Source organism: Nicotiana sylvestris, chromosome 3 (genome assembly GCF_000393655.2).
Source record: "Nicotiana sylvestris chromosome 3, ASM39365v2, whole genome shotgun sequence".
Lineage (NCBI taxonomy): Eukaryota > Viridiplantae > Streptophyta > Magnoliopsida > Solanales > Solanaceae > Nicotiana > Nicotiana sylvestris.
In genome coordinates, this window is record NC_091059.1 from 135,651,454 (window position 1) to 135,723,074 (window position 71,621).

The 71,621-nt window shown below is 34.3% G+C and overlaps 6 protein-coding genes and 1 long non-coding RNA gene across 13 annotated transcripts in view; 4 read left to right on the forward strand and 3 right to left on the reverse strand.

Annotated features, from left to right (window-relative positions):
- Positions 1-3,160, reverse strand: part of LOC104233863 (gibberellin 20-oxidase-like protein) — a 5,392-nt gene extending 2,232 nt beyond the window's left edge. Inside the window, exons 1-2 of the mRNA XM_070168605.1 lie at positions 2,586-3,160; positions 1,600-2,195 (exon numbers count right to left, since the gene is read on the reverse strand). Coding sequence (XP_070024706.1) covers positions 1,600-2,195; positions 2,586-2,941 — 952 coding nt within the window. The 5' untranslated portion in view covers positions 2,942-3,160. The remainder of the gene's footprint in view (positions 1-1,599; positions 2,196-2,585) is intronic.
- Positions 3,161-5,515: 2,355 nt separating this feature from the next.
- LOC104233861 (uncharacterized) lies at positions 5,516-9,011 on the reverse strand. The gene is made up of 2 exons (XR_712761.2): positions 8,791-9,011; positions 5,516-5,825 (listed from the first exon to the last, which is right to left on the reverse strand). It is a non-coding gene; the product is annotated as an uncharacterized lncRNA (long non-coding RNA).
- Positions 9,012-18,271: 9,260 nt separating this feature from the next.
- LOC104211600 (kinesin-like protein KIN-10C) lies at positions 18,272-24,041 on the forward strand. The gene is made up of 17 exons (XM_009760690.2): positions 18,272-18,718; positions 19,429-19,594; positions 19,719-19,919; positions 20,016-20,205; positions 20,301-20,506; positions 20,605-20,789; positions 20,878-20,917; positions 21,240-21,317; positions 21,423-21,482; positions 21,580-21,630; positions 21,743-21,833; positions 21,902-22,218; positions 22,309-22,355; positions 23,027-23,048; positions 23,132-23,200; positions 23,299-23,337; positions 23,841-24,041. The coding sequence occupies exons 1-17, from the start codon at positions 18,498-18,500 to the stop codon at positions 23,883-23,885; spliced, it is 2,028 nt and encodes a 675-aa protein (XP_009758992.1). The 5' UTR covers positions 18,272-18,497; the 3' UTR covers positions 23,886-24,041.
- Positions 24,042-24,074: 33 nt separating this feature from the next.
- LOC104211595 (uncharacterized protein At3g49055-like) lies at positions 24,075-29,809 on the reverse strand. Of its 2 annotated transcripts, none has more exons than XM_070171029.1 (5): positions 28,872-29,809; positions 28,376-28,452; positions 25,743-25,854; positions 25,556-25,672; positions 24,075-24,676 (listed from the first exon to the last, which is right to left on the reverse strand). In XM_070171029.1, the coding sequence occupies exons 1-5, from the start codon at positions 29,721-29,723 to the stop codon at positions 24,332-24,334; spliced, it is 1,503 nt and encodes a 500-aa protein (XP_070027130.1). In that variant the 5' UTR covers positions 29,724-29,809; the 3' UTR covers positions 24,075-24,331. The 2 variants fall into 2 exon arrangements, with proteins under 2 accessions (XP_070027130.1, XP_070027132.1); XM_070171031.1 differs by having other exon boundaries at positions 24,107-24,676; positions 28,881-29,809.
- A 21,066-nt stretch (positions 29,810-50,875) lies between these two features.
- On the forward strand, positions 50,876-59,312 carry LOC104233423 (U-box domain-containing protein 32). The gene is made up of 9 exons (XM_009786821.2): positions 50,876-51,277; positions 52,029-52,150; positions 52,976-53,097; positions 53,641-53,745; positions 54,944-55,181; positions 55,462-55,602; positions 56,127-56,654; positions 57,355-58,113; positions 58,882-59,312. The coding sequence occupies exons 1-9, from the start codon at positions 51,103-51,105 to the stop codon at positions 59,062-59,064; spliced, it is 2,373 nt and encodes a 790-aa protein (XP_009785123.1). The 5' UTR covers positions 50,876-51,102; the 3' UTR covers positions 59,065-59,312.
- Positions 59,313-61,296: 1,984 nt separating this feature from the next.
- LOC104233422 (uncharacterized) lies at positions 61,297-69,746 on the forward strand. 6 transcript variants are annotated; one of them, XM_070171033.1, is made up of 11 exons: positions 61,297-61,496; positions 64,178-64,389; positions 64,668-64,801; positions 65,043-65,087; positions 65,184-65,282; positions 65,876-65,980; positions 66,083-66,289; positions 66,564-66,649; positions 67,620-68,620; positions 68,715-68,912; positions 69,474-69,746. In XM_070171033.1, the coding sequence occupies exons 2-11, from the start codon at positions 64,209-64,211 to the stop codon at positions 69,542-69,544; spliced, it is 2,127 nt and encodes a 708-aa protein (XP_070027134.1). In that variant the 5' UTR covers positions 61,297-61,496; positions 64,178-64,208; the 3' UTR covers positions 69,545-69,746. The 6 variants fall into 6 exon arrangements, with proteins under 6 accessions (XP_070027134.1, XP_070027133.1, XP_009785121.1 ...); XM_070171032.1 differs by lacking the exon at positions 69,474-69,746 and adding an exon at positions 62,706-62,912 and having other exon boundaries at positions 68,715-69,421; XM_009786819.2 differs by lacking the exon at positions 69,474-69,746 and adding an exon at positions 62,706-62,897 and having other exon boundaries at positions 68,715-69,421.
- Positions 69,747-70,335: 589 nt separating this feature from the next.
- LOC104233421 (uncharacterized) lies at positions 70,336-71,352 on the forward strand. The gene has a single exon (XM_009786817.2). It carries the CDS (start codon positions 70,510-70,512, stop codon positions 71,230-71,232), a length of 723 nt encoding a protein of 240 aa, XP_009785119.1. The 5' UTR covers positions 70,336-70,509; the 3' UTR covers positions 71,233-71,352.
- Positions 71,353-71,621: the final 269 nt, after the last annotated feature.

Below are 71,621 nucleotides of genomic sequence, written 5' to 3' on the forward strand. Positions count from 1 at the left end.
TGTTTGGACTGGTGGCTTGGGCTGTTCATTTGGGCCTCCGATTTTAAAAATGGGAATTGGCCCAAGTTCATTTAAAATGAGTTTTAACCTTTTTTCTTTATTTTTCTAATTTTCCTAAACATACAACCTAATTAAATAAAACTAAACAACATTAATTAATACTTAACGTATTTATTACACATACTAAAATATTAAAAGTAGGTAAAATTAAACAAGGCAACAAATCAAGACAAAAATGCGTATTTTGTAATTTTCCATCTAACAAACGGATTATGGTTTAAATTACGCATGACACATACATTTTGTATTATTTTTTTTTTTTTAATAAAGATAAAAATGGGCAAAAGATCATAAATAATTAACAAAGTGCCATGTAAAATCCAAAATTGTACAGGAGGACCATTTGTTATTATTATTTTTTATTTGTTTTTTCTTTTGGAGCGATTGTCGCGCGAAACAAAAATCATGTGCTCACAACATTGATCTAAAAGTAACTTTGATAAAGTAAATACTTTTTTTTTGTTTTATATGTTATATATGATGATAACAAAAGAAAAAAAAAATCTTATTTGAGAATTAAATAATTCATAAGAAAACAACACACGCTTGATAAGAGTTGGACAGGTTGGATTATGACCCAAAATTTAACATATCCCGACCTAGTCCATCTTAGCCCAAATAACTTTTGGACGGGTCAACCTACCCAAAATCAGCCAAATCCGCCCGTTTAACACCCTTACCCTTAGAAAATAAGAAGTCCCTTAGGTGCCAACGAACTAATTAAAAAAAAGTCCCTTGCTGCCAATGAACTTATTAAATAAAATAAAAAGTCTCTTATCTGAATGAGGAGACAATTTTGCCTAAATCCCTTGGTTGACTAATTATATTCCCAATCATTTGGTGTTCTGGTAGGCTTTTTTTTTTCTTTTTCTTTTCTCTTCCAAGTTTAGATGTTTCATTTCCAGCTAAGTTGATAAGGCCTTTTTCCTTTTAAATAACCTCCATTAGAATATGCATTCAGGATGTCTTTGGTGACCTCTAGATAGTGCAAAAGGTCAAACTTAAACCAGTTGTCACCAGGCAGAGTGGAAGCAAACTCATATGCCGCAAAATTGGGGAAAGAAAAAAGAAGAAAAATACCATACATTAGATAGAATTCAAAATTTTAGATTTTTGTGGCAGAGTTATCGGTACCTATGCCAGGATGTAGTAAGTATGCAGGAAAAAAATTATGTACCTATGCTACGAAGTAGTAAGCATACAACAACAACAAAAAAAAATCCAGTATATTTCCACAAGTGGGGTTGCAGAGGATAGTGTGTACGCAGACCTTACTCTTACCTAATGAAAGTAGAGAGATTGTTTCCAAATAGTAAGCATGCAGTAAAAAATATAAAATACACGCAAGTTACACCGAACAATACTTGAAAAAAAGAGAGTAAATAATAACTTGAGGCTTTGAGGAGGAGAAGGACAAATTCAGCTGCCAATATAGTAAAAATGTTTTTTACCTCACTTATCAAAATAAAATATTGTTATCACCTGGAGACACATCAATGGGAAGAAGAGAATGCTATAATAAAGATAGTAATTATTTACCTGCGAAATGTTTTACTGTGAAACCAACTTTCTCAAACTTGCCTTTCTCATTGCTTTCTCTAAACTTCAAATAATCAGCACAAACAAAAGGCTTATAGACCCTCAAATTTTCACTACGAACAATCTCTTTCGGGGCAACAATCAGTTTCTCATCTTCAAAACACCAAAAGAAAGCGATGGAAAATCGACTTACAGGCTCTTTTAGGACAACTCTGTGCTCAGATGATCTCAATTTCCCATTACTCCAAGCCTGCAAAAGATCACCAACATTCACAACAAGAGTGTCTTGACAAGGATCAATATCCATCCACTTGCCTTCTTTGGATCTAACTTGAAGACCACCAACTTCATCTTGATACACTATTGTTATGCAGCTCATATCAGTGTGCATGCCTAGCCCTTCAACTTCTTCTTCCTCTTGTACATTTGTCGTGAATTCGGGTGGAGTATAGTTGTTTACTCTTAGATAGCCATGACAATTCTTGAATTCAGATGCAAATTTCTGCTCAAATTCAGGGCCTAAGCTCATCAGTATGACCTCAACAATGCTTTTGGACAGTTTCTCCATTTTGCTCCCATACTCCTCCATTGCATGACTAGGGGACATAAGAAAACAATGAAAGCTAAATTGTTGCCAGAGAAACAAACCATGTGACAAATGATCTTAAAGTAGTTTGTGATGTATTCAAGAGAAGAAAAAGATTCTTCTGGACCATAAAGCACAATAAATAAAAATGTAGCGTTAAGTGCATTCTATGGTGTGGCCTAGCGGTCAATAAAGCAGAGGAAAACCAAGGGTCCAATCCAAGCAGAGACAGACCCATCTGCCACAACTTTAATGGAAAAAGTTACTCGGTACTGTGCTAGTGAAAGATAGCAGGTATCGGATGAATAGTCGAGATGCATGTCAGCTAGCCTAGCACCACATTATAAACAAAATAAAATAAAATAAAAGATGTAGTATTAAGTTATTTTTTTTGTTTTACCTGAACTCGTGAATTGGCTGGTTGATCAGTGCTTGGCAAGTGCTTTGCACAGAGGCAAAGAAGTCAGGTCCAGAAACCCTCAGGCTCTCAAAGAAAGGGGATGCAATGAAATGGGGAGTGTAGGTTCTTATATTTGATAAGGGTCCAGCTTTCAGCTTTACATCAGAAGGAAAACTGAAAATCTGGTTAGAAACGAAATGAAGTTGTCTACATAAATCTTTGGGAATTCCATGGTTGCGGATGTGAAAGAAACCCCATTCTTTACAAGCTAAAGAAAGGGACTTAAGGGAAGATGAACTAAAAGGCCTCGAGATATCGAAAATGGGAAGTTTCACAGAATTCTGAGATTCAGACATGCTCAACAAGTAATGATCAGCAGATCGATATATTAGTTTCTTCAGTTGGAAAGAGTACCAGGACTAAGGTTTAACCTTGTAAAAGAAATGCATGCATCCTTCAGTTAACTGTGTAGATAAACTTATGTAGTAGAATGAGTCACAAGAATCGCAATTAGGACAAAATAGTCTCCAGAGAAATGAAAATAAATAATTGTGCAGGATATAAAGAATGTTCACTTGAACTAAAAATTAGTACTAATATAAATTGCAAGCTACTAAGGACATCCACCAATTTATTAAGGTTTGACAATTTCTGTTTAGAGTTTGCCGACTTTTCTTCCCACTCCCTACAGCTCTCCTTTATTTTAACAAGGTCAATGAAAGTAGAGAATGAATTTAAGACGCTGTAAGCAATTAGGCAGCAGCGGGCACAAATGATGGAGGTGTGCTGGTCAAAACGGTTGTGCTGCTGGTTCTTAGAACGTATATCAAATCAAATAATTTAATCTAAAGAGTTATGTATAAATTAAAATAAGAACATTTTATTGGTTAACAGAGTATATTTATTAGTTTGGTAGGTTTTTCCGTGCTTTTAGAAACCCTATTTATAGATGTGAAGACTTGAGCAGGGGAGTCAAATGTTTCAGCCTCTCTCTATTTGTCGCTACTGCTTTTGACCTTGTTAATTTTTATAATATGGAGCGGACTCTGCAGTAAATCTTTTGGATGGGAGAGGGGCGCAAGTCTAATTCTACTGATTTGGCTTATTCTCTTACGTTCGTAAAAATTGTACGGCCCCCCTATTTGGTCGCCCACATTTAACCTATACCCATTTTTTTAAAACTTTTAACTTATACCTACTTTTTAAACAACTCCAGGCCCCTTTCTCCTCGTCGAAGTTATATCCGCCTCTTCTTTCTCAAACTTCTCCTTCTCCCTTTTCTGCAAGAAATCTATTACGGCTATGTATATAACTTGTATTCACACAACGTTTTTATCTAGGATTTCGTTTTCAAGAAATTAATAATCATTTTTAGAAAGAGCCTCTAGTACTTGGGATTTTTCCAACATAATTTGTGGAGAAACTTATTGTTATAGCCAGAAGCATAATTAAAGCAAGTAGAAAGCTAACCTTGTATATGTGAATTATATGTTTCTGTGGTTAGAAGAAAAAAAAAATTGTGTTGTCTGAATGTATAATAGAACTGTATAATGTATTTTCGAATATCAGTTGCTTAGCAATAAAAATGGCTCAGCAAAGCTGAGTGTGAGTTAGACGAAATGAGGTTGCTGCATTTAAAGCGGCCGATAACATAAAAAGCTGATTTTTCCAGAAAAAATTTCAGCTCTAATTACAAACAAAAATTTCAGCTCTGGAGCTGAAGCTTACAAACAAAAACTTCAGCTCCAGTTACAAACAAAAACTTCAGCTCTAGAGCTGAAGTTCGACAGTTACAAAACAAAAACTTCAGCTTTAGAGCTGAAGCTTACAAACAAAAACTTCAGCTTTAGAGCTGAAGCTTACAAACAAAAACTTCAGCTCCAGTTACAAACAAAAACTTCAGCTCTAGAGCTGAAGTTCGACAGTTACAAAACAAAAACTTCAGCAGCTGAAGTTCGCCAGTTACAAACAAAAACTTCAGCTCTAGAGCTGAAACTCGACAGTTACAAAACAAAAACTTCAGCTCTAGAGCTGAACTTCAAGCCCGGCTACTAGAATGCTGAAGTTTTGCTTGATTGTCTTTGCTACTTCAGCCCCGTATGCTGAAGTTATACGAAAAAGCGGTACGCTTGCAATTTTTTTTTGCAAAACGGGCACAAGTTAAAACGTGACACAAAAAGCGGGTATAGATGCAAATGCCCCCTACATTCATTACTCTGACAATTAAGCAAAGCATAATTTATATGCAACCGAGGACATTGTGCCTATTATTAAATTTAAAACCTAAAAGACTTGAAAGAGAAATAGGAAAAAACAAAAAGAGCTGGTCCTGGTAGCTCCCTTCCTTACCCTTGAAAGTTGGGGATTGGTCATGCATGATGACACATTCTATATTTATTCCTTTACTCCAGCAAGGAAACATGATTGACTTCGGTGGCATAATTTTTCAGGAAAATGATACTATAATCGTTCTCAAAATAATAACAAAAAAAAATATATTTTTTGTGTATATATACATTATTTATGTTATATACAAAAAATATACAAATTTTATATATTTTTGCGACTATCGAATGTAAATAATTTCTGCCGCGAGCTAAAGTAATCTTTGCCCTAATTTTCCAGTGGGTGTTGTAAAGTTTTTGTCTTTTTTTTACTTCATTTGAATTCTGCATAGTTTCCTTATCAAGGAACTGAGGCACTTAATAGAAGGGGCGGAGCTAGAGTGCCACCAACGGGTTCGGCCGAACTCAGTAACTTTGATTCAAACCTTGTATTTGTCTTAAAAAATCCATTAAATATGTATAAGTTATTAATTTAGAACTTAGTAATTTAAAACGATTCGAATTCCGAACCCATAAGCTTGAAATCCTAATTCCGCCTCTGCTTAATAGACAAATATGCTTTTGTAAATGACACTTCACATATGACAAGTAAGACAATAACATGCTAAAGGCATGCAAAATCTGTAATTGGGCGCCCATCCAACACCACTTGCTTTCCTCATTATTTTCTTCTCTTTCTACTTACCAAAAAGCACATATTTCTGGAATCACATGTTCAGGTTAAAGCCGAAGAAATTACATAGATTAGAAGACTATAGACTAGTTGTGCAATGTTACAAAAAATGCAGTGACTTGAACTTGAATCTTCTTTTTGGCTTTATTACTGCTAACAGCAGAAGATAGGGCTTCGGTCTTCCAATCTTCATTCGAGTTGCTTATCTGAGGTCCTCTACAACTGCAAAAGGAAGGTAAAATGATTATATGCATTTGAATACTCTATTACATGAAAGCATTTTTCTTAAATATAGATCACTTGTCAATTTTATATTGCCTTTCTGCATGCCAATCTTTTTAACAAGTAAAGTAATCATTTTTCTACATAAAGGGGATAAAGTGAAATCAGTTGCAATGTGAAGTGAGATTTAAGTGTAAATTACACTCTCATTTTTAGAAATACATGCAAGTGAATAGTTTTGTCAAATACACAAATGCTCCAAGATCATAGTTTTAATGACACCAGCGGCAGCTATCCAAACGGAAATAAAGAAAAACCATATAAAATTAAAGAAAACCACTAAACCCTGGCAGCTGAACCCAGAAAGATTCCAATCTGCTTAGGTAAGAGAACAAGAAAAATACTGGACATACGAAAGCTAGCTAAATTACTTTTGGCCGTAAGTGAGCTGAAGTAGCAAACAAATCCAAGCCAATTGGGGTTTTGTGATACTTTACGTTTCTCATTTTTGCTCCATAGATCGTTACTTTCCATGGATGAAATTTAATAGACACCAAAATTCAGATATTGAACTTCAACAAGCCTCCAACTGTCCACAGATCTATGCTTAATGGACTTTTCTGTTGAAGACAAAATTACCTTGTGATGCATGCAACACTTGCAGCTATGGACAATTCCCATCTGGTATACACATGGCAATTAGTGTATTATATTACTGGGTATGGGACTATATCGAGTTGAGTGAATCATCTCATCTAAAAGTTTAAACTATTAGAAAGAGAATTGAAAAATGAATATCTTTCGTCACTTTCATTCAATAGGCTTTTCCTTTTTATACCTTACTTACCTCGACAGTTATTTATTTGTTTATTTAGGTCAACAACGTGCCCCCTTCACAAGGCCTGTTTTTTAAATTTATGTGGACCAACCACGTGAAGTATTTCGTCGATGGGTGGTGGTAAGACTCGAGTTCTTGACCTACTCTGATCTGATATCATATTTGCCTGAACCGCCATCTAAAAGCCCAAAGTGTTGTTAAGGGATATATCATTTATTCAGGTCCTCAATAATGTCCCCACTTGAAAGTTAAGAGTAAGCAGCATTTTCTGTCCCCAAATTGCCATTAAATATCCATAAATCCAACAAAGATGCATGCATCTTACACCCAAGTCCATGTGACATTATACAGGATAGTGGCTATAAATTATAAGAAACAGCATTGAGAAGCATCAAGGACTAAACCTGCAGCAATTATTGAACTTATCTGACAGTCATCAGAAACTCCCACCCCAAGTTGGAAAGTTACTACTTACTAGTGCATCTAACTAGTAATCCAATTTTGAAGTCACTATTCTAAGCAGCAGCTTCTATGAAAGTTCCTTCACAAAAAATTGAGCATACATATTACATTATACAGGATAGTGACTATAATTTATAAGGAGCAGCATTGAGAAGCCTCAAGGACTAAACCTGCAGCAATTTTTGAACTTATCTGACAGTCATCACTCATCAGAAACTCCCCACCCAAGTTGGAAAGTTACTGTAACAGTGTAACAGCCCAGCCTGTTAGTGATATTGTCCGTTGTGAGCCTAGGCCCTCACGGATTTAAAACGCACCACTAGGGTCTAAGTCTTGTTAGCCTATATACCCAGCATCCCTCTTGTGTTTTGCCGATGTGGGACTTTGTCTAAAGGGGTATTACAGGTACTAGTGCATCTAACTAGTAATCCAATTTTGAAGTCACTATTCTAAGCAGCAGCTTCTGTGAAAGTTCCCTTTACAAAAAGTTGAGCATGCATATTACATTGATCGAATTACCTATCGCAGACAAGGATCGAGCAAACATTACTCTGTAAACCAGATACCCCTCCACGTCAAATTTCCAAAGCACGTCTTTTTACTTGATTTTCATTCACAATAACAACCATAATTTTAGCTTTATAAACTGGGAATCTAGGTACTCGGAAAACAATTACTCATGGATAAGCCAATAAAACACCATGGTAATATAACACCTAACCCTTGACAATATCTATGAGCAAACAAAACAATTGCACCCCTCCACTTTTGTTTCATTAAGATTGTGAATTTCTGAATGGGTTAATATTTTTGAATCATAAATGACTAATCAGCAACTGAGAATATTTTGCTGGACCTACCACTTTAGACTAACAATGTTAGTTTACACCCTGAGTAAGATTGATCAAGCCTCTGAAAATCTTGTTCCTTTCTTTCCAAAAAGTAAATCTTGTTGGAAACTTATATTAGAGCCTTATAAAAGCATTCAAGTCATAGACCAACATGTGTTGGCACTTGGCAGATAGTGGTGTAGCCAAGTGTATTGAAGGCTTCGTCGAAAAGTTACACTGTGCAAATAGGGCAAAAACAATTTTTGTATATATGTATAATAAATGTTGAATCCACTTGATAGCTAAGTACCTTCACACACTGTGCAAGTTTTGCATTTTTTTAGTCCCCTTGTTACAATTCCTTGTTCCACCACTGTTGGCAAAGCCAAGGATTACAACTAGACTCGATTCCAAACATCCCCAAAGTACTAAAAAAAGTCTCTCTTTCCCAAGCAAAAACCTGAGGCATTGATCTTTACGAAATAAACTAACCATTATGTCTACAAGAACAGATGCTTTCATGTCAGCTCCATCCATAGGCATAAACACTTACGGAAACAGCAATTGGAATTGAAAAACTCTTCTTTCACAGTGAACGAAACCTTCACTATTTGCCCAAAACAGTATTTAAAAAAAAGCTCAATTTTTCATAGAAAACCAATCTTTTTTGCGTTCAAGCTTGTAACTTACTTTATCAACGACAAAGAATAAGCTTTTCCAATAGTGTATAGCTAATAATTACCAAAAAAACTAACATTATAACGAACGAAGTAGTTAAAAAGAGCTGTCGACATCAAATTTCAAGAAGTTATAATCATAGGATCAGAATCCGAACCGGAGCTGAGCTTTGGGGGATATTCCGAAGAAGAATTAGGGTTGTTGATAGAGCAAGATGACTTAAAAGCTTCAATATGAGACTGGCATTTCAAATAGTCGCCTTTATTTTCTTCCAAACATTTCTTCAGAGCCTCCACATCGCATGCTTTCTTCTTCACACTCTTGTTTTCCTTCTCCGTTTTCCCCTCCATTTTTCTTTGTATTTCCACAAAAAGATTTGGAATAAAAAGAAAAAATAAAAAGGTTTATACTCCAGGAAAAAGAAAAGAAAAAAGGATGGACAATTGGACTGGACTCCTCTTTGGAATGGGGGGCAAGTGCACAAATACCCATTCCTAGGGATGCTATTTAGAGATTAATTCGTGCTTATTTTCTCCTGAAATTTTAAATTAAAAATCTTAACTTCATGACGATTCTGTCCTGACGATTTGAACTGAAAAACTAATTCATAATGCATTGGCTTATTCCTAAATAACAGCCTTTTACGGTGGCTACCTGATGTCATTTATACTTGGAATGTTTTGGACTGAAATTCGGAACCAACGCTAAAAATTTAGAGCAAAATACAAAATTGACCCATCGATCGAAATTAATTGCATTCATTAGTCAAAATATATAAAATATAGTATATTTTTTTGTATATATTTCGATCGATTGCTCAATTTTATATTTTAAAAATATAAATTTCTCAAAAATTTAAAAGAGCCCTTCATTTAAGAACTTCGTAATGAGATTACACTAGACAAAATACATAGTTTACCCATTGACCTTACACTCAAATCCCTGTTATACACCTCTCTATCACGAGCAACATTTTAAACACCTGACCTTTTAGAAGTGTGTCAATGACACACCACTTCTATGTTTGACCATTTTTTCTAAATATGTGTGTATCATGCATGAATAAGGTTGTGACACGTGTCACTAACATAAAAGTAGAAAAATAAAAAGAATTCATCCAGGTTTTATTTAAAAAATAAAGAAAAAGAAAATGACTGCCCACCCAACTCAGTGGAGAATCCACTCCGGCCACCAATGTTGAGAGCAATCTTTGTATAATAATTTAACATTTTTCTACAAATGCACCAGATTTCAATTCCACAAATTCATTAGGTTTTAAATTATGGCTACAAAAGAATTTTATTTTTTTAGAAAAACTAAATTAGCTGTCTGCTCCCCCATCTCTCCGGCAGATCATCGCAGGTGACCACCCCACCACCATAGCTGGCACCACTCATCATATCACCTCCACATCCATTGAACCGACAACTTAAAATTATAATACGATTTTTTTTACACTGGTTCGAATTTTGACAAACCCAGCAGCTGATTCAAAAATCCAAGAATAACTTTAAAATCAATTTCACAATAGCAACAAAAATTTAATTTAGTAAACAAGCTCAACAATTCGGTCCAAACAATTTCCAACATTATTGCTAGATTTCTCCGCCCAAACACCAATTCGAAAACTCAAGAAACCCCCAACAATGGAGGTTCGAAACTTTCTCCTCCCAAATGACGATTCAAAAATTCGACACTGCCCCAAATCGTCCAAATTTCTGAATGGAAAAGGAAAAGATAGAGAAGATGACTAAATTACCTTATTTGATTGGATTTTATCTTCTTTATGGTGAAGTTGTCCGCGTATTCAGATCAGATGGTCTTTTCCTTTTCTTCTCTTGTTTTTTCTTTATTTTTGTGTTTGTTTTTTAAAATAATTTCCATTTTGGTTTAATTTTTGACAGATGGCACTTAAATAAGATTTTGGACAAAAGATTTACCTTTCTCACGCTCTTATTTTTTGTGTTAAACACACACATGCTAGCTAAGCAAAATGGTGTGTCATTGACACACTTCTAAAAGGTTGGGTGTATAAAAGGTTGCCCGTGGTAGAGAAGTGTGTAACAGGGATTTGGGTGGAAGGTCAATGGGTAAATTATGTATTTTGTCATTATACTACGAGAAATACTTACTGATCATTGTACCAAATTAAATAATTTAACTATCTGAGTTACATATTAAACAAAAATATATCCAATATCATTTAATTATGTTTAATCGATATAAAAAGTGCATATCTTGTTTTCATTAGTTTGACGCAAATATGAATTTCGTACATTTTTTGTGGTTTTACCCTCTCAATACCAAAATGCACTTGAAAGTTCAATATTCCATAAGTAATGAAATGGATTAAATCCATGAATCCATTCTACTCATTTTAACTAAAAATATAATAGAGTGTAAAATCTCTAATATATTACTCCATCTGTTTCAATTTATGTGAAACCGGCCATGGAATTTAAGAAAAGAGAGAAGACTTTTGAATTTGTGGTGTAAAATGAGGCACAATATTTTGTGTGGCTATAAATCATTGCATAAATGTAATTGTTTCCAAATAAGAAAAGAGGTCATTCTTTTTGGCACGAACTAAAAAGGAAATATATTCATATAAATTGAAACGGAGGGATTAATAATTTAAAATAATTACCGACAGTAGCAATTATCTATATCTATACTATATTAAAAGCACGAAACCCTTGTTGAAATGTCGTTCGCCTTCTTTACCCTTTAAAAATAGGTTTTATATTGGACAAAATTGTAATTATGATTTAATTATTTTTCTAGTATTTAGGAATTTCAAATCAACTAAAATATTAGTTTTTTTTTTGGTAGGAAAGATAAGTAACATAAATTAAAACATGTGTACAGGGTTTTGATGCTCATGCATCATATTACAAGTGCTAGTGTTAGCTATATTATTAGGTATAATATCCGTACATGCATAACTATGTGAGGTATCGCCTCTAGTAATGTCAACGATCCTCCAAAGTAGTATGGACTGCATTTTTACTAGATATTAAATCTTTTCTTATTTGAAGTATGTAAAATTTCTAATATTTAGGAACTTAATTTACCTAAAGAAATTTATATCTTTAGAATTCTGATCCTAACTAAATAAATATCCAAGAGCAGACACTATCCATGTATTTTCATTCTTCCTAATTTTTCTTTTAATAAGAATATTAATTTTATATCATTAAATTCGTATTCGGATTAAATAGACTATCCAACATCGAATGTTAGGTTCATGCATGTATTTTCATACTCTCTTCCTATTTTTTTTAATAACTATAACAAAAATTATTATTGTTATTAATATTACTAGAATATTAAAAGTACACTGATCAATAATTCGAACAAATTACTAACAAGATATTTAAGAATACAATAGAAAGAGAGAATGACAAAGGAAGAAAAGTGATTGATTAGAGGCAATAACACACAAAGGAAGAAAAGTGATTGATTAGAGGCAATAACACTAATGATTTTACAAACACAAATCTCCAAAAGTGAAAATCACGTCGATCTTTTTTTACGTTTTGATAATTATTTTTTTATGCTTTAATTCTCATTCGATAAAATTATAATGACAATTAAATATTTAAATTATGGATGAGCTAATATGAAGAACTTGACGCAATACACACGTGCAACGCAGGCACACTAAAGCAAATTTCATTTAAATAAAGTGAATACATGTATTATGCAGCATAGAATAATGTCCTTCGTGATACTTTAGAATTACTAAATACAAATTACTACTATTACTTTTATTCGGTGCTAAAAAAAATAATGTATCCTTATATAAAATGAAATGGAGGAATATTACTTCAGTAAACAAACGTCTTAAGATTTACAAACAAAAAAAACTACTAGGTCTAGCGGTATATATATTTTTTATTTTACATTATGACTGTTATGAAATAAAAGCAATTTAGTAAAGCATGAACAAGAAATAAAAGCAATTTAGTAAAGTATGAACAAGAAATAAAAGCAACTTAGTAAAACATGAACAAGAATAGAGATAGAGAGAAGGAAGAGATTTTCTTCTTCAATTGTGTGTATTTTCCTATCTATTACAAAGCCTTTATATAGGCATGAAAAGTGAAGAAAATATTTCATGGAATATGTCATTGAACATAGAAAATATGTTATTGAATATGTCATTAACCATTTGAGAGAAAGATCATGGAGGAAGATAGACATCCACCATATTTTGATTTTTATCATAATACTCCCCCTTGGATGTCCATAAATAATGTGTCTCGTTAAAACCTTATTAGAAAAAAACCCTATGAGAAAAAAAAATCCTAATGAAGGAAAAAGAGTACACATATTTAGAAATACGCCTTTTGGTTGCCTCGTTAAAAACCTTGCAAGGAAAACCCAATGGGACAAAACCTTGTAAGGGAAAAAGAGTACAACGCGTATTAACTCCCCCTGATGAGATCATCAGTTCACATCGTTGACTGTGGGTAGTTTATCACACTTCAAACCACATTTGTCTCGAATAAGATGTATAGTAGACCTCAACCATACACATTCTCGACTTGCTTCATGAATAGCAATTATCTCAGCATGATTAGAAGAAGTAGCCACGATTGATTGCTTAGTCGATCGCCAAGATATGACAGTGCCACACATGTAAACACATAACATGTTTGAGATCAAGCCTTGTGTGTGTCAGATAAATACTCCACATCGACATAACCAACAAGATCGGTATTGCAATCATTGCCATAAAATAAGCTCACATCGGTAATCCCCCTTAGATAAAGCAATATGTGCTTGATTTTATTCCAATTTCTCCTTGAGCGGAGCTATATCTTGTTAAGACATTAACTGAAAAAGTTATGTCATACCTTGTAGTGTTAGCAAGATATATTAGCGCACCAATTGCATTAAGATATGGTACTTTAGGACCAAGAAACTCTTCATTATTTTCATGAGGTCGGAGTGGATCTTTATTTATATCGAGTAATCTCACAATCATCGGGGTACTTAATGGATGTGCTTTATCCACATAGAAGCTCTTTAATTTTTTTTTAGTGTATGCTGATTGAAGGACAAAAATTCTATCTTTCATATATTCAATTTGTAGACCAAGACAAAATTTTGTCTTTCAAAGATCTTTCATTTCAAATTCTTTCTTTAAACAGCCTACTGCTTTAGGAAGCTCTCCGGGAGTTCTAATGATATTTAAATTATCAACATACATGGCGATTAAATTCAAATCCATATCCTTTTATAAGGACACAAGGACAAATTGAATTATTCTTATACCCTTTTTTCAACAAGTACTCTCTCGGGTGATTATATCACATGCGCCCTGATTGTTTCAATCCGTATAAGGATTTTTGAAGCTTTATTTAATAAATTTCTTGGAAACCTTAATATGCTCCAAGAAAATTTAAATCTTTCAATGATATCCACTATACGCATATCAAGTTTTTCATATATTGCCAGATTAAAACCTGAAGTGACTATATCCACTATAAGAGAACATGTCTCCATATATTCAATGTGAGGATATTTACTAATTTTCTTGTGCCACAAGTCGTCTTTATGTCTATCGACTTGAACCTTTCGCACAAGAACACATTTATACCTCAATTGACTTTATACTTTCAGGTGTTGGACTATCCGTCCAACTTCACATTTTTCAAGTGAAGTCAATTTCATTGCGTATTTTTTATTTGGCCAATCTTTTATCCGTCCAAATTTCATGACAGATTTGATCTCAAGATCCTCGTCAATATTAATCATATTGAGCGCTACATTATATTAACAATATCGTCGACAATCATTTTATGCCGGTTCCATTATTACCCAATAAAGACATAACTTATTGGGATCTTTTTATTTCATTATTTTCAGGTACCTGAGCCTCTCCCATGAGGTCTTATGAAGTGTTATGTCATGGTGCTCTTCTAGGGCACTTGCCTCCTTATTATGACCATTTTGAATATTTGCCCCTCTCCTTCTTCAAGGAGTTTTATCTTTGGAACCGATTGGTCTGTTACACTTCATGTGTGCCATAGACTCTGTCCCTCATGGACTTTATTCTATTTGGAGCATTAGCAGCTGAAATATGACATTTAGCTTTGGGTCAGCAAATGCGTCTGACAATAATTTGTAAATGAATATCACTTGAACTTCAAGTTTATATTTTCTTGTACGAGGATCTATATGTATTCATAATAATTCATTTCACGTATCACTTTCTCAGCTGCCCATTTTCTCCCCCTAATGTTGGGATCACCAACACATTTCCCAACCATCTTTGGGAACTCATCTTTGTGCATTTTGGTGGCATAATTAAATCATATAGCACATCCATATTTCTATATAGAAATTATTTGGTTCCTGACCCTGAACCGATTGTGATAGGGAAATTTTTTTATAACTTGGCTAGATGCGTACAAGTGCTGCTGTATATTAAATAATAAATCTCATACCAAATTTCGTTTTTGGGAGTTTTGTTCTCATAACCAATGATTTAGCTATAATTGGAGGCATACAATTTCTGCTAAACCAACTTGGATTTAAACCAGTATTATTAAGATAAATCATCATAATTTATATTCTGGAATTGTGCTCTAATAATTTGAGCAAGCAATCTTGCAAAAACCAAACTGCAAGTTGATAACAAATGCACATGTGACCATAAAATAGATGCATCTATTAAAATCATATAATAGTAAACGGTCCACATGGCAGGTGACTGAGCCCATATATATATCACCTTTTATTCCTTCCAGAAATCAAAGGATTCAATCCCAATCTTTAACTGGTATATCATGAGAATAAGCAGCACAAGAGAATTCTTGAAGAATCTTCTATTCTTCAATATATGTCAATGTAATTCTTAATTAATTTTTCGCATCATAATTGAACCGAGATGGCCAACCGGTCATGCCAATTAATATTTGTTTTAGTAAACCTCTAGTTTACTGGTGGCATATGATTCCAACATCATGCTTATATTTGTGTAGTACAAATAAAAAGAAGATCGGGTAACCTTTCATATTTACCCGGTATGATTATAGAAATATGAAGATATTCAATCTTACTTTCATTTATAGTCTCAATATGCCAATCACTTTGACTTATATAGTTGAAACTCAAAAAGTTTCTTTTGAGACTTTACAATATCAATGTCATGAATAAGTTTATTCATCCGGGTAGTAACAAATTAGTTTTTCCGGAGTTCTTAACAACTTTTGTACTACAAGATCTTTTATCATACCATTCATATGGTAAATGTCTCCTTCACGGAGAAAATTATATCATAATAAATTGTCATGGTCAAAATCATCATAAGCAAAATTATTTATTGCTTTAACTTTGCCTTTAATAACTTTTATAAGGTATGACAAAATAATATTTGGCATATCACATGTACGCGACCAATGACATATTCATGTAACCATACAATAATATTTATTCTCTTTATTTTACTCAAACCTCCCTTAGAGGTGAGTTGTGTGGTATTCATATAATCATGAATTGCATGTCTTTATTCATTGTTTTATCACATATTGTCACATTCAACTTTAGGAATGGGTTTGCATTCTCAATGCTTATCACAAGTCACATTCTCTTCAAGGAATGGATCATAATCAGCGACGTGCTTTATTATTTTCATACCAATTTGATGGTAAGCATTACCTTCATATTTTGAAGGACTATTTTGAGAACCCTTATTGTTCTCCTTTTATAATCATAGTGATGATTATTATTATTTTGATATTTGGAACGCCCACGTTCATTGTTCAACCACCTGTCTTCATTGAAATTTATTATGCACTGTTATCACATTCACTTCAAGAATGGAGCAAATCAAGTGGGACAATTTTTATGTCTTTTCATGAAAAATATATTATTTTTCTTTAGTCATCATTATATCATCAATATGGTACATTGTGACTCAAACTCAATGTCTTACCAATATAAAGGCATGTTAGGCCATAATAAATTGGGACTCAAACCCAACTCTTATCATTATGGAGCATCAAGACTTGATCCCGATGTCTTAATCAATAGCATAATAGGCTAAACAATATTGAGATTCATTCTCAAGCCTTAATTTCAATCACATGCCAAGAAAGTTGTACACAGCTAATTTGCAACTTAGCAAATCAAATTTGCTTTCTTAATAAGTGTACAAATCTCAAATCAGCGTAAAACTTTATTAATTATTTGTAGCATCTATATGAAATACAATTGTTTGTAGTCAGAATATTTCTTCTAAATTTTATTAGAGTTTAAAGGGATCATAAAATCATTGTCTTAATATTTATTGAGTCTCTCTAAAAAATATTGTTGTTTTCGGGGTATACCCTACCTATTGGATTTGATTAAACGTCATGACTTTCCTTCACTCAATTCAACCAAGCAATTAGTGAATAAATTTATCAAAAATATACCATATAGGTAACAACATATATATATATAGTACTAATACATAAATTCGGCATTTATATTACCTGAAAAGTGACATTATAGGTAACAACTTACCAGTTGTAGCTTGTGCATCATTCATATAAAATACTTAAAAATGGTAAGTTAGTAGCAAACATCAAGTAGGTTATGAATACTCAAAAATACCTCTTCTAGTAATCATACTAATCATTGTTTGCTTTCAAATGATACGACCATAAATTATGAAGTATACTTTCACAATAGCTGGTTTATTTTTCAAACTTCAAAGAAGTAATTAATCAACCTAGATAAAGATGTGAAGTATTTCTTGTTTTCTTCAAGATGATTTATGCTTTTAATCAGTGTGACTAATTTTATTATTATATTTTATTCCTTTTTTTTTGGTACTATATGCAAGTGTAAAAATCCAAAAGGAAAAAAAATATTCATCCAAGTAAAAGAAAATATTAAAAGCGGCAGGACAGATTGAAAATAGTTAACACATAAATATGCATAAAACAATTTATATAAAATATCCTTGGTTACCATGACATGCATCATATCAACAATTAACTGCTACTATGATTTTAACATATAGAACTTCAAAAATTTTATTCCATTCATGTGATATAAAAGATGTAATATTAATATGTGCTTATGCAATACAGGTGTAGTACAAAGTTGTGTGCATATGAGATTTTAAAGGAATGACAAGTATAAGATAATCATACCTTCTTACATTTCATTATTTACCATATGTAGTTTCTCTTTACATTTAACCATGTGATGATATGTATGGCTTCTAATTGTAATCTTTCTGGATGTAGATTTTTTTTTTGTAGATATATAAATACAATTGGTTAGAGACTCGTGCTGATAACGTGTTATGAAATAAAAACAATTTACTAAAGCATGAACAAGAAATAAAAATAATTTAGTAAAGTATGAACAAAAAATAAAAGCAACTTAGTAAAACATGAACGAGAATAGAGATAGAGAGAAGGAAGAGATTTTCTTCTTCAATTGTGTGTATTTTCCTATCTATTACAAAGCCTTTATATATGCATGAAAAGTGAAGAAAATATGTCATGGAATATGTCATTGAACATAAAAAATATATCATTGAATATGTCATTAACCATTTGAGAGAAAGATCATGGAGTAAGAATATACATCCACCATATTTTGATTTTTATCGGGCTTTATTTAGCGGGATTTATTCATGAATGATAAAGTCTTCATAAGGAGCGTGAAAGAGCGCCAGGTAGGACAGACTAAGAATTTGAAAATAGAATTAGAACCCTAACAACGGCTACTTCTCTACACCATAATACATCACTAGTTCACTACCACTCACCAGACAATCCACTCTCTCACTCTAATTCATCCAAATTCTCCATAAATAAATAAATTGTAAAATTTCAAGCTCTGATTTCTTACATGGCTTTGTCAACGCCCGATTCAAATCGCAGCAAACTACCCATCGCAGGCCCAAGAATCTCGCGCAGAGTACGAATTGTTGGAAAAATCCGAGGATTTACAGACCAAGAGTCTGAATTATCGGGTGGAGATTCGAAACTGAGGGTCACTGTGTGCCGGCCCAAAGGGAGCGATTCGGATTCAGAAAAAGTTACAATATCATTCGGAGATGAAGGGAGTAGGTAATTATAAATTGAGTCCATATGTTGATTATGTTCAATTGTTTTGATTTAACATACCCTTTTTCGTTCCGATGTTAAATTTAATGAAGTAGACCCAATATTAGTTTGTTTTAGTTACAGGCGCGGGCGCTTCATTAGGCCCCCAAGATATCAAAAGCCCCAATTCTTACTACTATTAGATATAATAGTATATATACAATTATTGTTTCAAATTTTACATTTGTTTTTGGAATTTGATTGTATTAGTTTAAAATGAGCAAATCATGTAAGTTTTTCTCTCTCACTAATTAATACATTTATCTCCCTTTTGTTTCTTATTATTCCTCCTCCACATAGATTCATTTTTTTTTTCTGTTTAAGACTGATTTCATTTTCAATTTTAACACGATTTGCCTGAATAAGCTATATAAGAATGAATAGATAAAAATGCATTTGAATGTTAATACATACAATTTACCGCGATTTCATTTTGCACCTCAAAAAGCTAGAAGAATGAACTGTAAATAAAAATATATATATATATATATATATTCATCAAATAAGTTTCAGGTCTCTTATCGAAATTTAGCTTTAGGGCATCAATTTTGTTATGCCGAAGATTCCCATTTGTAAATGTGTTTTCTACATGATTTTGTTTCTTTTGACATTGATTGGTGCTAGGCTTCCTTTTTTTTTTGTGAATTTTTTTGAGATTCTCTAGTATTTTGCAGTCGCAAAGATAGATATGAATTAGATAATTGCTATGAACAAGATGAGGATAATGCTGTAGTATTCTCGAGAGAGGTAAAGCCACTGATAGCAGAAGTTCTCAGCGGTCGAAATGCATCCATTATTGCATATGGGGCAAGAGGCAGTGGAAAAACCCACACAATCCAGGTATGTCTTCTGTGTATTTTGCCAATAAGTGGGTTCTTTTTCCATGTATCTCAGTTTCTCCTCTGCTTCTCTAATAATAACCTTCTGTTACTTTTAAACTGAGGATATTGTTTCTCTATGTTAGGGTTCTGTGGACAAAGAAGGTTTGGCAGCAATGGCAATAGCTGAGATCCTTTCGCAAACAAAGGATGCCCAGAAAGCAGTCCTCGTTTCCTTTTACGAGGTGTTCCAGGATCATGTCTATGATCTTTTGGACCCTAATCATCCCGAAGTTCAAGTGCTTGAAGATTCTCAAGGAAAAATAAAGCTCAAAGGACTTTCTAAGGCAAGTTAAAGTAATCCAATTCAATTCTAGGAGTAAAATATTGAGATATTGCACATTGTTATGGTTAAGATCGCTCTCTTCTTTTCTTTTACGTAGGCCGCTGTGGATTCCATTTCACACTTTCATGATCTAAGTGCTTGTTTGGCTGCACCATGCTATTCAGTACAAAAGACACCATTCCAAATGCCCAAAAGGAGTCACAAAGGGTTAATGATACATATAGCATCTGCTGATGACATCAAGGGTAGTAAAGGCCCCAATGTGATGAACTTTGTGGATTTGGCAGGTTAGCTAGTCCTAAACCTCCAAAAGTTGCAGAGATTTTCTCTTTTGCCGAATAATTGCTTTTTAGTTATCTTCACTGTATTATTATGCTCTCAGGCTATGAGGATTCCCGAAGAAGCAGCAAAGATGGAATTATGCTTACTGAAAGTGCTAGAATAAATAAGTCTTTATATGGCATTATGAACGTGGTGTACGCTCTGAACACAAATGAAAAGCGGGTTCCTTATCGAGAAAGCAAACTCACTCGGATGCTGCAGGAATCTCTTGGTGGCTCCAATCATGTTTTGCTGCTAACCTGTTTGGTAATGACTTTTCTCATTCTAACATGGTTAGATATTCTGTGTAGATTCCAAGTCGTTTTGAAAGATTCCTTTTCTCACCCTTTCATTTTTTGTTCTAGAATCCAATCCTTTGCCAAGATACTCTTTATGTAGCAAGTTTGGCTTCACGATCATGTCAAAGTGCTGGCCAGATATTGACAAGCTCTACAATGAAAAGTAAAAAGCACACCAATCAGCAAGCACGACTAGTGGGTACCCCGTTGTCTGGGAAAAAGAACAACTCTGGCTCCAATTTGATAGGAAGGTATGCTACATGGCATATCATATTATGAACTAGAATATATGGTTGACGGATGTGTACTGAAATATTTGCTTCTTTGTTTTCATTGAAGGAAACTGTTCAGTGACAGAAAAGCTATCATCTCTAAGCAGGTACCAGTGCATTGCTCTTTGGTTCTGATTCCAATATAATTGGTTGCATTAACCATTAAAAAGAATAGTTTACTTACAAGTCCGCTACTTTAGTTGTCAACGTCAGGTTTGTACCTCTATGTTTTAGGGTGTGACATTTTGAGTTTCTTCACTCCACAAATTCTCTCTTTTGCTTTTGGAATGTTGCTTTTAAATTTTTGGTTGGGTTCATTGGTTTAATAAAACGATGGAAATTACCTAGTCTAGTTGAAATCTATTGGTAATGCCTACAGCATTTTTACATGTCATTGATTCATACCTATAACTTGTCATTGATTCATAGGATGATGTCACCTCAGCCACAAAGTTTAAGCCTCTTTCAGAGAATGCTTCAACTATCATATCTTCCTTCCATAAAAAGGTATATGACTTTATCTGTTGAAAGCATTGGTTTACTAAAGAAGTTAACATCTTATTCATTGTTTAGTTTATGCCTCATGGAACTTAAGATGTTATATATTGCTAGACTTCTCAAGACAAGTCCAATTCAGATAGATCTAGAGCCATGATATCATCAGCAGAAAATGTTAGTACACTTACATTTTGTAAATGCATTTCTGTTCCTTTTATATTTTTTCTGTTTAAATGGCTATGCGTGGGCTTGATCAACTTATTGGTTGCAGGAAATCCCAAGTGTTTTCAAGGAAACAATCTCTATTCATAAAATGGAAAAGGTGAGGCAACTTAAATTTGTTTATACAGTAGTCATTTAATTAAACAATTTTGACTGATGCACTTTAATTAATTGGTGTTATCTGTGTAATGATATTAACCTTTGCATCTCAGGATGCCTCTCCACCAAATAAAGCAAAGGATTTAAAAGTTACTCCCGAAGTTCATTGTGATGTCAAAGAAATACTTTCTTTTGCAGATGATGGTAGGTTGTGTTAAACGTTGGTTATTGTGTTAAATTTGAACTTTTACTCTCTCTTTTTTCTCTCACAGTGCTACAAATTGTAGATGTTGTTGATACAGAGGAGAAAAGTGGAGATATGAACATAGACAAAGTAGCATCACCACCACTAAGTGAAAGACTTAGAGAAATAACGAATAATTTACGGTTGTTGGAGTCTTCAACTTCTTTGCATATGTTGATGCCAAAGCAGTTGGACTCATCTCAAGGAAGCCTTGAAAGTTCTGGTGACATTATAGAACCCAAAACCCCAAAAGCTGAAACTGATATGAGAACCGGTGACAAATTGGAGATTGCCATGTATACTAGTCCTTGGGAAAGATTTCATATGCGCAGTTCTGGAGCAAAGGTTTAATTGATTTACTTTCGTGAGTAGTTCTTTAGCATTTTTTTGTCTGATGCCACTTCAACTTATTCACTCTCCTTTTTCATTGTGCAGAATTGTCTTGTCCAAGAATATCTGAATTTATTAAACACTGCAAGCAAGTAAGTGAATGATTCCCCTATATAACCGGTTCTCCACTTTTCATATAGTTCTTTTCCTTCTGATATTAATTGTCAATTTTCCTTCTCATCATATTTTTATTCCCTTCCAAAATCCAAGACAACTAACTTGATGATATTACTTCTCAAGCTATTTTCCCTGTCCAGCTTTCACTTATTTTGCAACATCCTTTTTTCCAGTTGTAATAAAGCATTAGCTAAGTGATGAAAATTGCAAGTTTGTAAAAGAAGTGCAACCCTCATATTATGTGATCTTAAGTAGCACAACACAAGTGAAGAAGCAACCGTGATATTTACTTCTCAACCTATGTTACACCGTCCAGCTTGCACCTTTATTGCAACATCGTATATTTTAGCTGTAAAGCATTAGCTAAGCGGTGAAAACTGCAAGTTCTAAAGTAGCAACCTTAATGTTATGTTATCTTAAGCAGCAAACTGCAAGGTTTCACAGTTCCTTCTTTTGGATTATGAGGGAATGACTCTAGCCAGAACTGGTCTTGTAAACCGCGCTTTGATGCTAAGACCGAGGCCCCCAAGAGTAAAAAGGGGTGGTTGTTATTTAAATGGGTTTCAGTATATTTGTTTATTCTTGTGGTGTGTGCATTGGCTAATATTTCTTATAACATTCTTCTTTCTCTCATTTGTGATTACAGAGAAGAGTTAACAAGGATCCAGGTAAGATCACATGTCAATACTATTCTTTTTCAAGCCTATCATTGCATATAATAGTTTATAAGTTAATATCATATTTCGCTTAGGGCATCGGAGAAAAGAGAGCAACTTACATTCTTGAACTACGTGAAGAATCTTCAGAACCCTTTAAGAGTGTAAGGACCTTGGACATAATGTTTTTGCAACTGGAAAAAAGAAAAAGATATAGTGACTGTACTTAAATTTGTTGATCATTTTGTTTACTTTTGTGCAGCTTGAAGATTTGAAAGAAGTTGGTCTCTCGGAAAAGGAGGTACTTTTACTATTCTTTCAATTTTTCTTGATGTCCAATGTGTTGCAGCTAATTTTGTAAGCTTAACGGTCATTACTGCCATATACTTTAATTTTCTTGAGCGCCATAGCCTAAGAAGAAAAAGTCCAATGTATGTGGGAAAAAGATAGTGTTACAAGTAAACTTGCCAAAGTCTTGTATGGTTGTTTTGATCTGGTATATATGCGTGTTCTGAATTTGACATTAATTTTCTTCATGCACTTCGCCCCTGTCAAAAAAGGAAAATAATAAAAAGAAAAATTAAACAAGAAAGACATCTTGAGTTGAGGAAAACAAGTTAGAGGAACACGAAGAAGTAAAAATTTCACTTGATTTTTCAAGAACTTATTAAGTATGTTGGGATGAGTTATAGGACCTTCAAGCATTCACTTGATATTACTAGTAACTTTGTCTATGGGAGATGAACTATTATTCAAGTAATTTTTGCCCTTATTCTCTTGTTTTCTGCTTATGTGTCTTTGCAGATAAATGGCTTGATGAGGAGAATGGCTGGACAGCTTTTCTGCTAGAATGGCCTTTTAATAATTGTTTGATGGCAACTAGAAGTTGCCAGCAGTTATATTATGATGATTTTGAATGTAATATGTTTCTTTGCAATTGTTCAAACAAATGGAAAAACATACTGCTTTGTGATATGCTATGCTTTTGTGGAAAATATACATAATTAGTCTCATGAGACGACTATCCAAGAACAAGAATTATCCAACTGAAGCTGTTACCTTCACTACTGTTTTGTGTGAAACTTATCCCAAAAAGGCATCGATAAATCAGCCCATAGAGCATCTGGCTCAGTCGTGATCATTTCTGTACAATGGGCCAAAACAAGGGAAGAGAGAGAAGAATAACAAGCAGAAATTCATGTACAACATCTAAATAAAGACTATTAACTTTTCTTTTTGAAATTAAAACCCAAAAAAAAAAAACTTTAGGCTTGGTGGAGAGTGAGAATCAAATATTAACGGAGTAGTGCTTGCATTTCTGGTAGCATCCTTGTCACGTTTCGTACACCAGTTGTATTATTAGCAGTGCCAAACTTGAGACCTCGCCATGGCCAACACAAACGCCTCAGTCTACGGCGATTTATTCGCTCCCTTTTCTCTACTTCTTCTAATTGTCTTGTTAGCTCCTCAATCTGCTTATGTAGCTCAGTAGCTCTGCTGTCTGCAAGTTGGAGAGAACTCTCAGCTGCCTCCCTAGCAGCGATGGCTGTCGCCACTAGTTCATCTTTCAGCTGCAACTTGCTATTGGAAATACGTGAAGCAGCTCTTGTCTTTTCCAATTCTTGTTTCAGAATATTAACCTGTCGTTAACAAAATTTTAGCATCACTTTTGCCTCGGGTTCACAAAAAAATAGTGTTTTCACTAGTCTTACAAGTAGTAGTGTAGCTTAATCATAAGCCCATTAGAAAAACACACTCCGTTTCGGCTTTCCTGCTTTCTTTAGCTTTCTAGCTATTCAGGGCAATTGGTTCTCAAAGGCTCACGTCATTCCAATTGGAATAGTTTATAAATTAAGCAATCAAAATCTACACTGTTCTTTATTTCATACATTAGATTCCCCATTACAGACATTGTGAATACCTGAACCCAAAAGGTCTAAATAAAGGTTGGAGAAGCTACAATGGTACAAAGAAATGCCAAGTATTTGAGAAAATTGTAGTTAGAAAGCATATGGTAGAAGCTGCACATCAGTAAAATAGAGTATATTGATCAGTGGCAGAGTAATTACCTTTAGGTGTCTATTTTCTGGGAAAAGGGAATTTTTTGGGAGAGTTCAGGACTAAGTTTTTCCTCATATTTACATATGCTAGCACAGAAGAGAGAAGCACCAGTACTCCAAAATGAACCTATTCCCACGTTCTTCTGGCCTCCTAAGGAAAGCAACTTCCCCTAGAGAGAGATAGGGCAGTAAGGACACCCTCTACAGCTTAAATTGGCTAGAAAATGTAGCCTAATTCCTCTCATTCTTTGAAAGACAGTCACTGAGTGGATTCATTAATTTTAGCTGAATTAGTATGTATTCAGGAATATTTGCTGCATCAGTACTGTAACCAACTTACTAATGCTTTACGTTACTGGTCGACCACCAAAAATAAAATCTAGCAACTACTTGTGATAATGTGAGGGCAGAAACAAAGCAAGTAAAAATAAGAAAGCTCGATAGATCATGCGAACCTACCAGTTCTTCGTGCTCCTTAATAGCTTTCTTTCCAGCTGCCACTTCCATTTCACAAGCTTCTCTCCATCTAGAGATTTGTTCATAAGCGTCTTTATTTTCTACTACGAGTGCTTCGACCTGGAAGATGAGACAGGGAAAAAGCATGTAACAGTTGAACATCTTAAGGGCTGGTACCTTAGAAACTAACCTTTTGAGTAAGCATCATTTCTCTATCTTCCAACTCTTTAATGTATATCATGTTTTCTGCTAGTTTCTGACTTTGTTTGTCTGATAGAATCTGCAGAGACCCCATGCCTGACCTGGCAGTTACTAGATAATTAAACACAAGACTCCAGGTAAAGCATTAAATCAAGGGTAAACTTTCTATCATCCATGTTGTCCAACTCCTTGCCCCAACATACGTATATTTAGGAGTTTGTCAAGCCTTGTGGGAAGAATGAGATTAACAGACAACAAGATCACATGTTTGAGCAACTTTAAAGAAAGTTTATTGAATTCATTTAAAGAGGGGGAATCAACGAGAGTGATATCATCTCGTTCTTGAACTTCTTGCAACCTGACAGAAATGATCTCTCAATGCATAATAAGGAGCTTTAAGATTGTACCAGAAAAGGTACACTTTACCACAGCCAATTGATTGAGCCTCATTCAGAGAATGTTATCCTAGTCAATGTAATGCTCTCAAGCACCAGACTTGGTTTTGCACTGTAGTTAATGACATAATGCTATTACTGCATATTCGAGTTTCATGCTCCCACCTTCACTTGTAAAATTTGAAAGATAATAATCTTATACAAACTTGATCTAAGATAGTATCATATTGGATTCAATCATGCAGTACGGAGTATAAGAAGAAGCTAAAGGAAATACCATCCCTAATTTTTGTAGGATTGCGTATAGGTGTTCGTAACACGCAGCGGAAGACAATAACAATCCTAGACAGATCTTTTCATGTTTAAAAATTTATTTACATGTCAATAGATCGGATCTAAGACGTACCTGGTGAAGAAAGTCTCGTTTCAAATTCTTCGATAGTGCGAAGACTCTATGCGTATCCACACCAAGACCGATCCTTACTATCAACTCTTTGATCAATGAAATCCGTGAACAAATTGAACGAAAATTACTATGCTGAAATTCTTCTCAAAGTTTCAGCCCGAAAGTAAAAGAAGAAAACTAATTTTCTTATAAAGAATAGTTCTTGACTTTTTGCGGCACACTTACACGCTTTTTTCATACACCTCATGTTTAGGACTAATAGGTATTTATTATAGTACCAATTAATAATTCATTCCCAGAAGGTTTAGGAAAATCTGAGGCGGTGACCTACTGTAGCACAAGACCAAATTTGGACTTCTCCACAATTTTCCTTTGGAAAACAAATCTCATTCCTAACGAGAATTAACGAGGCACGCAGCAACGACAAACTTTTCCTTTTGTCTTGTTGTGCCCACATAGTATTACCAATTATATATCATACATATATATATATATATATATATATATATTACCAATTATATATGTATATATATATATATATATAATTTGATAATTAGTTTATCCAATGGTTAGTCAAGAAATATAATTCAATTTACTATTCCAAATAGAAAATCAATTTATTCACAATATTAATTATATCCTCTGTGCTAGCAAAGAATATAATAATATTTTATTTGGACTAATAATTTAATATATTTGACTAATTAAATTCTTTAATTTAATTATCAAATAATAAAATAATTAATCCTTTAGCAAAGATCAGAACACTCGTTAGTGTGCGACCCCATAGGTTCAATACTAAGCCGGTAATAAATTGATCACATCAATATACTAATCAAGGGTGGCGTCTAGCAACACTCCTTAACGACCGGATAGAATGAAGTATAAAATTTACTCTCAAGAACCAGTAGAAGAATAATGTAGTAATTCCTTCCGTCCTTATAGCTCTAAGTCACCCTAGGATATAGTTCAACTGTCAAATCCTAATAGGCGACCAACTATGTGTTCATGTCAAATATAATCGACCATCGAATGACCTAAGAAACTCATTTCTTCTTTCATTCAATTGCCTTGGCCAAGGTCTTGATTTGGTCATTTATAATTCATGACAACATGGAGCTTAAACTCATTACCAAGAGTTGACAGATTCCATCTTGATCATTCACTAATTCTACAAGCATTTAATCGTACCCAATATCCTTTCAACTATCGCCCTAGGGCCATAGGTGTCTGGTATCAAAGCACAATAAATAACTTGTCAATTACTATGACGATCTCATGTCAAAGGAAAATCTTACATCACATTCTTCAAGAGAATATCCTATTGACAGTTTATGGTAATTCTAACCATTAGGAATTATCCAATGAGTCGGTTCAATGATCATATCTCTATATGCATCATCTATCTATGTAATTTAGTTAATGAGATCAACTAATCTTTATCCCATAAAGACGATCACATAAATATTGATCTAACCGGATTACTAATGTCCAAATTAATAATCCTACGATCAAGAACAAATTTAGATTAAATTAAAAAAAACTTTACTTTCATTATCATGATCTCCATCACAATGTCAAGTCTCAAAATTTAATCAAGGACCTTATCAAATTAATCAAGCAATTAATAACAATGATAAAAGAATATCAAATGTCATATATATTTTATATCAAATAACGTTCACAAAATTATGTTCAAATCATCAAATATGATATTGGATCTAGGGCATATCTACTATATCCCTAACAATTTTAAGGTGGGCATGATAACATCTAAATATAAAGTATAAACATAAAAACTGCATTTTGCCAGCACAATACCTAGATTCCTCCAAAGACCTCTGCAACTGTGTGATTTCAAGTCTTAACTTCTTTGTTATTGTTTCTACAGTTGAGGCCTGGTAAGCATCAATGAATAAATTATATCAGTCTCAGAAACATGCCAAGTGATTTGCTCTCAAGATTATAAAAATACTGCTGTCAAGGTAAGGAAACTTCTGTTCTAAAATCTCTATGTATATGCAAAGGTCTAGGAATATAAGCTTATCTACTCTATTAAGCTCTTTCAAATTGACATATAGATCTTTATATTTGTATGACTATTGATTCTGAAATTTGTCATCTCAATATTTGAGTAACTTTACCGTTGGGTGGCCTTGCTATTTTTAGAGTATGCAGAACGAAATATAGAATTTAGAGCCATGGTTCAAAGTTAGCACGGTCTTTAACATATGTAAGTACTATATGTGTGTGCCTGTGTATGCGCATACACTTTTTTTTTTGTATACGTATAGATGCTCTGAGCCAAAAATGTTACCAGACTAACAGCTTCTATTTGGCATTCATCGTTATCTGACTTAACGCTGGTATCAGAATCCAAATTATCTGAAGATGCTTCACTGGTTGCACTTCCCATCATAAACCCAAACCCAACCTTTTGCAACCCTCTCTCTGCAATCTGCAAAATTGCAGCTCTCTTCTGTTCAGTATTTCCCCTTAATCTGTTCAAACTCTTCTCCGCTGCTTCCTTCTCCACCAAAGCAATTCTAAGCAAGCTATTAATATCTCCATTCTCCTCCGCTAAACTCGCCAGACTGTTCTCTAATTCTCTCCTCTCCTTTCTCCTCATTTCCTCAGACTCTCCCCATTTTTCCTCTACCAAATTCACCAGCTCTAGAACCTTCTTCAGCTCCACAGAAAAAACAGCCTTCTCTTCATTTAATGGCTTTGTTTTTTCGCACTTTAACTGATCAGAGCTTTCCGTTATATACACACGTGAATTGAAATTCTTAACCAATCTCAGTAAGCCATGCTTCGCTGATTGCACGATCTCCAAATTGTGCGAACAAATTTCTGATTGCTCTCTTTTCTCACCTAATAATTCCTCAACTCTCTTCCTAGAAACCTCAAGCTCGGTGTTAATTCTCTCTGTTTCTCTGCGAAAAACTATTTCTCTGAGGTGAAAATCATCCTCAAGTCTCTGAATTGCGAGGTAAAGCGCGTCTCTTTCGCTTGAGACCTCTTTGATTGTCTCTGCAAGATCTACATATTGCTTGAGAACATCGTCCTTTTGCAACTGAATTTGGTGAAGTAGTTCGTCCTTTTGCGTCAACTCCGATTTTAGGCTTTGGTTGGAAGCGCCAAGAGTCTCGAGATGGTGAGTTTCCATTGGATCCGTATGTCTCCATAGTTTGTAATTGAAGTTGTCATGAAGAGAAAGAAGCAGGGCAACTACCAGTCAAGGACAAATGAATGCCCATTAGGTGGTGGGGTAATATATATTTATACTTTCAACATGTCATGTCAATTGGTATAATAACATATCATCAAAAGAGAAAATGATAATACAAATAATATGATTGTCACTCTTGTTAGAACAGGCAAAAAAAATAGAAGTTACCAAGAAATTGTTGTGTGTTATAAAATAAAAGTAATGCAGTAAAATATAAATAAGAAGAGATAGAAAGAAGGGAGAAGTGTTTTCTTCTTTCACTTTGGCGTATTTTTCCATTGCAATTACATGGCCTTTTATAGGCATAAAAAGTAAAGATGATGGACATAAAGTAGGAAATTCAATCTTTAAGTTATTCACAACATGGGCATCCAATGTAACATCCAATGTAGTATCCAAAGTAGTATCCAATGTACAAACTATTCGTAACACTCCCACTTGGATGTCCATGTAAGATAATGTGTCTCATTAAAAACTTACAAAAAAAATATTGGGATGTACATAGTTATTTATAATATGCATTGCTTGCTGCCTCATTAAAAATCTTACCAGGAAAATCCAATGGGATAAAACCTTGGTTAAGGAAAAGAGTGCAGCGTGTAGTTACTCCCCTGATGAAAAATCACTTAATGTCTCGAAGACGACACATTCCAATCTTATATATCAGCTTTTCAAATATTGAGGTTGGTAACGCCTTAGTGAACAGATCAACCAAATTATCACTTGAACGAACTTGTTGTATATCTATTTCACCATTCTTCTGAAGATCATGAGTGAAAAAGAATTTCGGTGAAATGTGTTTTGTTCTATCTCCTTTGATATATCCTCCTTTCAATTGAGTTATGCATGCAGCATTGTCTTCATACAATATTGTTGGAATATTCTCTTTCGAAGAAAGACCACATGTTTGCTGAATGTGTTGAGTTATAGATCTTAACCAAACGCATTCTCGACTTGCTTCGTGAATGGCTATTATCTCTGCATGATTTGAAGAAGTAGCAACCATAGTTTGTTTTGTCGAACACCATGATATGGTTGTACCTCAACTTGTAAATAAATAGTCTATCTGAGATCGACCTTTGTGTGGATCAGACAAATATCTTGCATCTGCATAACCAATCAATGATGGCTTGGATTCATTTGAATAAAATAAACCCATATCAATGGTCCCTTGGAGGTATCTGAATATATGTTTAATACCATTCCAGTGTCTTTGTGTTGGCGAAGTACTAAATCTTGCCAATAAGCTTACTGAGAAAGCTATATCTGGTCGGGAATTATTGGCAAGATACATTAATGCCCCAATTGCACTAAGATATGGTACTTCGGCACCAAGAAGCTCTTCATCATTTTCATGAGGTCGGAATGGATCTTTCTTTATATCAAGTGATCTCACAACCATCGGGGTACTCAATGGATGTGCTTTATCCATATAGAATCGCTTTAAAATCTTTTCGGTGTATGTTGATTGATGGACAAATATTCCATCTTTCATATACTCAATTTGTAGACCAAGACAAAATTTTGTCTTTCCAAGATCTTTCATTTCAAATTCTTTCTTCAAACAGTTTACTGTTTTTGGAAGCTCCCCAGGAGTTCCAATGATATTTAAATCATCAACATACACGACGATTATAACAAATTCAGATCCAGGCCTTTTTATAAAGACACAAGGACAAATTGGATCATTCTTGTACCCTTCTTTCAACAGGTATTCACCCAGGCGATTGTACCACATACGGCCTGATTGTTTCAATCCGTATAAAGATTTTTGAAGCTTTGTTGAACTAGTTTCTCGAAAACTTTTATATGCTTCTGGCACTTTAAATCCCTCAGGTACTTTCATAAAAATTTCGTTGTCTAATGATCCATACAAATAGGATGTAACAACATCCATTAGATGCATATCAAGTTTTTCTTGCACTGCCATATTTATGAGATACCTGAAGGTGATAACATCCACTACAGGAGAATATGTCTCCATATAATCAATTCCAGGCCTTTGGGAAAACCCTTGTGCCACAAGTCGCGCTTTATATCTAACGACTTCATTTTTATCATTTCGTTTTCGCACAAAAACCCATTTATACCCTACTGGCTTTATGCCTTCAGGTGTTCGAACTATGGGTCCGAAGACTTCACGTTTTCCAAGTGAAGTTAACTCTGCCTGGATAGCGTCTTTCCATTTTGGCCAATCATTTCTCTGTCTACATTCATTGACAGATTTTGGTTCAAGATCCTCATCTTGTTGGATTATTTCAACAACAACATTATAAGCAAAAATGTTATCGATAACAATATTATTTCTGTTCCATCTTTTCCCGGTTGAGACATAACTTATTGATATCTCTCCATTTTCATTATTTTCAGGTATCTGGACCTCTCCTAAGGTCTTATCATTTATTACGTCTTGGGGCTCTTCTTGAGCCACTACCTCTGTGTTATGTTCACTTTGATCACTTGCTCCTTTTCTTCTTCGAAGATTTTTATCTTTAGAACCGATTGGTCTACCACGTTTCAAGCATGGCTTAGACTCATTTGCTTTAATTAATTGTCCTGCCAGGATATCAACTCGAATTGGATCATTAGCAGCTGGAATATGTGACTTAGTCACCCTTGGTAGGTCAGTGAATGCATTTGGCAATTGATTTGCAATATTTTGTAAATGAATAATCTTTTGAACCTCTTGTTCACATTGATTTGTTCGAGGATCTAAATGAGACAGTGATAATGCATTCCAATCTATCTTTTTTTTCAACTGCTTATTTTCTCCCCCTAATATTGGATATACTGATTCATCAAAATGACAATCAGAAAATATTGCCGTAAATAAATTTCCAGTCATCGGCTCTATATATTTTATAATAGAAGGAGATTCATATCCAATATATATCTCCAACCTTCTTTGAGGACCCATCTTTGTGCGTTGTGGTGGAGCAATTGGAACATATATCGCACAACCAAAGATCCTAAGATGGGAAATATTTGGCTCCTGACCAAAAGCCAATTGCAATGGGGAGACTTTATGATAACTTGTGGGCCTTATCCGCACAAGTGCTGCTGCGTGCAAAATAGCATGACCCCATACTGAAATGGGAAGTTTTGTTCTCATAAGCATTGGTCTAGCAATTAATTGGAGGCGTTTGATCAATGATTCTGCTAGACCATTTTGTGTATGAACATGAGCAACCGGATGCTCAATTGTTATCCCAGTTGAAATACAATAATCATTAAAGGCTTGGGATGTAAACTCACCAGCATTATCAAGACGAATTGTCTTAATTGCATAATCTGGAAATTGTGCTCTTAGCTTTATTATTTGAGCCAACAATCTCGCAAATGCCATATTGCGAGTTGATAGTAAGCACACATGTGACCATCTTGTAGATGCATCTACCAAAACCATATAATATTTGAATGGTCCACATGGAGGGTGAATGGGCCCACATATATCACCCTGTATACGTTCCAGAAATGCAGGGGATTCCATCCTAACTTTAATAGTTGATGGTCTAATAATTAATTTTCCTTGAGAACATGCAGCACAAGAGAATTCCTTAAATTGAAGAATCTTCTGATTCTTCATTGCATGTCCATGTGAATTCTCAATTATTTTACGCATCATATTAGAACCAGGATGGCCCAACCGGTCATGCCAAATAATAAAATTATCTTGATTAGTAAACTTCTCGTTTACTATGGCATGTGTTTCAATCCTGCTAATACTTGTGTAGTATAAGCCGGAGGAAAGAGCAGGTAACATTTCAAGCACATATTTCTTACCGGACATTATTGTAGTAATATAAAGATATTCAATCTTTTCATCATTTGTAGTCTCAATATGATAGCCATTTTGGCGAATATCTTTGAAACTTAATAAGTTTCTTTGAGATTTACTACAATATAGTGCTTCATCAATAGCCAAATTTGTTCCTCCTGGTAGTAATAAATTGGCTCTTCCAGAACCTTCAATTAATCTTGTACTACCGGATATTGTATTAACATTCGCTTCTTTCATTACCAAATAAGAGAAATATCTCTTATCTTTTAAAATAGTGTGTGTTGTAGCACTATCCAGAAGACATATATCATCTTTATTAATCTTGAGTCCAACTGAAGACTGGGGAATTTTCATATTCTTCATTAAAAAAAATAATACATCATAAGAAATATGAAAGACAAGCGGAAAAAACAACATTAAGAAATACATTAGGAATGTAGAAACTAGCAACACATGATGCATTAGGAAAATACACTCAAGAAAAATAAACTAGTTGCAAACATAAAAATAACAACTTTTATAGCTTCATTCCCCAGTAAGATGATTAGTTCTTCAGTCAATATCCTCAAAGAAGTCTCCAACTTCTAAATGAGTAATATTTGTTAGGCCTTCAAAATCATCATCTTTATATGCAAGATGTGCCTTAGAATCATATTTATTTGAGGGACTTGCTTCATCATCATTATTTTGAAAGGTCAAGTGTGCCTCCACATTATTTTCTTTTTTCTTGAGGGAGGCTTAATAAAGTTTGACAAAATGTTCTGGCGTACGATAAATGCGTGCCCAATGACCTCTCATACCACATCGGTGACACATACTAGTTTTACCTTTTGAATGATTAATTTGAGAACCCTTATTGTTCTCTAATTTATTTCCACCATAATGATGATAATTGTTTCGCCCCCTGCCACGTCCACATTTACGACCATGTCCACGACCACGGTAATTATTTTGTTTTCTTTCAAACTTATCATATGTTGCTACAGCATTCACTTCCGGAATTGGAGCTGACCCAGTAGGACGAGCTTCATGATTTTTCATTAATAGAGTACTATTCTGCTCAGCCACAAGTAGGCATGTGATTAACTCATAATATTTCTTAAAACTTTTTTCACGGTATTGTTGTTGTAGCACCACATTTGAAGCGTGAAAAGTAGAAAATATTTTTTCCAATAAGTCCTCATCTGTGATAGTGTCTCCACATAATTTTAATAGAGAACTTACTTTAAAGATAGCAGAATTATACTCACTTACGGTTTTAAAGTCTTGCAACCTTAAATGTATCCACTCATACCGAGCTTTCGGTAATACCGTAAGTTTTAGGTGGTCATATCGATCCTTCAAATTAATCCATAATTCAAGTGGATCTTTTACGGTTAAATATTCAGTTTTTAACCCTTCATGTAGATGATGACGAAGGAAAATCATGGCCTTCGCTTTATCCTGATTTGATGCTTCATTTCCTTGTATAATAGTATTTCCAAGACCTTTAGCGTCAAGGTGAATTTCAGCATCAAGAACTCATGGTAAATAGTTCCTTCCGGTGATGTCAAGTACCACAAATTCAAGTTTTGATAAATTTGACATAGTGAAAACTATCATAAAAGATGAATAAGTTAGAGAAATAATTATAATAATAAATAATTAATGAAAACAAAACGATTAAGGTAAAAGAAATGAAAATAGAGCTATATCATGTTAACAATCTACTATTTCATTTTATTCTTGCCATAAAGTAGAAATTACATACTTGTTTCATTTCACTTTATATTATTGATATATATGTGTTAATAGAATTGAACGTGACTAACATTATTTATATGTTCCAATAAATATAAAGTAATTAAAAAATTATTGCTTGTCAATTCATTTCTCACAGTTCTTCAAAATGCCTTAAAGATATGTTTTGATCCAGGGAGTCCATGACATTAGTGCATAGCTAGTTTGATGACTTTGAGGTCCTCTAAGAGTTGAGCACGGAAGGAAATAGTTATTTAATCACTGCAATGTACTTAAACTATTTAAGATGCCCAAGCGCACAAGTAATCTGCAAACAGTGAGCATATGATATGTACTGCCATAAATAAGATGATTATAATGATACATACCTTAATAAAATATGGCTCAACTTAGCGGGAGTTAAGAATAAAATTAGAGCTTCGTGCTGATAACGTGTTATAAAATAAAAGTAATGCAGTAAAATGTGAATAAGAAGAGATAGAAAGAAGGGAGAAGTGTTTTCTTCTTTCACTTTGGTGTATTTTTCCATTGCAATTACATGGCCTTTTATAGGCATAAAAAGTAAAGATGATGAACATAAAGTAGGTGTTAGCGGAAACGTAAAAGAAAGAACACAAGATTTAACGTGGTTCAGATCAAAATAATCCTACGTCCACCATAGAACAGTTGCCTTTTTAATATTAACAAAGGAAGGGGAGAGTTCTCAATTACACTTAAGAGAATTTCTCTCTTAACTCTCTACTCACTACAATGTGTTATATTATTTTTGGGATGGTTTCTACAAATGAAGGAGTGCATCTATTTATAGAGGTAAAGACCTCCTCTTGATGTCATTGGTGACATCAAACTACCTTCTCTTGATGTCATGGGTGACATCAAAGGAGGAAGCTTCCTACTAGCATCCACACCAACTCTTCCAATTGGCATGCCATTGTTGACTAAACATAAACCAACACCTTCAATCTCCACCTTGGTTTGCGTTTCGAGTGTGCTTGTGAACAACTCTGGCCAAAACTTCTAAGCTTACTGGGCAACCCCGTTGTAAGAAACAAGAAGAATCAAACCATTGTTGAACATACCACCTCCACCTAACAATTGTTCTCTTCGGAGTTACATCAGTTGATGCACACCCCCGCCAAGTCCTTGCAGTGTGCAAACTTAGCGAGTGGGACTATATTGGTCAACATATCTACAACATTATCGTCTGTGATAACCTTCACGACCTTGATAGTTCCATCTTCAACAACATCTCGAATAAAATGAAATCTGACATCAATGTGTTTAGTGCGCTCATGAAATCTCTGATTTTTCATTAGATGAATAGCACTCTCACTATCACATCTAAGAGTTGATTCCAGCTGAACCAAACTCAATTCCGCTACTAAACCTTTCAACCAGATAGCTTCCTTCACCGCCTCCGCTGCTGCCATGTATTCTGCTTTTGTCGTAGACAAAGCAGCAATCGACTGCAGAGTTGACTTCCAACTAATGGCACTGCCAACGAGGGTAAAGATGTATCCAGTTGTGGACCTTCTTCTGTCAAGATCTCCTGCATAGTCAGAATCTACATAACCGAGAATTGAAATACCTCCACCACTTTTTCGAAAGGTCAGACCAACACCAGAAGCTCCTTTGAGATATCTCAATATCCACTTGACAGCTTCCCAATGCCTCTTTCCTGGGCTGGACATGTATCTACTTACCACACTTACAGATTGAGCAATATCTGGACGTGTGCATACCATAGCATACATAATGCTACCAACTGCACTGGCATAAGGAATCTTTGACATATGCTCCACCTCATCCTCGGACTGAGGCATTTGTAACTCTGAAAGTTTAAAATGAGGAGCTAATGGTGTACTTACAGGCTTGCACGTATGCATATTGAATCTCTTGAGAACCCTTTCAATATACCTCTTCTGAGAAAGATGTACAACACCGTCTTCTCTTGAAATCTCCATACCAAGGATTTTCTTTGCAGCTCCTAAATCCTTCATGTCAAATTCCTTACTCAACAGTTTCTTCAAAGCATTTATCTCTGTAATGTTGTTAGCAGCAATAAGCATATCATCAACATACAACAGTAAATAAATCATTGAGTTACCAGACATCTTCTTGTGATACACACAGCTATCAAATGCACTCCTTGAGAATTCATGTGTAGTCATGAATGCATCAAACCTCTTGTACCACTGTCTAGGGGATTGCTTCAAACCATACAAAGACTTCTTTAGTTGGCATACGTGATCTTCTTTTCCCTCAGCTAGGAAACCTTCAGGCTGATCCATATAGATTGTCTCTTCTAGATCACCGTGTAAGAAAGCAGTTTTGACATCAAGCTGTTGAAGCTCCAAGTCAAATTGGGCAACCAATGCTAGTAGCACGCGAATTGAGCTATGCTTCACGACTGGAGAGAAAATCTCATTGTAGTCAATTCCCTCCTTCTGACTGAATCCTTTTGCAACCAATCTCGCCTTGAACCTAGCATCTTCCACTTCAGGAATTCCCTCTTTCTTTCGGTAGACCCACTTGCATCCAACTGTCCTCTTCCCCTTTTGTCTTTTCACTAAGACCCATGTCTGATTCTTGTGAAGAGACTCCATCTCTTCAGTCATGGCTAACCGCCATTGTACAACATCCTTGCAAGAAGTTGCTTCAATATACGAGGAGGGCTCCAGATCCTTAATCTCTTCTTGTGCAGCTACGAACGCATATGCAATCAAGTTTGCTTGATCTATAAGGCGTTCCGGTTCTCGTGTCTGCCTCTTCTCCCTCCCCTTTGCAATTGTGTATGGTTCATTGACAACAAGTTCTTCAAGGTCTACATATTCTGACTCATCTTTAACCTGAGTCTCTTGATCCTTTTCCTTGGCAAGCTCCACCGGAAGCTCTACCTGCTCGTCGTTCTTGTTTCCTGAAAACTCCACGGAAACTTTACGGGGATCAAGTATAGAGGATTCATCAAAGGTGACATCTCTACTAACTATAAATTTGAGTAAAGACAAACACCAAAGTTTGTACCCTTTTACTCCATCCACATACCCTACGAATATGGCCTTCTTAGCCCTTGGTTCAAGCTTTCCTTCATTAACGTGATAATAAGCTGGACACCCAAATACTCGTAAGTATGAATAGTTAGAGGGTTCACCTGACCATACCTCATTCGGAGTCTTAAAGTCAATTGCCGATGCTGGAGATCGATTGACAATATGAGCAGCAGTGTGAACTGCTTCAGCCCAAAATACTTTGGACATTTTGGCTTGTAGGAGCATACAACGAGCCTTTTCAAGAAGAGTTCTGTTCATTCTCTCGGCAACTCCATTCTGCTGTGGGGTATGCCTGACAGTCCTATGTCTTGAGATCCCATGAACCTTGCAGAATTCATTAAACTCTTCATTGCAAAACTCCAAGCCATTGTCTGTGCGAAGATACTTGATTTTCCGCTCCATTTGATTTTCAACCAAAATCTTCCACTCTTTAAATGCTTCAAAAGCATCACTTTTTGCCTTCAAAAAATGCACCCAAACCTTTCGTGAGAAATCATCAATAAAAGTGAGAAGATACCTCTTTTTGCCCTTCGATGGAAGTTTAGAAGGACCCCATAAATCTAAATGGATGTAGTCTAGCACTCCTCTTATCTTGTGTTTGCCAGTGCTGAAGCTGACCTTCTTTTGCTTCCCTAGAATGCAGTGCTCACATAAGTCAAGTGTGATGATCTTCTCACCTTCCAAAATGTTACGATTGCTCAACATCTCCAGTCCATGTGCGCTCATATGACCCAGTCTCATGTGCCATAGTCTTGCCTTGTCATCATTAGATAACTGCACTGTAGATGCATTTGCAGAGCCAACAATGGTGCTTCCGGCCAATGTGTAAAGGCCGTTCTCCAGCTTGCCTTTCAGCATGACTAAAGAACCTTTAGTCACCTTTATAGTTCCTGCTTCGCTCATGTACCTGTAGCCTTGTTCATCCAGAGTACTCAGGGAGATCAAATTCTTCTTCAGATCAGGAACATGACGGACTTGTGTAATAGTCCTCACGACTCCATCATGGCAGCGAACCCGAACTGAGCCAATGCCAACTATTGCACAAGTTGCATTATTGCCCATTACTACGGTTCCTCCACTTTTCTCATAGCTGCTAAACCAGTCTTTTCGGAACGTCATATGCAGAGTGCAAGCAGAGTCTAACACCCATTTGTTTCCATAACTACTATTATTATTACACGATGTTGTTAGTACATAATCATTATCAAAATCATGTACCTGTTCAACTGTGGATGCACTCGCCTTTTCCTTGGACTTTGACATTGGGCAGTCTCGTTCAAAGTGCCCCTTCTTGCCACAACCCCAACACTCTGTATTCTTCTTGTTCACACGAGACTTTGATCTGTGCTTTGATTTGCTCTTTCCCTGTTGGCTAGTCCGGCCTCTCACAAAGAGCCCACTTGCCTGGTCATCTCTATCTCCTTCAATGTGCCTCCGCACATCACTAGAGTTAAGTGTCTGCCGCACTTGCTCAAGCTTGATAGGCTCCTTGCTATACATCATTGAATTCTCAATATCACGATATCCTGAAGTCAATGAAAATAGCAAAGCACATGCAAGCGTCTCCTCCTTCTTTTTAATTCCTGCAATCTGTAAGTCCATGACAAGTTTATTGAACGCATCTAAATGATTTTGTAACGAAGTACCTGACCCCATCTTAAATGTGTGAAAACACCATTGTAACAACATCCTTGTTGTCACTGATCGGTCTTGGTATAGCCCTTCTAGCTTTTCCCATAACTGTTTGGCCGTCTCTTCGGTACCCGTACTTACTTCACAAAGCACGTTAGGTGCAAGGGATAGTTGCATTGCACTCAATGCATCCCCTTCAATCTTCTCCTTGTCGGGAGCTGATATATCCTTAGGATACTTTCCGTCAATATCATGGATTGAACCTTCCCTCCGCAGTAACACCATCATCTGGATCTTCCAGATATTGAAGTTGTTGCGTCCACTGAATCTATCAATTTCAAACTTCATGGAACTCATCTTTGCTTGTTCTTCCTCCTTGGATCGTTAAAGAATCTTGTTGCTCTGATACCAATTGTTAGCGGAAACGTAAAAGAAAGAACACAAGATTTAACGTGGTTCGGATCAAAATAATCCTACGTCCACCAGAGAACAGTTGCCTTTTTAATATTAACAAAGGAAGGGGAGAGTTCCCAATTACACTTAAGAGAATTTCTCTCTTAACTCTCTACTCACTACAATGTGTTATATTATTTTTGGGATGATTTCTACAAATGAAGGAGTGCATCTATTTATAGAGGTAAAGACTTCCTCTTGATGTCATTGGTGACATCAAACTACCTCATTTTGATGTCATGGGTGACATCAAAGGAGGAAGCTTCCTCCTAGCATAACATCCACACCAACTCTTTCCACCAACTCTTCCAATTGGCATGCCATTGTTGACTAAACATAAACCAACACCTTCAGTAGGAAATTCAATCTTTAAGTTATTCACAACATGGGCATCAAATGTAGCATCCAATATAATATCCAATGTACAAACTATTCATAACAGCGTGTAAATTATAGTGGTCGTCGTGTGACTCTAATGTCTTACTTACAAAATAATAGTTACAATTGTATTGTCTTTCAAACTTTGCAAAAAGACAAAAGAATATTTGAAACTTATTGTGATATTCATTGTCTAAGATGTACTAGAATATTGGATAAGATCTAAGATTTTATATTTAGTCTTTTAATCCTTCCTTCATCTCGACCAACCGTAGAAATTACACACCAACTTCATTCACTTTGCTAGTTAAATGAATTGATTGTAACGAAGAAAAATACGTATAATTGACTATTGTTCGCTTACGTTAAATGAAAAGTTATGATACCTCTTTCATCACATTGAGTTCATATGTGAAATTAACTCATACAAAGCTTAAAATTTGAAACGCTAACAAAATTGAGTTTTTCAAAATTGTAAAAGTTATATATAAATATTTTTACTATAATAGTTTCAAACATTTTGGACGTTCCAAAACTGAAAGACGATCATAGAAATTATAATAGATGGAATACTTTTTAAATACTATAAAAGTTTCATGAAACCATTTATATTTTTCAACCATCTCTCTTTATAATCGTGTATCATTAAAAAAAAAACAAGTTAAAACAAATGTAGTAGCAATGAATATGAAATTGTTGAAAGAATTAGTTAAAATTGTCTCAAGTAAATCCGCAATGATATAAAGTATTACTACTGGAGTACTTTATTTTATATTAACTTGAAGCATTGGTGATAGTACAATTTGCTATTTTAGATAATTTGCATGAAACGGACCAAAATATAAAGTAGATTAAAAGAGTAACTAATTTTAATTTCATTCCCGTGTTTAGTTAATAAAGTAGATTAAAAGAGTAACTAATTTTAATTTCATTCCCGTGTTTAGTTAATAAAGTAGATTAAAAGAGTAACTAATTTAATTTCATTCCCATGTTTAGTTGGCCTGCTTCTTAGCATTAGATAAAAGTCCCTCTCATCTACCTATTTTCTTCACCAACCAAACTAAGGAATTTGCCTTCCATTTGAAAGATTATATAATTGAAAGAATTGTTTAAGTATTTTTAAAATTATTTTTTGAATGTTTATTTTCTCTATACTCCTTTGAGTTGATACTAGACAGTAGACACACAATCCATAAGCAACATTCGACGACACCCTGCATTCATAGGAGTCAACAGAAATCGAAAACTTTATTGCACCTGACGTGTGCATTAAATTAACAAATAATTGATGTATATTTTTTATATATACAGTTCTATATTAATTAATTACAATAAATTAGTTCAGTATATATTTTCATCTCTATAGATCACTTAAATATAATTAAGTAAAATTTAGTGTGAATGAGTTTTTTCTGAACCAATATCAACTAATCGAGCAAAAGTAAATTTGTCCCCGTCAAAGAAGTTGGAGCTAAATTGACATTCTGCTTAACCAAGTCACCAATCCAATCTTGACTGGCATACTAAGTGAGCGTTTGGACATAAGTATTGTAAAATTCCAAAAAAGTTTGAAAAAAAAATTTCAAGTAAAAATTGTATTTGAAATTTAGAGTAGTGTTTGGATATGAATAGAATTTGAGTTATGTTTTTAAAGTTTTGTGAATGAAAATTTTGAAAAACAGTTTTTTGGAATTTTTTAAATTTTCAAAATGCATCTTCTTCAAGTGAAAATTAAAAATTTTATGAACAAATATTAATTTCGGAAAAAAGTAAAAAATTTCTTATGCCCAATCGGGCTCTAAAGGTGGGGAGATAAAATCAAAAGTCTCCGCCTCCGTGTCACCCACAAGACGTAAGGCTTAAGGTTTTTTTTACCTTTCTTTTCTTTGACCAATTATTTTAAACACAAATGGAAAATTAGAGAAAAGGTCACGCACGTTCTCCCAACTGATCCAGTTGATGATATAATTGAAGAAACTCATAAAACTAAAATGAATCAATTAATTTTACAACTTGAAGAGGGTAAATTAATTAGTTGGAAATAAACTAGCAGTAATGACATTAATAAATCATTAACGCCTTAGTGAAATAGCCGCCCCCCTAATACTTTCTCACTATTATCTCCTATATGTATTTCTTTATTTTGCATGAAAAATTTAAAAGGATCATTTCACCCAGATTTTTAAAATATATTAAAATAACAATTAAGTTCTTGAAATATATGCAAGGAGATTGATGTGCGACATGTTAGTATGAACAAAGACTTTGTTACAAAGTATCACATACTTTTATATATTTGTTTTCACTTGATGGTTGTACCAAACTAGCAATCTATATTCTATATGTATATATTAAAGCAAGAAAGTTACCATATGTAATTGACATTATGGTTAAGCCAAGTGGCAAACTAATAAATATCAATAGTATATGATAACTTTATTATATATTTGACTATTTTAATTAAATATAAATATAAGATAGAATAAAGTTACCATATATATATATGGGGAATTTGAATTAAGGATAATATTAAAACATCACAAAATCAGTCAATATTAAAAATAAAATAAAAAGTTGTTTCTTTTTTCTTCTTGAAGAATATTTGTTTGAAGACAATTTGTTTGCATAAATGGACATCAAACAAATAACAAAACTTTGGCTATACACTTGCTATCATTAATTTCAATTTAGCACATTCAAGGAATTGAAGGGTATAAGCTTAAAGCCCTTCATTTAGCTGTAGTCAAGCCAATATTGCAAGGGTATAATATTTTTTTTGTTGAAGAATATTAGTTTTGAATCATTAGATTATGTGAAAGGTTTTTTTTTCTCAAACTCAACAAGAGATAAATTGGTTTCTAATTGATAGTTTCTATAGTGACTTTTAAGTGTAACAAAGAGTATATATAAAGAAAAAATTGGTATGACGTGAAATATTTTTTTTAAAAATGTAAACAAATTATTTCGAAAAATCTCTTTACTTTTTTTAATTCAAAGATAATAAAAAGGTAAGATATTTTTGAACATTAGTAGAGAGTTTTAAAATTATTATAATAGAAGTTATATCATGGATAAACTCAAAAAACCGAAATCTAATGGAGTATTTACATAATATCCGGTCATTTATTGTTTACTTTTTATAGCTAATATAAATAGATGATATACCGACAACACACGATTATACACATATTATATATGGATTATATATAAATTACACATCATTCAATTTTTTTTATTTAAATGGTTGGGTGAGCACCTATTTAGGCTAATTAGATAAAACCAAAAGAAAAATATGAAATTATTTCAACCAAAGATTAAAAATATAATTAAAGTTCATATGTAGACAATTTTTATTAAAACTCATCCTTTTATAGTGAAATAATTTTTTTTTGTAACAACAGAAATAATGACATAAAATATAAGATAAAAGAAAATAAATATTGAAAAAAATGTTAGAAAGATATAAAAATGAGAAATAAAAGATGACAACAAATTTCTTCTTATGTTTCATCTTTGTTGAGTATAAAAAAATTTGAAATTTAATCTCATCGATTTCAATTTTTTTTTCAACTCAAATACATAGATTATAAGATAAGGATATCTTCGAATATTTTTTTTAATTTATATTATGTCTCGTTTTTAAAAAATCACTATTACTAACAAACTGATATGATATTCGAAATTGAATTGGAATGCAAATTGAGTAGTTTACATTGAGGTTAAGCCAAGTATGGTATCGAAAAATAAACTACTTGACAATGTTAAGACAATATATGTAATGTTTTATAATAATAATCAACTAATTTAACATTTAATGATTCAAAGAACAAAATTTTTGTATATATAGGGTATTAAAAATTCAAATTCTGGGCCTAGAGATATCGATAAACTTAAAGTGGATTCATATTGAAATAAATCCAGCCAAAAAATCATTTAAATTTTTAGATAGCCGATTAAAGTGAATTTATAATTAAGGATAATATCTTCACTTGCATCATTATAAAGATAATCATTATAATATATATATATATATATATATATATATATATATATATATATATATATATAAAGTTTTAGAAATTGAAATTTCAAAATAGAAATATCTTTTGAAAGATAAAATCATACCAAATAAGAGTCCAAGTCGTAGTATAAGAGTCAAGTCATAATCAAAGAATCGTTTATATCGTGTCGACCTTTGTGCTTTGCAATAAATATGAGTTATTATTTCGCTTTGTGGCTATTTTTAGGTTCCAATGACACCTATGAGAATAGTGCAAAAATAAAATTATCACTACTAGAATTGAGAAAATGTTAGTCCTTTTTCATATAGTGTTTCTTAATTAATATCTGACGATTATCTATAATTATTTAGAAGGTTTAAATGTTAAGGTTATTTACATATAATTTAAATAACTTAGATATTTAACATGGTTAGTGTCAAATATCAAAATGGAGTAAAAAAAATTCACTAGCTCAAGAATTTTTTATATTTTTAGATAGCCAACTAAAATAGTTTTGAATTAAGAATAATATTTTCAATTACATTATTATAAAAATAATTATTATTGAAAAATAATGTTTTAGAAACTGAATTTAAGAAAGAAATATTTTTTAAGAGATATCAACCCACTAAATAAGAGTTCAAGTAGTAGTAAAATAGTTAAGTCTTATCCAAAGAGTCATTCATTGTCTCAACATTTGATTGTTTTGCCATAAATGAGTTATTATTTTATTTCCTGACTATTTTTAGGATCTAATGACACCGGCAAGAATGGTATCAAAAAAGAAAAATAGAAGAAATTGTTAATTTTTTCATATAGTTAATATCCAATGATTATCTATATTTATTAAGAAAGTGTAAATTTTAAGATTATCTACATACAATCCAAATAACTTAAATATTTGACGTGATTATTGTCCGCGCATCCGTGCGGGTACTAATACTAGTTAAATTTTAAGAGTAAGGAATTATGTTATGGTCCATTGCAAAATATGTGATTTTAGTCTTGTATTGGTATTGCAATATGTTAATGCATGGTTTATATAGCATTGAGCTCTCCCACCTTAATAGCTAGTTTTTGGGTTGTGGTTTTACCTGAGCTGTATCAAATAAAAATAAAAATTACATTAAATGACGTATGTCATGCAAATATTAATGTAGTACTATTATGCTCGAAATAATCAGGTGTCATGTAGAAACTAGTAAAGCAAATCCTCAACTATGATAAATCAAACAACAAAAGAGAAATATACCAAAAGAAACACAAATATTTAACGTGGTTCGGTCAATTGACCTACGTCTACGGCGGAGATGAACAATCCACTGTATAAAAAAGAGCACAAAATATCAAGAGAACAACCTCACAAAGATGCAAAAACAAGTAACACACTAACACTTATCCCGAAAAGTTCTTCCCCTACATAAGACTTTCAAACCCCTTATGGCTACATTGTAGATGATACTGAATGAGAAGAGAAAATGCTCAATTGATAGAAGGGGGACCCAACATCGGTAACAATAAATTGGGATGAGTCTCGCTCTGATACCATGATAAGAATGGAACTTGGGCCTAACTCAACCCCAAAAGTTAGGCCCAAGTATTAAAAAAAATCCTTCTAGGAGATGAAAAATCCAATTATGATAAACATGTTGTGCAACTATATAATAGTATTCTAATTCTCATCAACACAGTATCTTGATCCATGAGCAAGTGTGGTAGTTTAAAGAGAAATTTTCATAAAGCACTATCTTTTAGTGGTAATTAGCTATCTATAGATACCATTTGCTATATTACGGATTGTAGATACGTTTTCTGTTGTTATAAGATATATTAGATGTATTTAAATAGGCATGAATCAGGGAAGTTTAGCTAATTAGTTGTTGTATTCGAGTGTATTCGACTGTATTCATGGCGTGAAACATGGGATTACAGTCGGACAGATTATTGTATTTGACTGTATTTACGGTGTGAAACAGGGGATTACACTGTACAATGAAATACATAGAATACAGCGGGATACATTGAAATACAATGGGAAAAAATTCAGTGAATACAATGAAATACTGGAATACAACGAGATACATTGAATTACAATGAATACAATGAAATACATGAAAATACAATGTGATACGTTGAAAATAAATTGAAATATATTAACAGAAAATCAAGCTGCTCTGCCCCAAACTCCGTCGTCTTTGTTAAAAAACAAACCCTAATTTCCGGCGAATCTGCTACTGATGTTGAAAGGTCAGTTTATCCCATTCTAATCTGCTTCAGGAACAATGAGTTTCAATCAAAGATTTGCTACAGGAAATATGTCGCACTGAGAAAGGAAGACGCAAAATCATGATTCAACTAAGTTATATTTCGGCAATCTTCAATTTGCGCTTTTGCTACAGAGAAAGAAGCTGAATAAACCGACCTTTCAACATCAGTAGATGGATACTACAGTTTGCATTCTAACCCATTCTCAGCATTAGTTTATCCTATTCTAATGAATTTTGAGATTGAGCATCATGTTTTCAAGGAATGGGGGAAGAGAATGACATGTATCAAAGTAGAGAGAGAAAGAAAATAGTGTAACCGAATAACGTATTTAGTGGCTTAGGAATAGGAGGCAACCAAAATTAGATATTTCGCTATAAACATTAAAAGGTATATATAGAATATAATTTTTTTAAATGATATTTATTTAAAATAATTAAGGTATTAACCTTTGCTATAGGAGGTAAAAATTTCTAGTTTAAACGGAGTAAAAGAATTTTAATAAACATAGTACCGCATAGGCGCATACTTGATTCGTCGGCTTTTGGTAATAAATTAAAATATTAAATACGGTTATAATTTTGAGGAATTATCATAAATGACTATTGTTTATTAGATATTAACTTCCTATAGTTACCATATACACAATTACTTTCCGTAGCTTCCTTTCAGTTGTTATGGTAATGTATTCGAGCTACTGTATTCATAAATACAGTAGCAAAAATTGGCTAAAAAATAGGGCAGTCCAGCTGTCAACCGTTGTATTCACATGTATTCTTACCATGTATTCATGAATACAACGTAATAATAGGTCTCTTCAGTTGTTTAATATCGGGAACCTGTTAATTTAACAGGATACACTCCTAATATAACTCACGCAAATCAATTATAACACACAATATTATCAATCCAATTAATGAGAAGATTTATCATACGCTAAACACAAAAAAGAGCATTCTTCAGAGTTTCAATTTTTTTTTTCTGATACAGTTCAATTTTTTTCCCTGACATTGTTCGATGTATTTAAGTTTATTTTTGTATTCACAATATTTTATTTATTTCCACTACATGGTATTACTACTTTCATAAGTTGTATTCATTGATTTTCTATTTGTTTGAGAGTATTTTACTGTATTTCATTGTATTATTGTTTTAAATACAGATGGATATAATTAGGTTGAAAATACAGTTAAATACAGTTAGATTGAATGCATAACTAATTGATGAATAACATCAAAATGATAGAACTAACAATGTATTTAAAAATGTTGTTGTATGAACTCAAATACATATAAATACATCTAAATACAACCGTCAAAAATCACTATACACAATAAAATTCAGTATATGCCTTGTCGAATACATATAAATACATCTAAATACAAGAAGAGAAAACTATTATATAAATATGTATGCCTTATCGAATACATATAAATACATCTAAATACAAGAAGAGAAAATCATTGTATAAATATATATGCCTTATCGAATACATCTAAATACAAAAAGAGAAAATTACTATACAAACTAAAAATCCCAAACATAATCCTAATCTGATTAGCCGTTGCCACCCTCTCCTCTGTCCTTTCCCCTTCCATGTCAACATTCAAAATTAATTCAGCTATGAACAGACCATGTCCGTTCCACTTTGAGAAAATATACAACTCATATCAGAAACTTTGATCAAGACATTTTGAAACTCATGTTAACAGAGATGAAATCCAGCAAGTCTACTCTAGGGTTTGAGAACAATCTAGAGAGAGAACCTGCAAATAAAGGAGAATCATGGTTCAACAATGGGGAAGACAATGGCGTTGTGAGAGAGATCATGTAGAGAGAAATAAGATAATATGCGGTGATTTTGGGAGAGAATAAACTGAAAGAATGAGAGACAAAAATATTAGACAGCATATTTAATGGCTTAATGGTAAGAAATGACCATAAATATATATTTTGCTATAAAAACTAAAAGGTAGCTATAGAAAATAATATTTTAAAAGGGTTTTTATTTATAATAAATAGTGTGTAAAGCTTTGCTATATGAGGTAATTTTTTTTATAATTTTACTACTCCCTCCGATCCACAATAAATGACCATTTTATCTTTTGGACCACTTATTTTGATCCAAAATAAGTGTTTACTTACATAATGAAGAAGTAATTCCAATGTGTCAAAGTAATAATTAATTAAGGTTAATTCAGTGAATACGTTTTTTCTTCTTCTAAAAGTTCGTATTTCCTTAATTAGTGTGTCAAAAATAAAAGGCAAAATACCTTACCACCTCCCCTAAACTTGTCACGGATATTAGTTACGGCCTTAAACTATTCGTGGTCTTAATTACCCCCTCAACTAGGCCTTTTGAGAGCCATTATCCCCCTGACACTGGTGTGGTAAATTGTGTGGGTGCACTCGCGTGCCGCGTGGATTTTTCTGTATATGTGGCATTTTTTTGAAAAATAATATATTTTTACCTTTTTAAGTATGTTACTTTTTTAGATAATTTTTTCGAATACAATTTATAATAAAACTTGGATAGAACTACATTATTTAGATTTTAGGCTAAATTTTTTTATTTGGCTAAAAATAATAAAGTTTTAATTAATCTTTTTTTGAATTTGACCAGAAAATAAAGATTTAAACAATTGAAATAAATAGTCAATTCATCTAAAAAGTTATAAAAATATATAGTTTGAAATAAATTATTTAGGCTATAATTTTTTATATAGATCTAAATTATGGTGCTCTAAAAATATATATATATATATATATATATTACATATTTTACCTGAAAAAAGTAAAAATACATAGTTGAAATAAATAGTCATTGTATCAAAAGAAGAAATAAAAAGAGTGTACAATTACAAAAAATAACTTACTATATGGATACATTTTTAGAGCAATAAAAAAAGGGCAACCCGGTGTACTAAGCTCCCGCTATGTGTGGGGTTCGGGGAAGGGCCGGACTACAAGGATCTATCATACGCAACCTTACCCTGCATTTCTGCAATAAACATTTTTTTATAGCAATAAGTATGTTAGAAATAATAAGTTATTTCTTGCAATTGTTCACTCTTTTTATTTATTCTTTTGATGCAATAACTATTTATTTCAACTGTTTATTTTTATTTTTTAAGGTAAAATATGTAAAAAGTATATTTTTAGAGTACCATACATTAGAGCTATATAAAAAATTATAGCCAAAATAATTAATTTCAAACTATATATTTTTATAACTTTTTAGATGCCTTGACTATTTATTTCAATTATATAAATCTTTATTTTCAGGTCAAATTAAAAAAAAAAGATTAACTAAAACTTTATTATTTTTAGCCAAATTAAAAAATTTAGCCTAAATAATATAGTTTTATCCATGTTTTATTATAAATTATATTCAAAAAAATTATATAAAATAGTAACATACTTAAAAAGGTAAAAATATATTTTATTTTTCAAAAAAATATCACATATACAAAAAAATCCATGCGGCAGGTGAGTGCACCCACATAATTTGCCACATTAGTATCTAGTAGGGTAATGTCTCTCAAAAGGCCTAATTGAGGGGTAATTAAGACCACAAAAAATTTAAGGTGTAACTAATAATCCATAAATTTATGAAGGTGATAAGGTATTTTGCCAAAATAAAATGATCACTTATTATGCGCCGGAGTGACCAATTATGAGCTAAGCAATGTCTTAATCCATGAACAAATTGACGGTAAAGACAGAATTATTAAAGAGTGGGAAGAAAAAGACAGAATTGTTAACGGTGACACTGAAAGGAAAATAGAAAAGGAAAAAAGAAAAATGGAAGCTTTACAGATAAAATTTCCACACACTATCTCTTCTTCACACTAACAAGAAAGCCTTTTTCCGTCCAAAAGCAGGCACCCAGAAAGTGCTTTATGATTAACCCTTTATCAGTTGCAGATTGATCAACCAAACGATGAAATCAATTTTCTGAGCAAAATTGAGCTTCTGGGGAGATAATTGCAGAGAATATTGGTGAATTTGGAGTGATGAGTGGTGAAATTGGAGTGATTAACGCGGAAGGGATCTGTGATGGGGAGAATACGGTGTTTGTAGCAGTGGGAAAGAATGTGAAGGAGGGAAAATCCATACTCTCATGGGCCTTGAAAAGCTTTTCTGTTAGGAGAATTTGTATTCTTCATGTCCACCCCTCCAATCATTTACGTAAGCTCACTGCCTTCTTTTAACATATGAAATTTAACATTAAGCATCTGCAGTATAAAGTCTTGGTATGATCTTGTTATGACATTTGTATTCTTCATGTTGCCTGACCCTGACTTGTTTGGGATTCAGATGCAGTTTTAAGATTAGTTGATTGATTGATACACACAGATGTTTTCTAATCAATCTAAACATAGGAAGGAAAATGTGTCCTTTTTGCTCTGGTATTTTTTTTTTTTTTTTTATGGCATTGGTGTTCATGTCAACTTGCACGCACTTCGATCCAATTTTAACTCATCTTGCAATTCAGCAGCTTCCTAATTAATATACTTTTAACCATAAAAAAAAGAAGGAAATAGCTTGTACTAATTTGCTGCTCCATTTACCCTTGAACCCGTAGTATATCTGATAATCACACAACAAAATAGTCCGAAGTTCCCAAATAAAGGTATAATAGTCGTAACTCAGCCTTATCGAGATTATACTTCAAAAATGCTACTTTCAACCAAATTTATCATGCTTCAGATGAATCTCTAATCTCAACCAGGCCCCAATCGCTCCAAAATAGAATGACACATACTGCATGATGCGTTAGTGATCATGTCAAGTGTGATAATTAATAATCTCTTTTCATGTTGCTATGATGAATATATTAATCTCTATTTGCCAACTATTCACCCTTCTCTTTTTTCATGAAAATCATAGTCATTCCCATGGTCATAGATGAATGAATTACATTTCTTTGAATTTGCAGTGAGTGGGAAGGTTTCAGGTACAAAGCTGAAACAGCACATGGTGAAGGCATGCCAAGAACTTGAACGCCAAAAACTGCACAAATTTCTAAATCAGTATCTTCTCTTTTTATCCCAAGCTGGGGTACGTTCTTCTCTAATTCCATTCTTAGATTGACTTTGTGTTGTTAGTTATTCATGTCCTTATATGCTCTATATAAGGTCATGTATGGAAACCCCCCCCCCCCCTTTTCCAAAAAAAAAAGAATAAAAATGGGAACTTCATGAAGTGACAGAATTCAATAAGCCAGAATTATTAGCTCATCTGTCCCATACTGAGTGGTGCTGTTTGGCTTAACACAGCTATTAAGTTGAGATTTGAGATTATAAGTTGTTCAAAATCTAAAGGTTAAGGAAGTACTTTCTTATTTTTACTGATAACAACAACAAACCCAGTTTCTTATTTTTACTGATAAAAAAGAAAATTAATGGCGTAAGTATCCCTGGGGTTACTCTTAATCTTTTAGGACCTGATTAGAAAAATGCCATATAAAGTTATAAACAAATCGTAAAAGTGAGCCTTATGTGACTTTATATCTATGTAATTTTGAGAGTGCTTTGGGTGTTTCAAAAAGAAAAGCTGGATGTCCAGATTGTAAGCCCCCTGTGGCTTTACGTTGTATCACATCTAGAAAACTTCCTTTTGAGGAAAGTGTCTACGATTTGGGAGGTTACAGAAAGAAAAGTTGGAGTTCCAGTTTAGACCAAGTTAGTCGTTTAAGATGGAACTTAGGCTGAAGATAGGTTCCAATAGCTGTCTTCCAAGTATTGGTCATAACGTCTTTGCAGAAAGCATAACAATGCTTTGCATTCCTGTTAATGTATGCTGAGATAGAGTAAAACCATATTATTGCTTGCAATAGATAAAGTTGCTAATATTCAAAATATTGAACACTGCTCACTTCTGCAGATACAGGGGGGTAAGGTGTGGCTTGAAATGAATAATGTGGAGAAAGGGATAATACATATTATTGAACAACACAAAATTCAGTGGCTAGTCATGGGAGCAGCAGCAGAGACTCATTACTCTAAGTATGACACATTTTTTTCCTTTGAAGATCTATCATAAGAGGAACAGGAAGCTTTGGAACTTTAGGGAATGGTTGTACTATCCATTCAAGTGATTTTCACATTTAACTATGTTACTGACTCGTGCATCTCATTTCATGGGTTTTTTTCATTTGCTTTATTTGCAATTTTGGCTATTTTTCCCTTTTATTCTTCTTCTTCTTTTCGGCTTAATCTTTAAATTTTTACCCTTTTCTAAATAGAGATTTGCCCTACAGAGTTAAAGGATATTGTGGCTCCTTGTAAAAAATTTGAAGTTTCTGGTGTAGGACTTATTCTTAAGACTTAAAAATATGATGGCTACTGGCTAGAATTATGCTTCATTTGGCTGCTAAATAGCTGCTACAGAATTAGAGTTGCTTGATAACATAAACTCATGTTCTCTACAGGCAGAAAACCTAGCAAGATTTGCTAGAATTAAGTCCTAAGAATTTAATTAAGAGTTTCTTTTGGTATTAGAATTTCCAATAACCATAATTTTGCTGATTAGGATTCTCTAGATTGCAGACAATTGTCAGAGCTCAAGTCCAGCAAAGCTAAATTCGTGTGCCAGCATGCACCAATCCACTGTCAAATTTGGTTTACTTGCAGCAGCTACCTGATACATACGAGGTATGATGACTGTGGGTGTGAACTCATCCAGATAACATATAAAGCAATGGCCTATATATGTTACTCTATTGTTGCATGATTCACTTTCTCATGATGTGCTTTGTTATCAGAATACTCCTTTGATAGTCATAATCTGCGGTTCTGTATGATGTATCCACACATTTTACAGGTCTGAGTACTAAAAAACAAGTGATCGTTGCAATCACACATGTCCTTTTCATGTCTTTTTCCACATTACACTGTTCTTGTTGACAGTCTGCTTGTGATGCGTGATCATCGCAACCCCTAAAGTGATATATTTTGTTTTGGATGTAAATGAGGTTACAGTGAAGAAGCTTAACAATATGCATCTGTCAGCTTTTGTCACTTTAATATGCTAGTAATGCTATAAGTGTGTCACTGGCTGTTTCTTTAATGGAATTTCAAGGTCACATTAATTTATCAGTGATCCTTGGGTATCCTTTAGCTCAGTATAACTTGCGATCTATGTAATTCTGACATGCTCCACCTAGAAATGGAATTTCTGAGAAGTTGTACAACAAGTTAGAAATGTCTAAGAATATGCACCGTATGTGCTCTCATCCATATACAATTATCCTCAGAGGTCCACCTTACCTTGGCTACAGGCTCTCAACTCCCTTGTTATCTCGTTTCTGCTGCTTCACAGTTTAAACAGAGACAAGGTGTGAGACAGACAACAACAACAACAACCCAGTGAAATCCCACAAGTGGAGTCTGGGACAAGGTGTGAGACAGAATGCAATCATTTTGAACTCCCACCCACAAAAAGAAAAAAAAGAAAAAAAGAACTGGTGGGGGCATGTTTAGTTATTTGTTTTGCATGCGAGATAATTGCTACTAGATATTTGATATAACAAAATCAGATGTTGGAACTAAATTCATTAGATATACCTCTTTTGATAGAATTGATCTGAGGATGAAATGCTATGGCATAAAAAAGAGATATAGAAGAGAGCTACCCTAGAACTTTTATAAATCATTGTTAACGTTATTGAGCAAGAATTTTACGCATGGCTTTTGATAAACAGTTTTCCAAAGGGAACAAAATGGATAGTGAGGATAAATATAGATTACCCCGGGTAGCTTGGGATTGAGGAATGAGGACTAATTGTTGCTTTTGACGAACAGTTTTCTGAGGTTGACTAATTTTCTTTTTTGTTTCCCTTTGTCTTGCAAGATCTAAGAACTGCTCTCATTTAACTAGCAAAGAGTCATTGTCGTCTCCAAAAGATAATGGAGGAACCAAATTGCATGATCATGCTGATGATGGATATGAAGATTTGAACATTTCGGAAGACACATCAATGTCAGATGACAAAATGGTCAATGTAGAGATCAAAGGAAACTATTCACTCTTGCGCTCAAAAAACAAGTGTGAAACACATTTACATCGTTCAACATCTCTTCCTATACTGGTAAGCATTATACTTTCTCATATGGAGATGCCGCAAACTTGTATTCAATATCATGAAAGCTCTTAAGGTGTATTTAAATCTTAAGAGTTGAAGTTATGATCTGTATGGACTTTCATCACTTAATCTCCAACATGTATCGGCTCCAGAATTTCCTTCGCATTAATGTAGAGTTTGTTTCAGCTCGTCGAGGGCACTTACTGTGACATGCATTATGAAGCTACTAGTTTTTTTTTCCATTCTGGTTAACATGGAGCTATTATTTATCAAATATCTGATCCAGGAAGAAGGAGGGTTTCACACGAAACCCTCTAGTGATGAAAGGAGTAGACTGGATCATGCTGAGAACTCCAAAAAAAGCGCATTTGAAGAGTCGGTAAAGCGATGGAGAGCTGAAGAAGATGCTATGGAGGCTATCCACATGGTAATTCTTGCTTCGTCCTTCAATTATATCCATCTCTCTGAATCTCCCAGTTACCTCTTCACTTTACCATTTCATTTTATGCAGTTGTGTGTTTAAGAAACAAGAAGTCGGAAAGTTACGAACCACTGTATGAGATAGCTAAGACTCCTGTGTAGTTTTTACCACTTGATTATCAGTTCTGATCTTCTTTAGTTTCTCTAAGGTGGTAGTTGCTATTTTGCATATTCACCATGACTATACTTGTCTAGTTGTCTTATGATGAAAATAACATATTTTATTTGGATTTCTTGCTTCACACCCATACCCATGCACGAGCACACACACACGCACATGTATATTGATATGTATATATCAATTGAATCGATGCATGATACCAGCTGGCAGCTAGTTAGATGTAATGATATGACCTGGTACTTCCACTAGAGCTTGAATCATAGGCGTTTCTGCCCTACTAATACTTTTTGGTGGATAGAAGAGTCCCATATTTTTATAACATGCTTGTCACCGACTTTGGATTGTCCCAGGCTGAAGTGTCATATAAATTATCCAAGGAAGAGGAAGGTCGAAGGAAAGAAAAGGAGGAAATTTTGGCAAAGCAAAAGGAAGAAGTAGAAAGAATGAAGATTCAGCATGACCTGTGCCTGAAAGAACTTCAGATGATCCAGGAGAAGAAGCTTGTACTAGAAAGTCAAATAACTGAGTCCTCCTATGCAGCGCAGGAGTTAGAGGAGAAGATAATTCAAGCAGTGGAGCTTCTGATATCTTTTAGGAAGAAAAGGGATGAGCTGCAGATAGAGTGTGACAATGCAATTAAAGAAGTTAACCAATTCAGAAAGTTGGTGGAAGCTGATACTGATGAGCATTGTATCAAAAATTTCTTTTCAATTTCTTTTTCTGACATCATAGAGGCTACACAAAATTTTGATCCAACCTCAAAGATTGGAGAAGGAAAACTCGGAAGTGTTTACAAGGGGATTATTCACAATGTAAAAGTAGCTATAAAGATGTTACCAGCTTGTGGTTCTTTAAGTGATTCAGATTTCCAACATAAGGTGAATCTCTATGAATCTTGAGATGCTATATTTGTGGTATGTGTGCAATTGCGTTTCTTGTTAATTGTGTTTGCTGATTCCTAATGAACTTCTTTATGCAAGTACTAGCTGCCTTGCTATATATTATATGCTTCATTCCCAGCATTTTAAAGCTTTAGTTTCAATGAGATTGAAATTGCACAAATTCTCCCAAGGGGTGAAACTTTTAAAGTACACAATCTTTGTGAAATGTGGGATGGATTATAATTCTTGAGTGGTTTCATTTCATTTCATATTTCCTATCCCCACCCTCCCCTCTTGTGGTGTCTTTTGTAGGAACCCTTGTACGTTTGTCGTGGGATAAGTGACTTGGTGAAATCTCCTCGATTTGTTTCTTCTTGATCTCAAGTACAGGACAGTCCTTAGATCTGCTGTAGATGCTCCTGTTCCTCAAATGCGGAGGATTTTGATGCTTTGACAGAATATGAAATTTCCTTCCATTTTCTGCTTTAATCCTCAATAACCTGTTGCTTGAGGAATAAAGCCACTGTTATCATCTTTGTTCTTATGGAGAAATTTTAAGGCTTTCTGGCGTATGTTGTGTCTACACTTTTCCCATTCTTTGAATAACTGCACATGCATTCAATTTTTTGTTACAGATCCTTTGTCTTACGATTGATAAATAAACAGTTTCTTTAACAATTTTTTTTGTTCATTTCAGGCAGAAAGTTTGAGCAGGGTGAGGCATCCAAACCTTGTTACACTGATGGGGATTTGCTCAGAATCTAGGTCCCTTACCTATGAATTCCTTGAAAAGGGAAACCTTGAAGATCACCTGGCTGGCCGAACAAAATCCCGCCCTCTTTGTTGGCAACATCGGATAAGAATTGCTGTTGAGATATGCTCTGCTCTTATCTTTCTGCATGCCAATGACCCTTGCCTTGTCCACGGAAACTTGACACTTAGCAACATCCTCCTTGATGCTAAATTTATCAGCAAAATTAGTGATCTGGGAGTCCATCTCTTGGTTTCCCATAATGAGAATTCCAGTATTGATGGCAAATTCTGTGGTAAGGATGACCCAGAGGCTTCTGATCCAGAATGCATCGATAAGGGACAGCTTACTGTAGAATCTGATGTTTACTCATTCGGCATTATACTTTTACGACTTTTGACTGCAAGACCAGCTTCAGGTATAGTGAGGGAGGTCAAGTGTGCTTGGGAAAGTGGGAACTTGGGTTCAGTTTTGGACTGTTCAGCTGGTGAATGGCCAACTGAACGAGCGAACCTGTTAGCTTATCTAGCGTTGAGGTGCTGTGCGGAGGATCCTTTAAATCGACCTAATATGCTCTTAGAAGTCTGGCCAACAATTGAGCCAATGAGAGATGTATGCACACCATGCCCGGATTCAAATACTTCATCTCAGGGTTCCAAGAGTCAACGACGAATTCCTCCTCATTTTGTTTGTCCTATCTTCCAGGTAAGCTTAAGATATATGATTAGTTTTCTTTTTCATAATTAGATGTTCTTACCTCCTAAATGGAGATGTATAAATTGTCTGTGTGAGATGCTCAATTTTCGTGATCAATGCTTGTTTTGTGTGAGAACATGTATACAGCAATCTAGCATATCAGATGCTCAGCTTGTGTTGAGCACTCATTCTATGTGAATGTACATAATACTCACGTTCACTCAGTAACATGTTAGGTTGCGCTAGCAAGCGACTAGGACAAGAATGTCTTACTTAGGTGATAAGAAACATGATAAGAATGATGAATACTTTCGCGTGTAAAGAATTAAAGAAACCCCCCAAATCCTTGGTAGTTGCCCTTTCGTGACTTGAACCAAGAATATTATCAGATACTATCAAGAATCAAAATGTACAATCACATTAGTGGAGCCGGGAACTCTACAAGGGGATTCAAATAAATGCAAAAATGTCACAACTACAACTAAAACGTTTAAGCTAAAACAATTTTTGAACAACCACCTTTGCCATTATTCTAGGAGCTTACGTTATCTCAAGGGAAGTTCGATACTTTGTGTGTGTGTGTGTATAAACACAGACGCACACACACACTATTTGCACAGTATTATTTTTTGAGGAATGGAATTTAGTTGGATTATTGAACCCCCCTTTGTTATATGTAGTTCTGCTCTGTGTACAGATGGTTGCTGAGACTTCATATCTGTTATACTTTGTGTGTCCTGTTTGAGTGATGTCTTATATTTTCCATTACACTTTCAGGAAGTTATGGAAGATCCATACATAGCAGCAGATGGTTATACATATGAAGGTGATGCAATAAAAGGATGGCTGTATAGCGGACATGATACTTCTCCAATGACAAACCTCAAGCTGGATACCTGCGATCTAATTCCCAATTATGCTCTCTATCGCGCAATTCAGGAATGGCAGCAACAGTCCTGAAACTCATTAGGGTCTATAATGCCTTTTACAAACAAAAACAGCTACAAAGTTGAAATATACACCGAATTAGAAAGTTAGCCATACCTCATGGTAGTCCCACTGAGTTCATGCTTGGATTTAGACTTATTTGAACTTGTCAGGAAAAGTATACAAGTCTTACTGCAATATTGAGATGTATAGATTTTATCATTATGTACATTGCATACTTTGCATATACAAATATAGAGCAAAAAGGACGGTTCCCCTAATCTTCACTGTGTTTGACATGGCAAAAGTTGTTTTCTGGGAGAAATTAATTTTCCAGTATTTGTTACCCCGAATTGCCGAATATGTTCTCTTGAGAAAATATTTACCTCGATTAAATTATTTCCCAGTATTTGTTACCTTGAATTGCTGGATATGTTCTCTTGGGAAAAAAATTTCCTTGATTAAATTATTTTCCCAGTATTTTGTTACCTTGAATTGCTGAAGATGTTTTCTCTTGGGAAAATATTTTCAACTTTGATGACTTTGGCCACTTGTGGAAGTAATTTTAGTTTACAAGTAATTGCAGTTTTACTTAATATATTGTTTTTTAATCAACACTTACACATTGTTGTCAATCTTTAATGCTCAAAATTACTACCAAAGCACTATCTTCATATCTTGCATCTACCTTATAAAGTTACTATTATATGTTATCTACTTTTTTACCATTCAAATATTAGACAATGATACATAAAATGGTTTTTCAAAACAAAACATTTTCGAATGGAAAAATAATTTTTATGTACATATTTTACATTATATTAAACATATTATCAACTATAGTGTTTAGTTTGCTTTCAGGTGTAAAAATGTAAAAATAGCACGGTATAGCCAGTTTTCGGACTGGTCATTCAAAAATAGTCAGCGTTTACGAAGTCAATGAAAAATAGTCACTATTTTGCTGCAACAGAGACCGGTCCAGCATAATATACTGGAGTTCGGTGCACCTGTGTATGAACTCCAGCATATTATGATGAATCGATATACTTTGCTGACTCCAGTATATTATACTGGACAATTATACTTGCTGGAACTCCAGTATATTATTCTGGAGTTCTAGTGTACTTATGCTGGAACTCCATCATATTATGTTGGAGTTCCAACATACTTATCTCGGAACTCCAGTATAATATGCTGGAGTTCAAGCATATTTATGTTGGAACTCTAGTATAATATACTGACGTATTTTCCGGGTTTTGAACAGTATTTTTGCTCAAATTTATCTTTACATGAAAAATGGCTAAATTTCGATTACTTTTAAAACTAGGCTATTTTTGAACGAGCAGTTGTAAATGTGGCTATTTTATGCGTGCAAAGCCCATTGGGGTTGGGTTATAATTTTCTGTTGGGCCAATCACGATTCACATCACATGTGCTTTTACCGGAAGAAGAAGAACAACTTTACGTCTGGCACAAAATCAAGGCGAATTCCAGGAATCACATTAAAGCCTACTGCTCAATGACTTTTCAATTCTCCTGTTTTTTCCTTTTCATTTAGTTGCAATTTTGCACGAAGAGGATTTACATTAAGAGGACGGGTGCGGGCGTTTGTTCCAAAAATATGTCAAGTTTTTCATCTCCTTGTTGTAACAATTTAAAAACTATCCAGAGGCTTTTAAAAAAGTGAATGACTTCTTATAAAATTATTTAGTTAGAAAATGCAAATTGAAAAATCTCCAAAAGACGGTTTAGTAACCAAGATGTTAAAATCCAAAACATAATATCATCTTAATAAATACATAACACGTGTCTTCAAATATTATTTTATAACAAGCACAATATATATATATATATATACAAACAATTGATAAATGTTCGCCAGATCTAGTATCTAAAGTTTATAAATTTTTAGATAAGCCTCAAGTTAATATAAAATAATAATTGAAATTACAATCAAATATTATAGATATTTACGTAAATTTCTTATTACATATACATGTTTGAGCAAAAAATTACTAAATGTGAGCGAACCTAATACATTTCTTTTCTTGGTGATAACAAAATATTTTCAATTCCAATGTATTTTTTTTCCTGAATTCCAATGCATGAAAATGAAATAAGTCAAAAAAATTTTGGAATTCAATAATCGATTTAGCAAATATATATTTTACTTGCTATAGTTGCCCAAAAGGTTACATATTTTTGCAACTTTACACAATATATTCTCCCTTTATTTTCTCACACTTTCCCTACTTCTCACTCTCCCTCCCTTTGGTCCCTCTGCAGATTTCGCCGACTCCTCCTCTCCTCTCCTCTCCCAATATATATATATATATATATATATATATATATATATATATACACACACACATTCATACATATATTCACATAGTCTTTTTTTCTCTCTACCGGCGATTTTCAATCCCTCCGACCGCCGGTGATCCCTCGATACTTTTGCGGCACTGGTATGTATTCTAAACTCTACTAAGGAGTATTCTTTTTCTATGTTTTGTACCGGCACGTGCCGATCACGGATCACGTCACCTCAAGCCCTAAGCTGACGCACGTTTTCTTTCTTTTTAATCAAGTTAGCTCTACTTTGATCTGATATTAATGTACTTCTTGTTATTGCTTCGTTATTTCATTCGTATCATAGAGTCTTATTTATTTTTATTGGAACTTTATTAGTTCTATGAGTTGCTTTACTGTGTAGAAGTTGTATATCTCTATAAAATTTATAGCAACCTAAGCAGTGTATTAAACTACTGAAGAAAGTTTAAATTTTGATGCGCTAAATGCGAATGCGTTAATCAGTAACTATGATTCTCACTCTGCATTGGTGATGGAACGGGAAGCTTTTTTTAAAAATTAATATTCTTATTCTAAATGCTGTTGAATTCAACATTTGAGCCCGGTGTACAAATTTATCTATCGTAATCCGCCTCTATGAGTCATTGTTGAAATCATAATTGATGGTGAATGCTGCAAACCTCACTATTGGGAATGGTACTTTGAGATTCAGTAAAAAGTTTTGAATCCCTTGGCTTTGGTCCGATAGTAAGATTGCCACACCTGATGTGTGGATTAGGAGCATGTCATAGGTTAGAACACTGCCGCAGACAAAAGCCTGAGATTTAGGTGGAGAAGGGTAGAGGAACAAGACCATTATCGACCAAGTTGTAAATTCTGCACCCCTGGCCCTTGGGTATTTCTTGGTTACTTATAAAAATAATAAGAAGTTTTGAAACATTATGGTTAACAATCCTTAATGTAGGTATGGTTCCTAACCATAATCTTTAGGAAGGAAAAATCTTACTTTTTCTTTGATAAAGTAATAAAGGAAGGAAGATCTTACATAAGAAGGATAATATTAAAATAGGGTCTGTTGTTAGAAATAAGATTAGGTGAGCTTCTAGTTTTGACAACTGATTTCGTTATCCAACATTTGTGTATCCTGTCTGATCATATGAAATCCTTAATTGTATTGGAAAGGATGGACTCTAATGCCTTGAAAATACATTTGAATTTGGTTGGGATATTTAAGGAATTTATTAAGAAAACTCTGTTCTGTATAAACAGTAGATTATTTTCATGGAGATGGTTAACAAGACTGATCATTTGACAGCACAAAATTTACTTCTTAGTTTCTCTTCTACTTCTGTCCACCTATTCAGTAAGCATACATGGTAAGGATCTTCAGGATTTCAAGTTAGTTGAAGGGACTGGTGTACACTTCACCATAAAGCAGTAAACTTTTTTCTTGGTGAGATGTTCAAGGAAATCCAGCTGTACCAATAAAAGTCAACTGTACTTGGCTTTTAATGAGAGACTGCTGCTCGAGATCAATTACATCTATACTCTAGAAGGTGAAAAATTGATAGGTGTTTTTCTTATCTAGCCTTCTTTTAGTGTCCCATTGCCTTTTAGCCAGTAAATTTTCTATTTATTCATTTGTTGATGGGATATCTGCTTTTTCAAAACTCTTCTTCTAGGTGCATTAAGAAAAAGAAAAGAAAGAGAAGTTTTGCTGGTTGAATACTGGAAAAATCATCTTTCTTGCATGAATTGCACTCAATTGCTTCAGTTGTAAAACAAGCTAGCGTCACAGAGTCAATTGCATCATATTGAAAGAATGTTTTTAAATCAGGAACGATTGAAAGAATATTTTCAAACAAGGTAGTAGTTGTTGATAGTGGAAGTAGGCTTGCTGAATAATTAAATACAATTTAAATATGGACACTTGGGATCAGCTGCTCATTTAATACTCGAAAATTAATCTGTGAAATGACCAATGCATGCCTAAACTTCTAAAGCTTACAAGGTAGATAAGTTGAGTTTGTAAAGCTAATCACCAGGCTTGTTTCTGCTTCAATGTAGGGTTTGAATTTTTTACTTAGCCAAGGCTATCCAGAAAAACTTCAAAGAAGGTTTGCATCTTTGGATTAGAGGTCAACTTAAGAGATTTTCCAAAATCCTTTAGAAGTGAACCTCTTTTTGATTAGTGAAGTAAGTGTTAAGCCTGGTTCCCGGATAGCAACCGTCTGAGTAACAAATCAGTACTAGAATATCTTCTGCTTTATGTTGATCTCAGGTGCCTGCCGAAAATAATTTATGCTTCTGAGTGACAATTAGTAGAATAACTGAGATAGGTATCGGCAAAGTAGAAATTTTTATTTTGCTAAGTCTTTTGGTTTCCAGATGTTTTGGATTTGCTATATATTTGTTTTAGGTCAGGATGTTTTAACATTGTGGCTGTTCATGCAAGTAATTCTTTTTATTCTTCTTTTCTGTCCATTTGTTTGCTGCAATTTTTCGTAACTCAGTGGCATTCTGTGATTGTATCTTCAATTTATGAGTGCAGTTTCAAAATTTTTATTTTCAGTTGAAATTTAATAGTAGTGTCTCTTCCAGGTTATGTGTAAAGATGCAAGTTGTGTTCATCTTTTCTACTTTTTTCTTGCCTCTTTATTTATTTCTGCTGTAAAAACACATATCTTTTGTAGTTCTTGCCTGCCATGATGAAGATATAGTATATCTACACAAGCACAACTCAGAAACATGCATGTACAGATTTATCTGACTCGTTCGGCAGAATATGCGATATTAGTTTGGATTGTCGACATCTAATTGATAACTTCTTCTGCAGTTCGATTTTATGAGCCATTAACTGAGAATACATGTCGGTTGGAAAGCTCAGAATAGGTGCTACGCCAGCTGCAATGAAAGCCGATGAGGGAAATGATTCGCTTGATACTTTGATTAGGCAAGCCATAGGCAAGGAGCCTCTTTTTTCTTTTTCAAGAACAGGGGATGGTCCTGTCCAGTGGTTTCAACTGCTTCATGGTTTAGAGCAGCAAGGTAACAAAGTAACGTCTAAAAATGGCTGCATTCATAGCATACAACATTTCTCTAGGTTTTTGAGCATATTAGATAAGTTAGTCGGGTAAGTCACCAATATTTCAATAGGTCTGAAAACCTTGTGGTTGTAAAGAATGTCAAGCTTTTGGCAGTACTTGTCTTTTGTGTGTTAGAGGCAGAACCCTTCAAGTACATGAAATGGACTAAAAATTGGTTACCTATGGAGCTACAGTTGAAGCCATGGGGATTGATTTTGGTTTATGTGGTTCTTTGTGCAGATAATGCTGGTGGTTGGCCAATGCTAACACCGTTAAAACTTCAGAAGTGTGAAAAATGTTCTCGGGAATTTTATGCCCCTATAAATTATCGGAGACATATGCGTCTGCATCGTCGAGCTTTAAACTTTGATAAGGTATCTTTAGATGTCATTTTCCTTTATATTACTTTATCCTTTCAGAATAACAAATTCGTTTTATTCCAGAAAGTTATAGGTTTACTGTTGCATATGTAAACCACCTTTTTCCAATATAATTTCCATTCTGGTGACCTTTACAATGTTTTGTTATAAAACTTAGTGCAGTTGTGTTTGCTTGTCAATAATTTGAATGTGGTTGTGATACATGTGCATCTTATTATTTGTTCACATTTTGCAGGAATCTCGCAAATACAGGGATCTGCTGGGAGCATTTTGGGATAAGGTACTCCCCTCTGCCCCCCTCTCTAAATTTTCTTTGTTGTGTTGTTCAGTGTCCTTTGTTCCATATGGCTATTTATGTTTGCATAACTACATGCAGCTCTCAGTGGATGAGATTAAGGAAGTTGTATCGTTGCATGATGTTTCAATAAAGGTAAGTACCAGATTCACTTTACCTGTCCATGATGTTTCAATAAAGGTAAGTACCAGATTCACTTTACCTGTCTTAGGTATTTGTTTGCCTGGAATTTGAAGTGAGTTTTTTTAACATGCAAATTTTGACCTTATCCAATCAAATTTGAGACAAATGGATCATCTAAAGTCAACCATTGATCATCAAATTGCTTGCAGTGATTGTAGTAGGATAATTGGTGATGTGCTACAAGGTGCTTCTTACATCTCTGACGTATGTATGTGAAGTTGACAATAGTATATTTGTATTCTGCATGTTCTACCTTTCTATGGGAAATTACAGCTTAATTCTTATATTTGGCAACTTGCACTTAGTTCCATTTCCCTTTATAAAGAGGTAGCAGGCTGATTATTATCACACAAGTAATTGTTAACTGTAGAGTTAAAGGATCTATTTTTTATTCAAACTATCTCTTTATTTCATATAAATGTCTACTCATGCTAGAAATCTCTAGCTTGTTTATAATAAGCGTACGGCTGGTGGTAAACTTTCTTTACAAAGTGACTGTTGGACTGTAGTACGCTAGAAAATTCTAACGTTTCATTTGCTGATCTTTAAAGTTACAAAGGATCATTTTTGTGGTTGATAATGTCTTTCAGGACCTTGCTGGATCTTCACTTGTTAATGACCTGGCAACATCTCTGCAAAAGATGGCGATTTGGGCTCATCCTCAAGATTATTATGAGGCTGGTTTAGCTTTGTTGGTAAGTAATCTAATTCAACTTCCTGTCAAGTGCAATCGATGCACTTCCCTGACAAAAGAGAAGTGAGCAGAAGAGTCAATAATGCTCATAGTTAATTTGCAGGAAGTCATCCAAGGTAAACCTTCCAAGCTTCCAATTACCTCTCAGGAATTATTTAGCATCCTTGATGATGCTAGCGAAACAACATTTTTATGTGCCGGCACAGCCGAGTCGGTGCAAAAATATGTTTTTGACGGGTATGCTGCCAAAAAAGGTCTCGAGTTTAAAAACTTGGTTGCTTGCGCTAGCTTCCTTTTTGAACAGAAACTGGTAGTTCTTTCTTCCTTACCTCTTAATTTTTTTTTTTATTTCTTGAGAACTAGCTAGCTTTATTTTGTCTCTGTGTACATGTCTATAGAAATATTAACGCCATGCACCAGCATATTGCATTGAAATGAATGTTTCTAGGTTAATTTTTTATATATTTTGGGAAATGCTAATAGTTGTGCTAAGCATTCTCTGTTTATTTTTCCTTTTTCTCGTATCAGACTGATCCTGTCCTTTAAACTAACATGCACAGTGACTTGTGTCCTGTTATGCCCAGGTAAAAGCATGGTTCGCAGACAAAGATGCTGAAGCTATGAGATGCCAGAAGTTGCTTTTTGAGGAGGAAGAAGCTGCTCAAAAAAGGTGAGGCACTGTTTACTGTATTTCTCGTTCTCTAATATTGCCTTTTCATGTGTCCCACTAGGAATTATGGCTTTTACTGATCATCATTTTTCTTATGTTCTTAGTAGGTAGTCAATAATTGATAAAGAGGTATTCCTTTTATTTTATGGAATGAAGTGTTAGAAAACATTTACATACTCGAGGTGTGACTATTTTTGTGAACAGATTTATATGTTGTGAAGTTGTGCTCTTGGAGTTTATTCCCTCTTTTCTTGAAGCAGATTGCTTTTCATTTAGTTCTCAATCCCAGAAATAGTATATGGAGATAAAGAGTCATTTTCACATGTTTTGAGGACTGGTGATGTTGACATTTATATCCCTATTAATGTGGCCAATAATTTCCTCTGGTTTCATAGCTACTTGTTTTGTTACTTGTTCTTCGCCAACTGATTTGTAAGTCTGGAAAATAAATAATGAGGAGATTTCAATAGCTTTTTTAGCATTTCCGGAAGGGGATAGAGTGAGACTGAACCAGCCATTCTTGTTCATAGTTGTTGGGAGAGTTCTCTTCATGCCATGTCAAGAGTTCGAGGCTGAAAGTTGTCAGCAGAGAAAGCGATAGAGTGAGACACAAATCAAAGGGGAAAATATTCTACATGCTTAACAACTCCTAGCTACTTGAAAGATTGTTATCACTTACATAAAAATAAAATAAGATACATGATTTGCCTCCAGGGCATTGTTCTAGTGGTAAGAGCACAACATGTGATGCAGATCATCGTTCAAATCCTGCTGGCTGCTGCAGACAAATGCTTGGTATTTAAGTAGAGAAGGGTAGAGGGGCAATGCCCATTATCTATTGAGTTTAGAATCGCCCGTCACTATCCCTCGGACTTTTCTCAGTTATCAAAAAAAGAATAAGATACATGATTATATTTTCAGTTGTGCAGTTACAGAAACTCATTTCACTATCATTCTTGTTTTCTTGTAGACGAGCTGAGCTGTTGGAACGGAAAAAGCTGAAAAAGCTTAGGCAGAAGGAACAGAGAGCAAGAGAGCAATCAAATTGGGAAAGGGGAGATTTGGAGGTACCTGCTGATTCTTTTGAAGGTCCAATAGCAGAATCTTCTGTCCGTTCAGCGGCAGCATCTGAATCCAGTTCTAGTACTCCCCAAGTATCTGATGATATTTCCTCCTGCCTTGAACTTGTTCAATTCTCTAACAATGAAAATATGGACATTGAAGCCCAACTAAATATCTCTCATCCGCACCTGGATCTAGTTGAAATTCAGGATGTTGAGCCCCCTCCAGTGTCTGCAAATAGTCGACGGCATTTCCCCCACACCCAGTGGCAAGTCGCAAAATCACAACGAACAGGGAGAAATGGTTTTCGTAACAACCAGAATCATGAAGTACAGAATCTTGAACCAATACAGAAGCATGGAGTTATTAAAGACCGAGGTGCCCCTGTTAATGGCAGTAAGATTTGGACAAGAAAAATTAGAGTGCAAAATGGTGAGCGCTTAAGGCTGGATCCGCAGAAAGAGGCAATTGATCAAAATCAGAGGAACTGTGAAGTGATGATTGGTTCTATATCTGTTTCAATGAAAAATTGCAGCACACATGGACAGGGTAACTGTCCTGCTGTCGAAAGAGATAACTTTGAAAGCATAGAGCCAGCCATGCTACAAAAGTTAAATCATGTACAGAAGCCAGCAAAGCACGATGTTCTTCAGGGTGGGTCAAATGGAGCAGCTGTGAAGCTCTGGAGGCCTGTGAGCAGGCATGGAAGTGGACGACAAGATCCTGGAGAGGATGTGATCTCTGTAAAGTTGGACAATCGGACTTCCTCCACTGAAAATAATTTGCGATTATGCTCGAGGGACAACCCTACTGGCAAGACTAAGAATTACACATGTCAGGTTTCAGATGGAAATGTTCTTCAAGGTCTGGGATTTTGCAGTGTTTCTGCGAAAGCTTTTCTATCTCAGAGTATGTTTCTATGCTCTTATTCATCTCCTGCTCTAGGTTTTCTACCTGCTTATTATCAGCTTCATATTAGTTTGACTGGTTTGAATAAATGTAGGATGGAAGGAGGCAATCTCGGGAGATCATGTTAGATTAGTCCTTTCCGATGACATTGAGGTTTCAGGACAGTCCGACACGCAAAATGGCAGTTCAGAAGCAGCCCCGCGGTCAGCTGATCAGGACCATGGTATTCTTGTCAAAGCCGACAACCAGCAGGCAAATACTGGAGATCTTAGTTTTTCGTCCAATGGCAACAGTAAGGTTAAGTTTAGGCAGAAGCCTGATAAGTCTACTAAGATAAAGTGCATTCCAAAGCAAAAAAAACAAAAACAAAAACAAGCCTTAATTTAGTAGGATAAAGGTATTTCATGGGTTATAATACCAGATTGTGCACAGCTTTTACGGTCCAGCAGAGGTTCCGTTTTACCTGTGGTCTTCTGTCAAAGAGTTGAAGGAAGGTTTTCTAGAGTATACAGTCCCATTGTCGCAGCATTATGGCTAGGGTAGTTTTCTTTTTGCAACTTCCAATTTTTCTCTAATAAGTTGGCTTTCTAAATTTTTTGATCTCAGTGCTCGCCATTTTCTGCCGTTGCCGCTCAACAAATCTCATGTTTTCTCGGACAATATGTGAATATAGGATCAATTGATAAGATAATCCCAATTATTTACAGAACAATTAGATTAGCACTCACTCTGAGCTTCTTCCAAATTATTTTTTGTGCTTATTTGGTTCAGTCAAAGGCCCCACTTGTATGATTATACTGAGTTTGTTGTTGTTTACTAATGGATAACTTTCTTGCTACATCTGCGTATTCAGGCGCCCACAGGATATTCGCACTCTTTGGTTCGCTGCACTGGCTGTTGATCTTTTTCTATCCTCCTAAGTGAACATATGAAGAAGGTTCATTGCAACTCGCACAATATACTTTCTGACGACTTGACAGTACGGTCCGTCTTTTGTTGCCCAGCTTAGAATACGTACTTAAGTAACACCCGTTGTATAATTATGAATACTCTCCCGTTCAAGTCAAATTTAACTGGTGTGGAGTTTTAAGATTAAAATGTTGAACAGATTATCAAATAAAATAATGGAGAATAATAATAATAATAATAACTGATGTTAAACTTTATCGCTAGAGAAGTTAAGTTTTCAGCAAAGTCATCTGGATAACTTTTAAGGAAATGTGTTTGATTGTCTGTGAGCTTTCCAAAGATGTAGAGTCTTTGAGCACTTTTCTTTCGATATTTTCTTTTCTAAAGTTAATTTTTTAAAGATAATACTAAACAAACATGCAACTTTACCTTTTCAAGACTAACCAATAGGAAAGAATGTCTAGTTTTACTTTTTAAAAGGCTAGTAATTTTTTATGATCATCTGCTGAAAAGTTGAATTTCCAATGCACAACTCACGGAATGCATAAGGATAAGTAACAATAAAGATAACACTCAAGGAAAATAAGGGGCGAAATAATAACTCACGGACGCAGCCACTCGACAGGCCACAATTCGACCACCGAACGACATGCCTCCTTAGTAGCTTCACACATTTTGACTTAACGACAAATGTCTTAGCTATCTAACAAATGACCCACATGACATTCCAAAGATAAACTAGTAGTACCAGTACCCCCACCCTAACTGCAACGTCCTGTTATTTCAGCCACGTATTTTACCCAACACCTCCAACTACCACGTGTACTTCCTTGTCCCTTACAAGACAACTTCTGCATTTTAACTGCAATGCAAATGGTTGTTCACTTTCTGAACTAGTTAGTTCCTTATCATCTTCATATAAACGAATTTTACTTCAAATCCATCAAAAAAGAAGCAACCAAGAAGGAAGTTTTAAAGAAATGTCAGGTGGGGTTGGTGTATGTAGTGACATTAGTTTACCAAAAGATGAACACTTTCCACAGGACAAGAATCAGACCAAATTCCCCAACAATAAAAAACCTCAGCACCAAAACAGACGATTCTTCACTTTCAGACAACTTAACGCCCTTGCCGTTGTAATCGTCTTTTCTTCTAGTGGTATGGTGAGTGTTGAGGATTTCGCTTTTGTTATATTTTCTCTAATTTACATGTACTTCATTTCCAAAATTGCCTTCCCACCAATTTCTCCTCAAACAGAACCCCCTGTTTTTAGCGAAAACAACAAGTTTCTTACTCTTTACGTTACAGTTGGAGCAATTGTGGGGTTATTTCTTCCTATAGCTTATATTTTCGAAGGTATTTACGAGGGTGATAAAGAAGGCATTAAAGCAGCAGCACCACATGTTTTCTTGTTGGCCAGTCAAGTTTTTATGGAAGGATTGGCGTTTACTGATAGATTTTCGCTACCTATACGTGTATTTGTTCCAGTATTTTACAATTCGAGGAGGATTTTTACAATTATGGAATGGTTGACAAGTGAAATTTCTCAAGTGGATCAAGAATATGGAGGAAATGTGATGGGTAGAGCTTTAGCTGTTGCAAATATGGTATTTTGGTGTTTTAATTTGTTTGGTTTCTTGTTGCCTGTGTATCTTCCTAAGGCCTTTAAGATATATTACTCTGCCCGCAAACTAAAAGATTGAGTAAAGAAAGTAGTATTTCTTAGGCTTTTATTTTCATTTTCCAAAAGAATCAAGTAGTTGTGAGATGTATGTTATAAATGGATTTGTATTTTCTGTGATTTGTCTAGATTATTTGGTTGATCAAGAGGCTTATTTCATTAACAAAAGTGGAAAAAGTAAAATGACCTCCTTACTAATAATTACTTTACTTTACTTATAACTTACACACACTATCTAATAAGAGGGAAAACATGCCTGGCGCTGAGCTGTATTTTACTTTCTGGTCTAAAGACTTGACTTTTTGCTGAAAAATTAGCATTATTTCTTCTAATTTCCACTATATCCTTGTACGGGTAATAGATTGAATTGCACCACTTTGTTGAGTTTCATTTTGCCCTTGCTTTTGCTTT

Coding starts and splice junctions, on each gene's coding strand:
- LOC104233423 (XM_009786821.2), top strand. CDS start 51,103: ATGAGTGGTGAAATTGGAGTGATTAACGCGGAAGGGATCTGTGATGGG. Junction 52,151..52,975: donor TCTTTTTATCCCAAGCTGGG/GTACGTTCTTCT, acceptor TCACTTCTGCAG/ATACAGGGGGGTAAGGTGTG. Junction 55,603..56,126: donor CTATGGAGGCTATCCACATG/GTAATTCTTGCT, acceptor GGATTGTCCCAG/GCTGAAGTGTCATATAAATT.
- LOC104233422 (XM_070171032.1), top strand. CDS start 64,209: ATGTCGGTTGGAAAGCTCAGAATAGGTGCTACGCCAGCTGCAATGAAA. Junction 66,650..67,619: donor GAAGAAGCTGCTCAAAAAAG/GTGAGGCACTGT, acceptor GTTTTCTTGTAG/ACGAGCTGAGCTGTTGGAAC. Junction 68,621..68,714: donor GAAAGCTTTTCTATCTCAGA/GTATGTTTCTAT, acceptor GAATAAATGTAG/GATGGAAGGAGGCAATCTCG.
- LOC104211595 (XM_070171029.1), bottom strand. CDS start 29,723: ATGGAAACTCACCATCTCGAGACTCTTGGCGCTTCCAACCAAAGCCTA. Junction 28,453..28,871: donor AAATAGAAGCTGTTAGTCTG/GTAACATTTTTG, acceptor GATGCTTACCAG/GCCTCAACTGTAGAAACAAT. Junction 25,673..25,742: donor AAATGATGCTTACTCAAAAG/GTTAGTTTCTAA, acceptor CTCATCTTCCAG/GTCGAAGCACTCGTAGTAGA.
- LOC104233421 (XM_009786817.2), top strand. CDS start 70,510: ATGTCAGGTGGGGTTGGTGTATGTAGTGACATTAGTTTACCAAAAGAT.
- LOC104211600 (XM_009760690.2), top strand. CDS start 18,498: ATGGCTTTGTCAACGCCCGATTCAAATCGCAGCAAACTACCCATCGCA. Junction 19,920..20,015: donor AGCTCAAAGGACTTTCTAAG/GCAAGTTAAAGT, acceptor TCTTTTACGTAG/GCCGCTGTGGATTCCATTTC. Junction 20,507..20,604: donor TTTTGCTGCTAACCTGTTTG/GTAATGACTTTT, acceptor TTTTTGTTCTAG/AATCCAATCCTTTGCCAAGA.